This window comes from Fringilla coelebs (genome assembly GCF_963513975.1).
Source record: "Fringilla coelebs genome assembly, chromosome: 3".
Classification (NCBI taxonomy): Eukaryota; Metazoa; Chordata; class Aves; order Passeriformes; family Fringillidae; genus Fringilla; species Fringilla coelebs.
Window position 1 is genome coordinate 40,948,787 of NC_140030.1, and position 72,089 is coordinate 41,020,875.

At 37.9% G+C, this 72,089-nt stretch overlaps 1 protein-coding gene across 1 annotated transcript; it reads right to left on the reverse strand.

The window, feature by feature from the left end:
• Nucleotides 1-650: 650 nt before the first annotated feature.
• FBXL4 (F-box and leucine rich repeat protein 4) lies at nt 651-59,088 on the reverse strand. Its single transcript, XM_084201987.1, has 9 exons — nt 59,008-59,088; nt 52,884-53,055; nt 51,699-52,288; nt 42,557-42,902; nt 35,743-35,987; nt 27,364-27,577; nt 14,896-14,967; nt 13,866-14,178; nt 651-6,014 (listed from the first exon to the last, which is right to left on the reverse strand). Exons 3-9 carry the CDS (start codon nt 52,205-52,207, stop codon nt 5,851-5,853), a joined length of 1,863 nt encoding a protein of 620 aa, XP_084058113.1. The 5' UTR covers nt 52,208-52,288; nt 52,884-53,055; nt 59,008-59,088; the 3' UTR covers nt 651-5,850.
• Between the last annotated feature and the right edge of the window lie 13,001 nt (nt 59,089-72,089).

A 72,089-nucleotide genomic window follows, 5' to 3' on the forward strand; every position in this document is an offset into this window, starting at 1 on the left:
TGTCATCTTGTGTGTTTCAGTTTATGCACATTGCCTCTTGTCCTGCTCATGGGCTTCACCGAGAAGAATCTGGCTCCCTCTTCTTCATTCTTTCCTTCCATCAGGTATTCCAATACATTGATCAGATTTCCCTTGAACCTTCTCCAGAGTTTTTACCATTTTTACCCCCAAACTGCAGTTCGTCCTTGGAAAAGGACCAGTTGCAAAATATCTGAGCAATTAAGTCTTACATGTGCCTGTGTGTACATGCATTAAACAGTTTCACTAAATAACAAAAACCATGATTTCACAGTGGTAGGCAAAGAAAAAGTATTTTTATGTAGTTGATAAAAATGAAACAAAGAGACATTCTGACTTACTGCACAAACCTGTACACGAAAGGTCAATATTAAGAGCATCTAAATGGTAAATCTTGATTTAGAAGTACAAGCATGTGATACTATGTGGAAAGCCATGTTTCTGGGAAAGGTCGAGCTGACCTAGAGACGGCACTTACTTTTCTCAAATCTATAAACAATCTGGCTACCCTCCCATGAGGTTCCAGATAAATCAGAATAAGTCTTTTTTTTTTCCTTTCCTCAACCTTCTTGACATTTTCGTTTCTTCTGAATCTAAGGAAAATGAGTTTTCAAATAGTGGAGGGTATTTTTATTATTTTATTTTTAGAAAAGATGAACAAAACATGCAACAGAAAAACTTCATTCCTCACAATGGATTCCCTTCAGTTTAGGACGTCTGTCCTAACTGTGCTATTTACCATCCTTGAGTGAAAACAAGACAAGGAGAAACCAGAGCTATGTAACTCAAGCAAAAGTATTTAGTCCATTAGCTGAAAAGGAAAATCTCACCATTGCCTCCTATTACAGAGGCTGAATCTTCTTAATGAGACTCTTCCTGTTGATGCATTTCTCTGAAGCTCCTGAGGATCTGTAACATGCAACAACACTCATTGCTCAGCCCCTCCAAATGTCAGTTACCACAACTTGTCCTGTGCTGGTAACATTTATTAAAGAGCACCTTCTTGCACTTCATTATCAAGTCAGATACCTAAAAATCACAGAAACCATCATCTCAGTGAAGGACTAATGCCTTCACTTGGGAAAAAAACATTGGCTGCATCTGAAACAGCAAGTGCAGATGCATTAAACCAGGGATTTCTAGTCTAGTAATTTCCAAAGCTACAACTTACAGAATCACTGTTAAAGAGCAACAATGAACATGTAAATCATTTATTTAAAGTAGCTCCCATAGTCCTCATAATAAAATGCTACATTTTATTTACTGTTTGTAAATTTAGCAGTCCTGCTGATGTGACATGGGAATATATATCCCAAAAGATGCAATAAGAACACACAGTAAGAACCAGGACTCAGCACTCAATTTTTGCAAATGCACAGTGGGTGACATTTCTGATGACAGTAGAGCAGTTAAACTACTCAGTGTTAATTATAACAATATGAAAGATTATCAAAATAGGGGCAATACATTAATTATGTTTGTCTGTTCACGCATTTACAGAACTATACATACAGCCAGTTTAGGCACATGAGATTTTGGAAAAGAGAAAGAGGATGCATTTCCAAAAAAACCCAAATCCAAAAGCCAAACAGAATCACAAAATAAAACAAATTATATACCACAGGGATTAACAATGGGCAGAAGCAGTTCCTGGCATTAAGAAAACTCCTCAAGATTGCCTCCTCAGAATTTCCTTTTTTTCTTTCTTTTTTTTTTTTTTTTTGCTTCTCTCTGGATGGAATTTGGAGGGTTTGAAGGTTTAAGGATGGATGTTGTTTCAGTCTTGTTTTTCAAGAGAGGTAGTACAGCACTGGATGGAATTAATCTCAGTTTAGTATCTAACCTGAGCTAAATCACAGCTTCCACAGTCTCCAGAGAGGCCCTCTAGAACAAGATTCATTCTACTTTCCTGAAATGTCTGCCTTAGGAGATTAATAACTCTCTAGAGGTGCCCACATTTCTCCCTTGAAGCAGATGTCTAACTTTCAGAGAACTAACATTCAGTGAGATGAATTCTACTCAATGTGCACCATGATTACTGGACATCTTATATCTGGAAAACTTAGCATAAGAGCTCTAAGGAAATACAAAGGTTTTGGTAGGTTTTGTTGTTTGTTTGCTTGTGGTTTTTTGTCTGAAACTTGGACCTCCAAGTACATGGGAGATTATAAGGTCCAAACTCCCATGCAAAATTGTTCTATACAAGTCATGCTCACTAATGGACTTAATCAGGTGAATAATTTAAAGAACAGAAACCCCATCCATTTTGTAGAGCTATGCAGCCAGACAGCTCAAAATTTTGAACATAAGTACACTACTGAATTAAAGCCTTGAAGAGCTAAGAAGATGCTTTAAATGGTAAAGTTATCATACTATTTTAAAAAATTACCCAAGGAATTACATCTTTACCTACAGGCCATCCCACATCAATTTCACACAGAGGGTATGGAAAGCCCCCTTTAGTTTAAAAACAGGAGCAGTTCAGAGTAAACTCCTTCTTTTGGACATGTTAGTCATGTTTCCCTTAATATTTGTTGCCAAAGCGTATCTTTTACAAAGCTTCAGATAGATAATCAAACAACAGGATTTTAAAAAAAGAATATCCTTAAGAACAGAATTTGGATAACATGACTAAGGGAGAGTCTAGTGATGGAGATGAGACCCAATTCAAGAGTAATTAAATTCTGCCAGTGGAGGAACTGACATAATTCATTTTGGATCAAGTGAAACTAGAATATAAGTTTCCCTCTATATGACTGCTTTGCAAGGAGACAGTCCACAGTAGTGATCGGACTTGGCATTCACTCTTCATACCCTGTAACACCTTTCACGAGCAGACAAACCAAAAGGCACTTTGGCAAAGCAACACTGGAAATTCAGCACATCTGTCCAGGCTTTTCCTGCTGTATAGTAGAGATGAACTCAGTCTCCAGGTAGAGTAAAGCAATAGTTGAAAGCAGAACTGCTATGAAACACCTTTTTTCTATTATACTCACTTTACAAAAGTAATTCCTACATGAAAAACTTTGATATTTATACATATATGTTTATGTATGTACACATATCCAAAAGAATTCATACAGACACACAAATGTATGTGTGTGTATATATAATTTATGTATACATATATATAAATAAATAGACACACTTAAGTATAAGATAGCAGAACAAAAGAAACAGCGACCTATTCTTGCTTCTCTGTGACATACGGAGAAGGTCTAAAAGCAAGTTGTTTTCTTTATCCTACAAGTATTACAAATGTCAAGTCTGCTCTAACTCTGTTTTGCTGGAAGACTTCTTGGACTTATAAGGCCATAGCTAAAAGAGCTTCTTACTGTCAGACTGAAGGCTGAAGTCTACAACTATAGATGGAAGTCATTCCTAATTGCTTCTCTGCTCTTTGAATTAATTATATGTCAGTAATAGCCAAATTTTAAACAACCCGAATAAAAATTCAACATCAATTCATCTTCCAAGTGGCAATAGAGAATTCCTGAAGAAACCATTTACAAAGAGAAGACGCAACATAAGAAAGAAAAAATCCTCCAGTATGAACAAAATTTCAATTTAAACCTTCTGTACTCTACCTAAAATGCAACAGAGAATGAAATTCTTTACACGTATGTGATTACAAAACCACTTATTTGATTCACTGATGAGAAAAAACTCTACTATCTACCAAGTTTACCAGTTTGAAGGCACAATGGCTATCACTTCATCCACATCCCACTCTATTTACAGTGAAAAACAAACTGAATCTCTATAGAAAAAAAAGGAGATAAACTCAGAACAACCCCTGAGAAGTGAAATTTTACAACAAATACATTTGTTTTGAACTCTATTCTTTGTAAACTCCCATTATCTGTACCTGTGTTCTCATGTAACTAGAATAATAATGTTTAATAATTACAATGAAAAATATAGACTAAAAAAAGTTACAATTTCACAGAAAAACAAATGAACCCAAACACGATTGAGAGAAATGAGGTCTCACAGAGAATCATACCAAAGCTGACATCTTTCAGTATGGAATTTAAAGTTCTCTGACAATGCCCAGATTTCTAAAGAAGAAAAAAAATGGAATGGCATAAACTAGTTGGAAATCCCACAGTGCCATCTGTGTGGAGGGAAAAAAATCAAAAAGCCAACTGTGCATGCCCTTCTTTGGATCTGGAATTCCCCAGAGATTCAGCAAAATTTAAAAATCTGCAGAACTAGGTCTTTCAATAAAATCAGATAAATGTTCTGTAGCTGTTTCATGACATGGTTTATAAAGTACTGGCACCAGCACAAAGAGTTCAAAGCAGTCATTCAGGAGTCACGGAGATTGTCAGATTTTTAACGATTTGCAGCAGTCCTCTAGTAGCAGTTGGTTATTTACTGCATGAACTGAAGTGTTCTTTGTCACTGATCTTCAGTACAATACTGTACTTCTCTCAGACAATGTATTTTTCTTCTTATTCCAGTAGGTAATAAGTGCCATCAATACAAGAATAACAGAATCAGTATCAAAAGACAGCCTATATTTCACGGTCCATATGCATCAACAATGGCTAAAAAGGCAAAATTCTAAACCAAAGCTGTACAGAGCAACATACTCTAGCAGTGATATTCAAGAAAAAAAAAGAGAAAAGCTTCATCCAAGAAAGTGCAAAAGGAAGAAACTTCCAGAAATTGTCCATCAACACAGTTTACCTTCTCCAGAGGTTAAGCAATCTTAAAGAGAGAGTGCAATAGTACTTTGAGCTACTCTCCTCTTGGAAAAAGAAAACAAAACAAAAACCCAAACAAAACAAATCCAGTACTAAGGTTTGGTGATCATAAAATTATCAAATCGTATTGCCCTGGTTTCAAACCCATTATATTTTCATTGCTGTTTTACCAAACAAAGATGCTTGTTTTTACACCTGACAGTAGATTTAATGCCAGTGAAAGGACAGTTGCTAACACACTACCCTAAGTTATACTTTTCATGGTACTCTGCAAAATAACCAGATATATCACAAGTAAAGTCTTGACCATGACAGAAATTTGAAAAAGAAAACTACCCTGGAGTTTTCTACACATTACCAGTTTCGACATTCAGTACTTGGCTTAAACTTGGTATCTCAATACCAGGAAGCACCTGTCAATTTTATCTTTCATTTCTGCTCTAAGTTCAGGTGGTCCAGGTTCTTGCATTTATCTGTTGTGCTGCTGAGGCTGGACTGTAAAACATCACTAAATCTATTTCAGGTGAAGGAAGGGAGAAAACTGTATCAGATACAGTTCATTGCCAAAACTCAAAGAAGACAAAGTGCCTTTTCTATCTGTTCTTATGTACATTTAAACTGGTTTTCAAATAACTAATTATAGGCCAGATGATAAAATCTTATGCTGCAGGCCAAACTAGAATGCTACAATATCTGTGTATGTATATACAAATACATATGCATACATTTATATATACACACACAAACACATGAAAAGGAAGCACCCTTACTGATTAATATTGAACTTCTGCCTTCACCTGGATATTAACATAGTGTATTGTGTATAACACCCTGTGAAGAGACATTTAAGAAGACATTTATTTACTTCTCATTAAAGCCAGACATATGGCTAGTATTTAAAAACATGCAGTGCCACCAATTAACAGAGCAAAATAATTCTTAGGTACAATATCAACTTAAAGAAACATAATACATTTAAATGTATTTTACCCATTTGTGTAGATAATTAATAGTTTCCACTATTTTATAGCAGACTTATATTTTCCTTAGAAAAAAAAATCAGCACAAATTTACAGGAAAACAACTGTCAAAGGAGTTCCACAGCAGCATATGTAAGGACTCACTGGGTGAAACTCTTTTTTATGAACACATTAGGAAAGTTGGCATTCAGTTCTAGCACAACTCTATTATCGATCTGTGAACAGAAGGACACATCGAGTAAAGAAAGATCTTTACATGACTCCAGCAATTTTCTTAAAGATGCAGGGCTCACCATCCTCGTTCCTGTTCAAAAACAAAACAAAACAGAATTGTAAAGTTACCAAGAAAAGTGCAGGGTTTTAAGCTATTAATACCATGGCATGAAAAAATGCTACTACAACACAACTTTTATCTAGATAATTTAAATGAGTTTTCAAATCAAAAGCTTCTCAGAGAACACATAGAACTTTTACCTTTAAAAAGCCTAGTGTGTTTTCTTAACTGTTTAAGTCACTGTCATTTCCTGTTGGGGGGCAACTTTACAACTTCAAGGGGAATCTCTTACTAGAGAAGCCAGGTACCCAGAGCCACAAGACCTCCCAGGGACCCGACGCTGGGCTTAGGCAGCAACATGAAAGGCTATAGTCATGCTCTCCTGTTGAGCACACAGACCATCAGCACAGCAGACGAGTGACTGGGGGCTATTCCGATTCCAAAGGCATCAGCAAGGCTCCCAGAGCTCCAGAGCAAGTATGGGTATTACACACATGCAGGGGCAGTTATTCAAGAGACTGCTGATCATACATAAATGTATGTAGAAAACATACTAGTTAAACCCTGCCAAAAACAAGACCAGAGTGACTTAACTCCCAAGTGTCACACAGGATCAGAGCAAGCATAGGATTCAGTCAAAAATCAATCAATCAATCAATCAATCAATGTTTATAAGCACAAATCCACACACCCATTACAGCTGATGGACATCCAGACAGTCCAGTCCATGGTGCTTAGCACCTGGCTCATCTGACTGGGGTGTGAGTCAGCTGTCTGAAGTACTCAGCGCCCCTAGGGGACCTTACACTGTGCAGGACATCCACACACAGCTGGCAGACAGGACACAGGACCAGAGGAGGAGTTTCATGCCATTCAGGAAAGGCTGGAAGCCTGGCAGGTTACTCTAGGCAAGTGAACTGAGCCTGGGCGTCTACAGTGGGCTAAACTGCTCATCAAGCTTTCCCTCTAGAGAGTTTATATACCCAAGACTACTGCAGAAAACTCCTGGCAGACTTGAACTCACACAGCTCCATCTTCAGCTAACTAGCACCCCAAAAAGCCATCTAGTTCAGGATCTTGTCTAGTGCCAGGGCCAATTATGCTCCCTACGCTTCTTACCTCTCCTGCAAAAAAAGCAGCAGATCTTTTTGAAGTAGATTTTCATTGGTGAATCTTCTCAATTGCCAAAAGTTATAATTTTAGGGTTTCTAAAGCAATCTTTCATGAATTCTACTACTTTTTTGAATTTCTTCATACTTACAGCCCCTTCACAAGTTCTACATAAGATCAAAAAAAAAAAAAGAAAAACTAAAAAACTCCAGTTGCAATAATTAAGGTACAATGAAAGAGGCATAAGATCATTCCCAATTCATTGTTTCTAAATCATTCATACTCCCATGCACATCTCTTCTGTTCCCTCAAGGCCATCTGTTTTTCAGACTCCCTTGCATCTCAAAATGACCCCTGTTGTGATGTTTCTGCACTAATTTAATACTTTTGAAACTGGATGACCAGAACAATACAGTGCACTGAGCAAACAGTAATTTTATAGTAAGTCTTACGGTGTTTTTTCCATTTCACATCTAAATAACCCTATTCTTCCCTATTACAATTATAATGATGCTGGACAATGGGATGATGTTTTCCAAAAACTGTCCACAGGATCTCTTTCCTACAAAACAGTAGCTAATATAAATCCAGTCCCCTATATATTTAGTTGATGTTATTTTGCCTCATGTGACTACTTTGCACTTGATTCAATGTTTTCCTCCTGCTTTATCACCTGTTTAATAAGTATCACAAGACCACTGCGTCATTCTTCAGTGTTAAGTTCTTCAGTTTAATATTTTTCTACCCTGAATATCTGTGTGCTACCCTCTGGCATTATTCACCCCTCTACCTGAATTACTTATGAGCAGATCAGAACAGACCCTTGGTGACCACAGTAGTGACATAACTTCACTGTGAAAAGAAATGATACAGCCTTGTCCTCAGAAACACTCATGATCCAGGAAAAGACAGCTAAGTTACAAAAGCAGCACAACCTTGGCTACAGTTTTTGAAAATCCAGTCTTCTATGGATTGGAATAGTGCTCACATTCACCAAGAACTTCAAGGAAGTTTAAAGGACCAGAGAGGCAAAGCTAATACTACCCTTGCTGGGATGCAGCTCTTCTTTGAAATATGATAATGTCCTCTGCATTTCCACTGACTGACTTTCTCATGGCTGCCACTGGTTTACACAGAGCAAAAGATGATCTAACTGTTTTGTAGCTCCTAACCCAAGCTCTTTACAGAAGGTGGTGTCATGTTTGTAACCCTGTATTACTCTAGCACTGAGGCTGAATTAAGAGACAGATCACACACACACCAGAAATAAGACTTCCAGAGCCCTGTATTTGAGCTCATTTAGAATCACGGCATAAATACCATTTAGTCCTAACAATTTATTATTGTTCAATGTATTGATTTGTTCAAAAGCTTTCTGTATTGGCATTCCAATTTAAGGCAGCTTTCCAGGCTAATCTCCTGGAAAGAATGGCTCTGATGGAGCAGCCTGCTTGATCCCCTCTGCCACGAACACCAAGGGACACACAACAGCTCTCCTGCAATAGCCTCGTATTGGGGTGAGCCTTCACACCTGGACTATCTACCGAGCTCAGCCACTCCTGAAAATTGCAACACAGCTGAAATACAGTATCATTCACCTCTAGCCAGTGGTTCCTTAATACTTCATACTGCCTTACTATGATTTTGTTTCACTTTCTAGAGTTCATCTTCTGATTTTCATTCTCTGAATGGGACTCAAATTTCAGAAAGACTCGAGATGGTTTCATTAGTCTCCAGTATTCTTCTGCATAAGCAAGGAGGTATCTGAATCTGGTCTCCAATTATCCTATGTCAGGCTCTCAGATTAGCTGCTTTGAGACATTATCACCCAAGGATAGTCTTTGCTATCATGCCCCCAAATTTTATCTCCTCTACAGAGACTAAGCTTGCCATTATCACTATGATTTTTAACTCCCTTACCATTATATAATCACCATCATCAGCATTGTCTGGTAGTTCATGCAACAGTCCCTAAAGATTTACACAGAAATTCTGTAACATGCTTAATTTATTCACTTCAATTGACCACACACTTTACCACAGTATCACTGTTCTACCATAAGGACCTGCTCTACCATTCCAAATGCAACTCTAGGAACAACACATTATGCTACTTATCTTTTTTTCCACCAAGCCTTAAAATTGCTACTACATCAGCACCTTCATCTAAACCCAGCCTCATTTATGCATCACAGCTTTTATGCTTCAAGATCCAAACGTGTATTTCTACAAAAATTCTAGATTTAGATGCCTAGCCACAGATTTGTTGTGTAGGATGTTCTTCATTCCTTCCTACCTGAACTTTGATAGTTCTCCTATCATTTCATCCAAGACTTTTAATAGATTTGCAACTAAGTAGGTCATCCTAAACTACATGTTTTATTGCACCTGGGTTTTTTCCCTCCTCTTAAAATTTTATGTTAGGAAATACCTGTTTCTACAAGCAATCCAGTTGGGGTTTGGTTATTCATACCATAGGATAAATGCACATCATCTGTAGTCTTCCTTTTATTTATACAATGTACAGTTAGTTATGTATGTATCCTAAAAGACCATTCAAAAGCATTTCAGAATTTTAATACAGCATATTCTCCTTTGCTTTTGAAAGACTGACAATGTAGTCTGCTAGTTAATTATTTATATAGAGCATTTTTCTTCTAGAATTTGGAAGCTTTTGGACCTTTATTATTTACTATAACTTCCCCATAGACTAATCAGCCATTTTTCAGAATACATACATAACCAAAGCACTAAAATCTGCTGTTTAATTTTGTTGTTCAGTCAATTCTCTGGTACCACCCTTGTAAAAGGCACCTCTGAGTAATGATCTCTTTGCTCAAACAATTATGCTTATTAGCTGTAAATAATTTGATATCCATCATATATCAAAGTCTTCCAACTCTATAGCTGTTTAAGAGACCTGTGCAGGACCGCTATAAAAACTGTAGAACCCAAATTCCTAGAGCAAGAGACACTACTACACACCAAATAATATTTCAGAGTACCAACTCTTGAAAATAACTAGCACTCTTCCCTCAAATATTCTTATTTTTCTTTCCCTTCTTTCCCTAGACCAGCCAAACTAGCCTTTTATTCTTTACATTTTATTCAATCTACTGCACACAACTCAAATTCAAAATTTTAATGTACTACACATTTTCATGTTTGAATTGACTAACTACGTGTTGATGTTCTCAAGATAAAGCTGAAAACTTTGACAGCTGGCAAGGGGGCAGTTGGGTTTTCTGTTGCTCAGGAAGGTGTGGGAGGTGTTGGAATGTAGATAGGAATACATGAATTTTGTGGTAACGAGGGTGTCTACTTTTCATTACTCTTTTTGTGCAGGACAGAGGCAGTTGGACCTTTTGGGGAGCGAGGTTAATACGATTTACTCTTCACCCTTGACAGCAGCTGAGAACCCCACAGAAAGGGAACTAAGCAGCTGATGTTATGTGCAAGAAAAGCTTTTGACACTGTCAATTCAGGTTGCCATCTGACTTGTCACATTGCTCAATGCTGATCACAGTTTCAAGACTAGCTTTTTAACTACTGGTCTAGAGGTGTCCACTTAACTTTTGATAGCACTGGCTGATGTACTGCGTCACTACAGAACTGTCAGATGATCATAGCTGGATCATTCTGACAGAGGGTGGAAACATGCCATGTCACTCAGCAGAAAAGATGTGGGCTGAGAAGGAAATGATACTTGTAAGCAGGCAGTTCAGGATGTAGTGGGTAAAAGAAATCTAAGAACTAAAAGTTCAAGAGAAGCACATCCTCATGCATTCAGTGACACACACCACGCTTCCTCTTCCAAACTTATGATACAGCAGATATGGACCAGCCCATGATTCTTTTTTAACAGAAAATTACTTTCTGTGTTTTACACAGCACAAACACAGCCTGACATCCAACAATGCTTTACATGGGCCAGTAAGTATACAGAGTCCTTGAAAACCAGCAATTTTCATCTTCCACAGAGTCCTCTGACTCTGTAACAAGGAAATTACCAAACAATTATGGTAAAGGACAGATGGGTAGCAAGCCTCAGGACCTATCACCTTCAAACAGCATCCAGGCTATATATAATGTACATTTTTCATCCCTTACAGTTCAACAAGATTTCTTTCAGAGGCTTAGACTCCTCCACCCCTGAAGCTATTGTGATGATAAATAACCTATAACTGAAACAAGAAGTTTTCTCTGTCAAGTTTATAAGTTCTGAAAACTGCAGAGAGAGTATCTTCAACACTGGTGAGTGCAGCGAAGGGAAGACATTCTGACCCTTACTTGGGTAAGTGCTTGTATGCAGGAAAAAACCTCGCTTTTACACAGCTTTGTTGAAGCAAAAGAAGTTCCCTTACAGCACACAGTGCTAACCCAGCAGCAATACCTCTACATCCTTCACAATGCACATGCAAGCCAGACGTTTCTTTACTTGGGAGATGACAAAGGATATAATGAGAGCACCTCTCATTCCTTCACATCACAGAGAAGACCCACTGTTCAAGGTTACTCTTGCAAAGCTGAGCTCTGACCTCTTACAGCTTCAGACCTGTTGTCACACTTCTACTGAAGGACAAAAACATACTACACATTCATGCAGCTTAAAGTAACAGGATGGCCCTGTATCACATGCCCAAAGCAAGAGCACATTCAGAGATTTCAGAGATTTATGACTTCCTTGGTACTCCTGCACAGTGAGAGACTCAGTCTTTAGTTCAAACAACAGAGACTTCTGCACTTACATGGGAACACCTGGCAACTCTACCTCCAGATGACACAGTGTGGTTCTACTTGACAGCTCTTTCTTGTAACCACAGACTGTAGTGGTTACTACATTCAGACAAAAAAAATTAACACAGGTTCCTCACTGTTGCCAAAAAAGCAGGGCAAGTCCTTCACATATATAGTGAATATCAACTTGTACTGACTTGTTTACAGCAGAGGACAATCTTTTTTTCACCCTACCAAGTATTTCTCTGAAGGAAGAAAGAAATGATTTTTTGCAGATTATTCATTTTGCAAGAAATTCAACTGGATATCCCCTAGAGGGGATTTATCTGAACACAACATGCAATCTCACAGGAAAAGTTTGACTACAAATCCATCTGACTCAGGACTATTGGTAAGCACCAGGGAACAGAACAAACTCCTTCTCCACTTTCACATTACTTTTCAAAAAAAAAAAATCATTAGGATGTCCAACTGAATTAAAATCTGAATTCAAACACTAGAGAAATATGGCAGCAAGCCTTCCCTGCTGTCAGGCAACAGTAGTAACAGAATATCCATACGTTCAACACAGCCAAACTATTCTTTGGGGAGCCTCTGGCGCAGTAACAAGGCCTGACCACTTTGGGGGCAGACACAAGGCCATTGTAACAGAAGCACATGGAAGTGGGTAGTCAGGGGCTACCCTACCTCTAAGTGCTTCTTAGAGACTTAATTCCCTACACCATTTGGAAACTTCTCGTGTCTGAACAGGGCAGTGTGCCCCTGATAATTTAGCTGCAGAGCAGTTTCTCTTAAAGATACACAAAACACAGTACCCCTGGGGGCATAAACATAACATATCTCAACTTGAACTAGGTGGAGTTAAGGTTTTTTCTCTTACGTTGGTCAGAAGGCAACTCTCTCAGTCAGAAGTGAGTAAAACTCTTCATCGTTATAGAAGAGTGCACTGGAATGCCAATCTGAAGCCATATGGTAAATACTTTGAAATTATAAATGCTGATAAGAATAAATCCTTCAACTTGCTTGGAAAATTATTCATGTTGATGGCCCTCAGTTCTTTGCAGTACCCCTCTCAACCTAAATGTAATATTTTCATTACAATTATTAAACATTAGAAGTATACAGAGCAACTACTTTATTCCCGTTTATTTAAATCTTCCTTTTTCAGCCATCCTGTGAAGCTAAGTTGGAAAAACCATGAAGAATTTTCTCCCACACTGATGTCACAAACATCCCTGCTGTCCTACATTATTATAAAAAGAAAACCTCATATGCCACCATAAAAGAATAAATTCAGCATCACACAAAACGAAGCTTCTCAAAGTCCTTACTCAAGAGTTCAAAGTATATTTACTTTAGGTCTCTAAAAATATTTTCAACTATGGAAACTGCAGAAGATTAGAAATTTCAGGTTTGCTATGCTTTTTGACCCCCATCACTTCCTTCCCACCTTACTAGAAAGTCTATTTAAGTATTGCTTTTAATTACCCTTTCATCTTTAACAACTCAAATTCACTTGTCAATAAAAGTGATGAGGAAATTCAGTATTGCATAGTACATAATATATATGACATAATAGATAACAAATATTTATTGCACAAAAGCAAAATGTTTATTGATCACAGACTCTTGCTATAAATATACTTTGTCACATTTCACAGAAATAAAAATACAAACAAAAGCAGAAAGAATTATAAAAAATTTGATAATCAAAAGAGAAAGGCTTCAGTTTAAAAAACTGATGGTCATGAAAATAAAAGTTAGTGGAAAAAAAATCTTGCACTTAAATTCCAGTTTAAGCAATTCATACTCAGCAGTCAAAATACACAGCTGGTATAAATCTACTGGTTTCTGAGTCAGAAATCATGCAGTGAGCAAAACGTCTCTCCTTCCTTTCATGTGCCAAACCATAATTTTAAGAAATAATTACTTAACAAATATGTCTGGAAGACAGTTTTGTCTTAAGGACTCCTTTTTAACTGAAAGGCTTTTGCGACATCGTAAAACAAAACGGTCATTCCCCCATTCTCTTACCCAATATATCCAGCTGCCGTAAGTGCGTGCAGTTGGCAGCAAGCTCCTCGATGTCTGTGTCACACACAGACCTGTTGGCCGTAAGAAAGAGCTTCTGCAAATTCGGGAGTTTGCGCGCAAGGTTTGTGAAGCAGCCTGTACTGCTCTGGAGCGTAGGACACCAACCAAGGTCAAGTTCTTCCAAAAGCTGGCAGCCTGAAGCCAATTCTGCAATCCCGCTTTCAGTTATGTTTTTACATCTCCACAAATCCAGACTGCGAAGCTTTTTGCATTTTGCTCCCATCATGCTTGCTATAAGGTCATAGTCTTCAATCTGCAAGGAAAGCAGACGCTCCGTCATGTGCAGCATCGTTCCAGACATACAGAGGTGTTTCAAGGTTTGCTTCCTAACACACATAACTCATCTGGCTCAAGCATTTGTCATTTCTAAAGAGCTCCGAAAATTGTTCATTGTATGGTACAGTGAGATCTACTTTTATAAAGTAAAACTAAAATTAAATTCCTATAAACCCCAGACTCAGCTGTTTTAAAATTCACTTAATAGTGAGAATCCAACGGCAGCAAAAGTTGTTTCTTTGAAGACACTCTTTTTTTTGCACAGTTGTTTTCCCCTTAAAAGATGATTATAACAGCATTAATGACCACAGGAAGTGCAACTACTGAAGAATGATTGAAGACTGTACTCATTTCTATTTTATGTTGATCAGTTGCTGCATCTCCTTATGAAAGTCTTATTAATTACTTATTAAGTGATTACACATATAGAGAATGCCCAAAAACTTAGAAAAAGGCTGAAGAACTCTGAGAAAGCCTACAAGCCATTTTAGGCTTACCCAACTAGTACATAACCCTTAAATATATGACCAAGCTGCATTCATCTTGGACCTTCCAAAAGAGTAGAGTCTTGTATAAACCTCACATTTAACACACCTTTGCGAAACAAACCCAGATTGGTTCTAAGGCAAGTGCACACACACACAGACACACACAGATAATCCCCCCACACATCCTGAATGGTCCAAGCACTCACCATGACGCAGCTGCCCAGACTGAGGTGCTGCAGCTCCGAGCAGAAGTTCAAAATACTGAGCAGGGCTGTTTGCTGCCACGGGGGAACACATCAGAAGGAAACAGGGAAAGTGAAACAAAGAGAAGAGGTCAATTAGACATTAAAGGCTGTCACCACATTTCCTGAAATACAGCTCAAAACTCTTTTACAGGTGCCTCAAATGCCACTTAATGAGTCTCTGGGTACTTTACTCATTGATTAGCTTAAAGAAATGGTAATCGTTACAAACCTTTACGCAAGTCACTCTAGACGGGCTTGTGCGCTGCCCTGAAGATACCCACACACCACTGACCTATCTGCTCATTTCCCATAGGAGAGCTGGTGAAGAGTGCAGCAAGATCAAATAACAGGCAAGGCCAGCCTGCAAACACACAGGGCTGGCCACACACCAGGAGAAGAGGGCAGGCTCTGACATTCTCCCATCAGCTGCAGCCTGATGGAGCTGCCAATAGAGCTGCACAGCATCAAGGCTGCGCTGGGGACTCTAATGTCAAAGGCGGCTCCATGCTGACAAGGATGCTGACAGCCACTGAGCACTTGTCACTACTATCACACAGACTGAAACAGATATAATGGATATTTTACACTCCTGTTCCTGCCATTTAACGTTGCCATTCTTTGCAGAAAGTACTGCACATTGCTCAGCCTGAAACTGACTGCAACATCAGATGCACCTTACAAAAGTGCACAGCTGGTCTGTTCCACAAAGGAAACTTTTACACATTTTTTACCTGTGTTTCTAAGACACACAAAAAAAAAAACCTTCTGCGCTGTTTGTAGACATATTCTGTTTGTATTTGGAAATGCTCACAGTGTGAAAAAAAGAATATAATCTGGGATTCACATCACAAATACCTGTGCATCATTATTAAAACATCACTTCATTAGGACTTTGGGATCTATATGAACTTTAAAACAGGACTAGGCTTCACAACACGTTAACAACAAAAATATGTGCATTTCTACAGCATATGCAACAGTTTCTAATAGAAAAAACCCAAGCAATATACAAGTGACAAAGTAATCTACTGCTACTAAGCGTAAATACAACAAGAACACTAGTCAACAATGTTTGTATGCAGGGGTAGTATAATTTATAGTTTCTTTAAATATAAATTTACTTGTTTTCAGAAAGTTTACAGTTAAATGCTTTAGTTAGTTTCCTCTGTTACATTCCAATGGAACTTGGCAGAAATATGACCCTTTGCCATATCACCAAGAAGAAACATCTGATTCCTGGAAAGACTGGCAGACACAGAACAGGGACATAGCATGGGGCATTCACAGAGACCATTTCAGACATTTAATTTAGGTGTCTCCAAGGAGCAATTATAAATACCCAACACTTGACATGCTGACTCTTGAATCCAGCTTGGCCTTCAAAGATTTGATTTCCCAAAGGCAGGCTAAAAGTAGTAGCTAAGAGTAAGCTTTCCTCACACATATCTTGGTAGAAGACCTACAAAGTCACTGTCCCTTGCTTGCTTGACTTTCATTCACTTTTAAAGGAAAAGGTAGCTAGGGAATGAAACGCAAGTATTAAAAAGTCATTATTCAAGAGGTTATTAAGAATATTTTAAGGTTGGTAAATGTGTAAATATCCAATTCATTTTAAATTGAGCAGTTAATAAGCAAATGGTTCATTTGGATCATGAAAGAGGAATAAACAAATAACTCAAAGAGAATGAGACATAGTCTTTCCTATTCAAGTCAGTGAAAGCCATGAGCTTCAGAACCTACTCAGATGCACGAATTAAAAGCAAAATCCCCAAACCCCCGTCTGCAAACCTTAAATATTGGAGCTAAACGAATCAGTCTAACAGCACACAGAGCACCAAACAGGGTTTATACAGGTATTCAGATGTCTCCACAGGAAAGCTGAATATATTGCTGCATTCTACCAAGTTTTTCAGTAATGGTTTCTAGATGGGAATTTAAACATTGGCCTGAAAGGATGGGAAACAGCAATCTCTTTCCTTAATTGTCACAAACAGTACAAAAGTGAACAGTCACTCTGAACAGCTAGTAGGATGTGAGTCAATTCCATGCCTCTTCTGAGAGGGGTGAAATAGAGAGGAGGACTAGCATTCATAGTTATCTTGATAGATAATTGAGCTCCATATGTTAACTTCAACAGGAATGTCATGGATCTCTCAGAGTACCTTTTTAGTCCCTTTCATTTTCAAGACAGTCCTTCCTATACTGCCATGCACTGAGGCTACATATTTAAAAAACAAAAACAACTTAAAAAAAAAAAAGGCACTAGAAATCTGAGTAATAGAAGGGAGCTTGGTAGAACACCATGTCATACCATCACAAATCATGCCAAGTCAAGCCCAAGAGTAAACAACCACATACTCAACATTCATTTCACTGGCTATATTAATTCCTCTTCTGGGGCTCACACATGCCCACACACAGCAAACCAGATTTCCTTCAGACGCAGTGTCTGTTCTTCTGTAACTGAGGTGGGCTTTGCATATGTCATGCAAGAAGAAAAAACCCTTTGTGCATGCCTAGCTGTGTCTCAGTCAGTTGAGAATCCAGGTGGCAAAAGACATGAAAATAGCAGGAGAGAATGGCAGCTCACAGAATCCATATGCACTCCATATAGGAGGACGATCATTGTAATAACCTGTGTCAAGCCATCTGTCAGTACAACAACATGAGCGACAGCACTCCTACTTCAGCGAAGGAGAACAGCAAGGCAGTCACCCCATCCTGGAGCTGTAACAGGCCAACTTTCCAATGTTAGAGTGCTTCACAAGAGGAGCTAAGAGGAGCTTTAACCTGGAGCCTAACTTCACTTTCTTGGCCAAGCAGAGACATTCAAATCAAAGACTATCCATCTAACAACATTCTTTAGCCTAGCAGCCAAGACATTTATAGTTTGGAGATTTCTTGAGTTTCCCCTGAAACAAAGGCAAAGTTTAGCTTTGTATCTGCTCCCTTTTAAAGGGATTGAGAGAAGAATGGATGATTATAAAAACCCACAAAAAACCACTCTAGAAACAAACTTTTGATAAGATTTACTTTTGCTTTATGGAATCATGGCATCAGTGGTCTAAATTTCTTTTGCCATCCAAGCAAAACAAAACCTACCAAAATAGTAAGTTTTTATAAGATGCTACAGACAACAGGAAAAGTTCAAAGTGGGCAAATAAAATGGTTTGCCCTATTCTCCATTCCCAGGAAAGAGGCTCTTTGATGAGGAAAACAGAGTGAAGAAGTAGTTTTTAGAGAGAAGACTGTGATGTCAAACCAATCACAAGGATATGACAGTGCTGCTAAACACAACCTTACAGAACAGATTTCAGAAATATTTTAAGGCATAATAGCTAGTCATAAACTTCAGAAAGAGGGAAGATGGCCTGAAGATTCTCTGAAATCTTTATACATGGGTACAACAAATATCTCTCACAAAGGACATCAACACAGCTGATCCTGGCTTGAACAGGAGATGAGATTACCATTTGAAATCCTACTTTACTCCACACAAGATAGGCGACAGGTCTGTCCAAACACTGAAGTCCTCCACCCTCTAATACACACCTGGATACAACAATAATATTTACTGGAAGGCATTATGTGCTGTGTATATACTTTCAAATAAACAGGTGGTATTGGACTAAACTGTATCCTACCTGTCTTTGTAAAGCCCTTGGCCATCACACAAGTTTTCACTTCAATGCTGTAAAAGTACTGCTGGTTTGAACAGACAACCCACCAGCACAAAAACCAAACACTGGTGCCAGAGCAATTCACTTGGCAAGACTGATTCTTGGTTGGCTTTTTTCAGGATATTTTTACATTCATGATCCAGCAGAAAGCACAAATCATTTCTGATGTTAGTATGATAAAGAAAGCATCCAACAGATAGCCTGAGTTCCATGTCTGTTCAAACAGAAAACCCTTCTGTCTGTGGCAGATGTGACTCACCTGTGAAAGATGCACTTAGAACATTTAACTATTTACTCATTGCAATTTCATTGCCAAGTAGTCAGAGATTAAAAAATATAAAAGGGTTAAAAAAATACACATGATGCACTATAATATGACTATCATATAACAACTACACTACCATGCTACAAGGCATGAAAAGAAGTGCACCACAGTATGACTCCGAAAGATTAAAGGAAGAGCTTAAGAAAAACAAAGTTTTGCTTTGGGCGAGGGAAGAAATAGTCTGCAGCTTTTAATTAACTTTCTATAGATAAATTTATAAGATACTTTAAAATTTGTAACTGTTTTACTGGAGACAAACAACAGGTTGTTTCTTCCCCTTCTCAGAAAAATCGTGTCAGACAAATTGGGAATTCTTCCAGTCCCTCAATAAAACAAGAGTCTAAGTCTTTTAAAATACTTTTATTCTTCTGCAATTGTTTCTTCAAATTTTTCAGTGAAGTTAATGCTAAGACAAAGGAATCTAAATATTATCTTTAAATAATTAAAAGACTGCTTCCTCCCTTCCCTTGCTTGCTATGTTTTTAATCAGAGTTACTAATTCTCCAGTTAACCTTTTTGTTGAAGAAAAAATTTAATTATATAGGATTTAATTTTGTATTTTTAACATTAAAAATCCAAGTTACTAGTAGAAAATATTTCCTTCAATAGCCAACACCACAATCCTGCCTCAATGAGGAGAGGTAAATGTTGTAAAGAGGAGGTAACTCTTCAAGGTGCTCTAAGTATTCTGTTTTCCTAAAAATGATCAGTCAATGACTTTTGAATGAATTCCTTAAAATTCTTGGAACCTGAGATACTGCAAGGAAAAAAAAACCTGGAGAACTGTGAAGGCCAAGCCAATGAAATCTGTGTCTCTCTCAAGCCCACCAATCACATCCATAATTCTCAGAAGCTGATTCTTTAATAGAAAAATCAAAATATTCCTAGAACTGCACAGAAAGGCTCCTCTGTTCATGATCTGGGCAGAAGCTTACCTTCTGTTCCCGAAAGGTTTAAATTTACAGCAAGGGATGCTGGAATTCTGACTCACTCAGAGAAACACACAACTGTAGGAACAGATTAGCCCAAACCTTCTCTAACTTCTGCACACACACCATGAGCACTCCTTACTGTAGTTAAATGAAAATGTATTTTCAAATAGTTGATGTATCAGTCTACCTTAAGCCAGTGAAATAGCACTTCATAGGTACCACACCAATAAAAGTTTTGGCATACTAGAACTACTTGTATTAAAAACCCCAACCAACCAAACAAGGAAGTCCTCAAAAGAAACCAATTCTATTTCAATCTGAGCGCCACTATTGCTATAAATATTTGTAATTACAAACACCCCCCAAACAAATGTAAAATACAACCTTGTTAAGACTGTCAAAAGTAATTAAAATTCTACGAAAACTCACAATACTTATTTCCCCTCCCTTTGGCATTTTACAGCACTAAAAGAAAGCCACAAAATCAACTGTTTGGATTTTCTTGGCATAGTCTGTGAAAGAACTAAGTCAGAAATTACTTGGCATCTGCTATTCTACCACAATTAAAAACCTCATTGGATGCAAAGCCAGAATTCTCTAAACTTCTGTTGAACCATACCTTTTGGAAGGTGCAACTGGGCAAACCAATATTGCCTGTAAGTAAAAATAAGGTCTACTTCAGGAATTTCCAGGTATCCTACCTCTGCATCTAAAAACCTACAATCATGCTGCAGTAGTCCCCAAAACCAATTTTTTTTAACAGAAAGGAGAATGTAATATATTAATATTGCAGAAAACCAAATGTAAGATAATGGTGAAATAAAATACTCATCTAAATCTGCTCCAACAAAGAAATGGTACATTATGATTCCAGGATGATTTTTCCTCCCATTTTCCCCCACACTCACAGTATTTCAAAGCATCAAGATGATATTTCAAAATAATTATGCTAAAGATACGAAGTACTGTGAGAGGTTTGTAGAGACGAGATGCATGCTAATAAACATGTGATAGTCAGTGGTTTAACCAGATGAAAAAAACGACAAAATTAATTCTAGATACTTACAAAGTACTAGCCTTAGTTTTCTGAAAAAGTTTTCATACCTGCTGGTTGCCCAGAAAGCACTCATTTTCAGACTGCTTCTAAGGTTTTGAGTTCTGAGGATAAATACCTATTCTCAGTAGCTTATTTTTTACAGAAAAAACCCACATCTAGGGATAGTACACAAACATTCAATAACACACCAAATATATAATACACTATTTCTTGTTGGATCTAGAGGTCTACAGAGCTATTCAAGTTGTTCACCTTCTATCGGTCTATTTTTCACTATATGTTAATTTTCAGCTACATAAAATGTTACAGAAAATGTCAGGGAATAATATGTTACATTAGAACTAAATGGTGGCCAAATTTGTTTAATGCTTAAGTCCTTCAGTTCCCTGAGCTATTTCATAAGGAAACAAATAGAAGAGGTCACCTCACCCTTTACCATGTTGGTTTTGTGGCCTTTTGGAAGAACAAGATGCCTACGTTGTCCCAGAGAGAGAGAGAGATATCCCCTGAAAGTATCCAATCATTTTGTGCCCAAAAATTATTACACCTCTTAAACAACCTTAAACAATCCCTTCCTCAAACTTTTCAGACAAAAAAAAGTTTGAGCTTTGTAACAAACTTAACTTCCTGCAACTTAGAAAAGTGTAGGTGTTATGTTATGTACAGTATTTCCAGTCCTTACACAGACCCCTACATAGAGTATCCTATACAGTATCACCTGCCAGAATTCCTCAGTCTTCTTTGTACCTCTCCTCATACCACAGCTACAGAGTGAGTAAATTGCTACCACACAAATTTTATTGATAGAAGAAGTGTAGCATACAGAAACCGTGCGCCTTGCAACTGGCCATGGTCAGAGATCAGGAAGATCCCAGGTTAAGTTCCCAATTAGTGTCATCACTAGAAGAGCTAAGTGTGGGAAGGAACTTCTGGGAACTGTTTAGCTCAGACCACCTGGATCCAGCTCAGCTGGCATCTCCAAACCGACTGAAAAATGCTAGCAAGAGATGTAGGACCCAGTCCCTATCCAGGATGAGGCCCCCACCCTGTCCTTAAATACCACAATCACAAAGGTAATGAGTAATGCCCTCTGACATTAATCTTTTATAGATTCCAAATAAACATGGCAGAAAATCATTTACATGGCAGCAAATCATTTTCCCCCACACTAGAAGCCTGGCATTAGAACAGGAATTCTATTCTTCCCCAAGTATCCATCAGCTATCACCTGGGAAGATACAACATGGAAAGAAACATGATGAAAATGGAGACAATTGAAATGTATTAGTTAAAAATCTGCTGTCCGTCTCTCCCTAATGCACATGGATTATAGGACCATTTCTGAGATATCATTTTTAGGACAGTGATAAAACTTCTGTCTCCAAAACTTTATGACACATTTAAAAACACTGAATGCAATATGGACACTCGTAAGTGTGAGCTAAGAAGAATGAGGTGGAATGAGCCTTATTAAAGAGTGCAGGTGTAGCCTTTCAAAAGTCAGAACAACTTGGCGCTTCAGAAACAGACCCAGTATCATTTGCAAACTGGGATTCAGAATATACAGGGGCACCTTTTTGTTCTCTACAGCTACTTGGCAGTGCCAGGGGCACAGCAGGGACTGGGACACAGCAACACAGCAATTACTGAATTAATTCAATGAAAGTAATAGTCTCTGCAGTTAATTAAATTACTGGATTTTGATTTTGCTTTATTTGGTCAAATTATGTCCTCCCTTATGTCTGCAAATCTGTTTTACACCTTCATTCTTCCCCCTCACTTCATATTACAGGCTCAAACAACCAAATTCCACGCTGTGAGCCTGACATGAAATCAAAAAGCATCATCAAGGCCCTGTATCACATGATTGTCACTGACTCAACTTGATTCCAAGAATCCACATTCCAGCTAGAGCCTTTCACCTTTTTTTCCTCACTATTTGCTTGCAACTCTTCATCCTAAAGATTCATACCCAAGCCAATGGAACTTTGCCCATACTGAAAACCCTTTAAACAATAGTTCTCAAAAGTATGATGTGACCCATAATAGGGTATTTCTGAAAACACTGTAGGACATTTTTATGGCAGCATTAACTTTTATATTGCTCACAGTATAAGAAAATAAGAGTTATTACGTTTACTGCTATGATTCTTCTGCTTCTTTTTGGTATCCAAGATTTCCAGTGTCCTCTCTTGCAGCTGCCCAAGATCCAAATTTGCTTTTAGTCAAAATTATCAGAGATAAAAATCTATAAATACGACATTTGCTTTAAAATGTGTGAAAAACAGTCCTTGGTCCATTGTAATTAGATTTTAAATTAGTTCATTTCGTATCCCAAATATAATTGCAATACAAACTTTAATTTTTTTTCTTTACACTTCAGAAAGATTTCAGAATATCACGCAATATGAAATATATAACCTTACATTAAAATTTAAACCCATCAATAAGAAGACTGACAAGTTCTCCTACTGTAATTGTGGCTTTGGTTTCTTTAAAATACATTTTTGGCTGCATTATTTATATGGACTAAATAGTTCACAATAAGCAATAAATTAAGATAATATTCATGCTCAAGGATAACGATGTGCATTGCCAATTACTGTATACAATAATACATTGTTCATTGTAGTCTTCAAAGTATCGAGGCCAACAAGTGCTTAAGTTATGCTGTGAATACACTCCCAAGAAATAAACATTAAGGAGTTATGTATCAGTAAATACTAATTCCACCTGCATAAAAATCCTACAAGTATAACAGTGGTGTTGAGTACAAAGAAATTACATTTAGAAAAAGTTGAGATCAGTTTCTTAAAGCATGATACAAATTATTCAAGCATATACATAATCAAACAGCCTTTAAGAACCTTTAGTAATGAACTTAAAGCACTGGAAAAAATGAGCCACATTTGGTGGGGAGGAGGATAGCCATGCAGGACATTTTTTTAGTAATTGAAAAGTTACTGAAAGTCGCTGGACTTTCTTTCTTCTAACAGAAGGGTTGAAATCATTCAAAAGTATTGGAAGTTTCAATTCAGAGGTTAGAAAACAATTCTATACACACAACCTCACACTCAATATGTCAAGGAAGTAAGATTACATATTGCCTTAAGAATTAGCAGGGTTAAGACCAAAGACTACAACATTCTCCAGAGGGTACAGCAATCTCCCAAAGTAGCAGTACACTAAGTAGCAAAACACCAGCCTTGCCCATTTCACTAAAAGCATACAGTTAAAAACTCCAGCTCTGATTACAGAAACAATGGCAAAATTTTTAAATACAAAACCTATTCAAAGAAAACAGCTCAAGTAAGAAGAAACTAATTACAATTGCTCAGAAAACATAATGTTATTAATTTTCTTAAGTTTCCATTGTCCTTGCACCTAAAAAAAATCATTAATAGTACTCAATTTTTCAGCAGAGTGTTTCCTTAGAATTTATCTATTAGTGTCACAGTAATCATATACATAGAAAAAGTACAACAAATTCTTTACATTTAAATGTTGAAAGAACTTTTTTGCTCTTTTTTAGTATTAAAAGTCAAAAAAGTAAAGGAAAAGGCTACAGCAGGACTTAGACTGCAAGAAAATCTTGTATCTGGGCAGGCACTTGGGAGTGTGTATGGGAGAAATACCATTTATTTTATTAAAATATTAATTCTGTATTTTTTTATTAAGCATACTAATGCAAAACCAGAAACAGCATTATTACATACTGAAAAATTGGATGGAGAACCTTAATCTCTTCCTATGTTATTTAATCACACGTCCAAATCCACAACCAAAAGAAAAAACTGTACTATTTACCCAGATGTGCTCTAACACATGAAGATTTTGTAGTTTATTTTGCTCATTGCTTGGTTTAGGAAAAAAAGCAAGCCCCTGAATTATTTAGGAAAACAGCCTAAATGAAATGAACAGATTTTTCTTTTGGTTTCTTCTTCTTGGGTTTTGAGACAGAACTTTAACAGAACACCATCCCATCTCTGTTCTTCTCACCTTATTTTCTCACAATAAACACATACTTGTTATCAGTTTGCATTTTTTTCTTAGTGGATTCACAACCTCAGATTCTTTTCAGTGAGCAGATCCAGTTGGCAACAATACAATGCCAAGTTCTTGGTTAATCGTTAGCATTGTTCCTCTGTTTGCTCCTCAGAGGCTCCAACAATGAAGACAGCAGTAGAAATTTCACAAAAATCAAGAATACTAACAGCTCTTTGACAAGTTTTAGAGAAGTCTCAATCACTTGACAGCATGCTTGATCAATCTTTTTTTTTTTTTGTTTTGCATATAGCCACCACTTACTAACAAGCATTTCTGTACCAGTGGAAAAGTACAGAAGGAATGGCAGCCTATTTTGTACAGATAACCAAAGGTCTGCACTAAGAGAAGTTCATGTTGAGAAAGATAATGTTATTTCTACAAATCTGTGACTTTTGTAGTTCTAATGCTCTAATTCAAATCTTATGCCACATCTTCATTCTTTCCTTTTTATTTTTTTGACCTGTGATACACAATGCATTAAGTGGCTTCATATTAACAAGTAACACCCAAGCATCGTCTCAAATTTACCTATTTAAATTTCCAGAAATTTCTCTTACACTGCTTATTAGGAACAGCACCTTTTGTTCATACATACATATAAAATGGAAGCACAGTCTTATATAAACTTGATTATGAATGAATGTTCTTGTCAGCTACAAGCAGAGGCATGTCCATACACACAAAAAGGAGAACTGAATATTCACAATGTAAGGACTTCAAAGTCAAGAAATATTTACCTACATTCAATCTAATTTCAAGCTCTGCTCAGTAAAGCAATAGCAGAGGAATGAATTACCAATCACCTCAGAGTACATTTCATCTGCTGCACTATTACAAGCATGAAGTCTCAAACTTCAGAAGTTACCTGAGTAGAATCAAGAAGATTCTGATCAATCAACTGTAAAAAATAATAAAATTATACAATCACTACCTCTGATACATGATCGTTCCTGGATCAGAAAAAGCTTTGTGAATTAGAGCCAATCGTCAAAATAAAATAAAGAGATTTACCCAAGATTAACAAAAAGACTAGTACTGTAGAAACAGAACAGATACACCCAAGGCACCAAGACAGATGTATTCAAAAAATGCAGGGCTCACCAGTTTTCTTTGTGGTTTGAGGAAAATAATAATAATTACTTCAATACAGAGAGCAGCCACCACAAAGTAACAAGTTACTGAGGGGCACTGGCTTCATGGTGACTGCACACCCAACAGTAAGCACCACTCACACCAGATATCACCCTTTAATCTAATACCCTGTGTCACCCACTCACCATTACAGACAGACACCTGGCTGGAACTTGGGCACAAAGTTAGGATTCAACAAATAAAGGACAAGACCCAACTAACTCTAACACATGTGTCAGGTGTGAACTGCTTAGGAATGCAATATTGTAGCCTTAACTTCAGATGTCCCTTGCTCATCTAACTGACAGAACCTATTGTTCCATCTTCATTCCCTTCATCACACTACACATTAACACCCCACACAATCCAGAGTCCCAGCCTGACTTCTGTGCACCAAAAGCACAAACACAAGTAACACACACAACCAAACTCTTCTTAAAATGTTTAATCTAGAATTAGAAGCTAGGAAAAAAACCTGCAGAGACATGGGCTTGCCCCCATTCTGGCACAGCTTTTGCAACACAAAAGTAGGACAGCTTCCAGGTAAACTATGGTGGCAATGTTGCAACACAGAAGTAATGTAGCTACTGAGAGGGAATGGAATTTTTCTGATTCAAACTGCTAAGTTTATTAGGATACAATGTTTGTAAAATGTAGCAAACTACAACAGACTTCTCAACTACTTGTAGCACACAAACCCATTCTATCTTAGAGAGGAAAAGTGCTGCAGCAAGCAGTAACAACTCCAATTTGGGCAGTCAAGTAACTGTATAAAGAAGTTATTTTTAGACTGTAAATGAGAAGTTTTATAAAAAACTTGTGTCTCAATTACTGCTAATATGCAAAGACTGTAGGAATCTAGAAATTAGCAAATCATTTGAAAGCAGAGAATGTTGAGATTAAAGGAAGTCACTAAACACAACAATTTTACAATAATATTTGCCAGTAGTTTGTCTAAAGTACACTTCAAAATACAAGAAAAGCTTTAAATTTGTCCTTTTACCACATTGCTTAAAATAGGTAGTGAAAAGTCACCAACCTACCATGAAAGTTAAAACACGCAAGCCAAAAGCTATTCTGAAAATAGAAACCATCCTAAGGTTTTTGAAACTACCTTTGGATTTTCCGAGTTTAGCTCTGAATTGACACTCAAAATACTAATTTACTTCTTCATTATTGGGGAAAAAACCAAACCCCAAACCAGCTTTATCAGGATTGGAAATATTTATTGCAAAGGTTGAAAATAGCTGCTCCTACCTCCACTTTTGTTCTGTAGAGAATGAGACGCTTCAGACTGCCCACTTTGGCTATGTGGTTGAAAGCCTGAGGTGGTATTTTATCACATGATGAGAGATTTAACTCCTGAAGATTTGGACACATTTCAGTGATGACCTCCAAGCATGTTTCATTGAGGAAATGGCCACAAGACAACTCAAGACGTACTAGTTCAGAGCCACAGACTTTCAGGAATCTGTAAAATAAGCCCATGTTTTAAGTGAAAAATTAACATACTTTCAGGTGAGAGTCTGAATACTGTCAAAATCTCAACCATGTAAACCAGGAAATAATTCCTTTCAACAAAGAAAAGACAACAGTCTCAATAATTCTGTTTTGGTTTAGGAAGTTAGAACATGCTTTGTTATTAACTCTGAGATAATGGAGCAAAGTAAAACACTGATCACGTTTGAAATCTTTTAAAACAGTCAAAAGCCAATTTTGACATTGGCCTGCAAGTTTACACCAATAATTTCATATTTACCTCAGAAAAATCTGCAAATATAAAAATGAAGTTAAACAAATACTTCTAAATGGATGATCTATTCCGAATTGGTTTAAGACTTTCAGGAAAAGAAAAAAATCTCATTCTTTTCATTAACAAGTCAGAATCAACACTTGCTAGCTGCTCTAGAACACAAATTCCTGAGGAATATTTGACTTTCATTGGAATTATAATAAATTAATATATCATTTGAGAAAAGACCAAAAATGTAGAAACTTTGATGGTCTCTATATTTTGCTTTCCTGTCAGAAATCTCGTGTCAGAATCTCAAGCTCTTTTATCTCTAATCCAAGCTTTACCCAAAATGACAAACTTAGTCCCTTTTCATTTCAAAGATAACCTTCAAACCATAAATTAACCACTAGGCTTGCAAGCTTGATATTTAATAAGATTAAAAAGCTCACACAATTGCCATGCTTATGTTATATTTTGATAGTTCCTCCAGTAGAAAAACTAGTGTCTTAAACTACAGGTTGTAATGAGTTTCCCATGTTATTTCCTAGAATAATGGATCTACTTGTGAAAGAGCATGAATTAGTTTCTCTTAATAAATATTCTGATCCACTCTCTTACCAGTTCTATCCTACAAAAACATTCAGACAACATAGCTTCAGGTTCTGGCACTTCCACCATGAAGTCAGTATTACTTCTTGGGTTTAACTGATGTATTAAAAATGCCAGACAGACACAAGGCTCCTGCTTGCACAAAAACTCCTATTGCTACAAGGAAAGAGTTATTAGCCTTCCCAAGCATTTGTTCATGCTGAAGCTTAGTATGAAATTGCTGCTGGTCTTAGAAGAAGACACATTCAGGAAGGCATTCCTTAATGACACCCAAGCCCAAGACCTGAAATCCGCCTTTCAAGATCCAAGTTTTCAAGCTGCCTCCTTTCCTTATTTTTTCATTACTCACTCAAGTCATACTTGCTGTTCATTATTACCTTTCTTTATCCCTTTCACCTAGCATATTACACGGTCTTAGTGTGATTATGTAGATCCTATGCAATACAGAGGGAAAAGGAGATTCCAGGGTGACATCTCCATCCCTGGATGTTTCCAAGAGTCACCTGAAACCTTGACTGACCTGATCTAGCGTTGGGGACACTGGCACTTCAAGTGGGAGCTTGGAGTAGACGACCTTCAGAGGTCCCTAACATCCAACATTTCTATGAGCCTAAGCAAACAGAAACAAAGAGAGGGTCTGAGACGTGAAAGGGGAGACATAAGCCCCAGAGCCACAGGAGTTCTGCCATGTATGGTCTTCAAGTCTACTCCTCCACTGTTTTTTTCTAACTCTTCAGTCTCCATTTAGACTCTATTTTAGCTTTTAAAGTCAGAGTTTAATAAAACACCAAGCAGTTTCCATACTGGATATAATGAATTCACAGAGACTGGTAAGCCTTCCTGTGGGAATGTCAGAGCTGAAATGACATGACAATTCACAACAATTAACATCAGGTATTTAAACATTTAAGTGCTATTTTAGACTAGCAAAGAGAGTTCAACACTATTATGGAGAAACACAGGATGAAAATCCCCTGGAAATCAGAGTAGAGATATATGGATACATTGCTGATTACCAATTAGCCAATTCCTCTATTTAATGAGTGCTTTAACAATACATTCACACAGCTTCTTTCATCAACAAATTATCAGGTTTGTTTGAATGATGGTATTTTCCATAAAACTTTGTCAGTCACCACTTATTATACCTCTAGCTTTTAATTTGTTAACAAATAAATATTTTATGAATGACTCCATTACAATAATGGATGTTAGTTTAACTGCCATATAATTTAACAGGGCTTGGCTGTTATAAATGTTAGTAGAGATCAATGTTTTTCTCCTTCTAGGACTATTAAAAGTTAACATTACCAGGTCAGGGAAACACTCAGTTAACCCCCTAGACATGGAGAAGAACTCCAGGCTCACCAGCTGGAGGAATTATTATCCTCATAACATTTTATTTAAACTCATTACACTTGAAACACACAGGCAGAGACCAAACACAGTAACAGCAACAAGCACTGCCCTTCATGGCTTTGCTGCCTTGTTGGAAAAGGTTATTTAGGAGACATGAAACAGAAACAAAAGGGGGATAAATTACATGCAGCAGCAAGGTACAAGAATGAGTGGACATGCATGTAGGAAAGAGAGGAACGGGAACAGGAGGAGGAATCTGAGGAAGTCAACAAGCAGCACAGGGCAGAGAACACTGGGCAGAAATGCACAGTTCTATGGGGACACCTGATCTTTGTTTGAATTAAACAGACTGCTCAGGATAAAGGTTTTTGCTGCTGTCTTTCCACATGGATCTCCACGCAGAGCCATATGGCAAAGTTCTCATACTTTCAAAACAAATGTGGCATGGTGTTCATACTTCTGAGACTTAACAGCCTCTGAGTGACTGGCTTGATTTAACTAATCTGAAAACAAACAACACCCAAAAAAGCACCTTCTACCCAAATCAAAATTTCTTCACATTTCCTCACATACCTCTCCTTTAATCACTGTGGATTGACTGGTTCCTGTTCTCAGTCTCTCCTCTGTTCTGCAGTCACCCATCCCTTTAGTTTTGTTTTTATTATCAATATTTTATATACACCATTTCTGAAGTGATTTCTCTTCATCCCTTCATGTTTGCTATAAAATATGACTGAACAACCTAGGATAATGTGAACATGCACATTTCTTTTGCTAGACAGTGCATTGGGCCTTTCCCTTGAAGTTTATCCTCACACTAGACAGCAGCATTTCAGGCCTTTGGTTGTTCAGTTTTGTTTCTTTCTGGTTCTTTGAGGGTGAAGAGGGGCCCTGTTTTGTTGGTTTACAGTTTTTTTTCCAGGGGGGAGGGGATTGTTGTTTTTCATAAAAAAAGGAATCCCACTTTCCATCACCTTCTGCCTACTCCAAGAACTGCTGCTTATTTTCAACCCTTCAAGCTTTTGGGAAGTCAGTTCTAGTGAAGTTTTCCTGAAACATCAAATATATCTATTAGCAGGCAGGATGGTATTTGCTCATGGGTCACTTAGCCCACTAACAATTTCCAGTCTGGTAATTCATGTGTGTATCATAAGCATATCTCATGATCCAAAATTAAAATCCAAGGTACAAGAGATAGCACTCTTCATGTCAGAATGTAAGACTTCCCAAACAAAATTCTCAAAATACCTTTAGACATGTGCTTATGCAGGTACTGAACACATCACATTTCCTCCAATGCTTTTTGGTGGATCTAGAACCTATAATTAACTCTTAGTTTAATGATCCTCACTTAATCTATATGTCCCAGTACAAAATAACTGAAAACTCCATAAGAAGTAGGGATCAGTAGTAGTCCTGCTCTATTTCATCTACTCATCCTCACTAAATGCAAGTAGCTACATAATTTTACATTCCTTTAGGGCAATTAACACAACAGTTTTCTATTATGCTGATTTTACCAAATCTTTTTTCAGTTAAAACTTCACTACTGATTTTACATTCATCGACATATATTTGAATTTGGTAGCCAAGAGAGAGGGTGGAAAACGGAACCAAGTTTCATTTGTGAACAACATGGGGTTGGACAGAATTCTTTTCCTTTAGCACTTTCCCTTGCAGTGTTACCTTACATTAGCATCCATGTTAGGGATGTTATCTCCGTTACTTGACCGATACAATATTGCCCCATTCGCCAGGCCTTCCTTGGTATAAGCCTCCTAGAATCAGTATTTCATAAAAAAGCCATTTCTGTCTGCTTCAAGCCAACAACATGCTCCCTACAGCTACTCAGGTCTCCTGTTTCCAGAGCCTGCTACCAGACAAGCAAAATGTCAAAACCCACCTGGATTTTACGCTTCCTCATTTCACTTTCAAGATCTTGAGATCCCCTCTTTTTTACTTAGTTCTATCTATATGATTACTTGCACAAGCTCAGAGAGAACTTTCTGCCTTACAATTACAGTTTTGCATTTAATAAAATGGTTTGTGGAATTCCATTTTAATATCCTTCTTAAAGACCTGTTCATATATTTTTAAATTCACAGTGATGCTTTTCCTTTCAAGACTGCCACGTTATACAACAGGAGCACTATTTAGCACAGGTAATTGTAACTAAAGTGTTAAGGCTGGTATGAGTAGATAACAACTGGGTACACAGAGGTGTAGGAGAAGGAAAAAGACCAAATGGCAACACAAGGGCTGGAACAGATTGTGTGTGTTGGTGGAAGTCAGATTAGCAGGTCAATGATATCCTTGAACACTTGTGCAGGCAGTTTCTCAGGGCACACAGATTAGGAGATGAAGGATAGAAGCAGCACAGGATGGTGAGAGCACACGCCAGACAAATTGATTTGGACACACATCTTGGTTCTCTTGGCACATGCAAGTATTCATGCTTAAGAGTCAGACTTTGTAAGATAATTGGGTTTTAAAATTAAGTCACTTTCCCTTCCTCTAGCTATTCTAATTGGTAAAATGTTATTTTCTACTTCCTGTTTGGTAAGTAAATTCTAAAACATGGCATGTAAGTAAGTAGAATATCAAGTATCTGATCTTGTGCTTTTCTCAACACAGACTAAACTATATCAAGAAAAACAGGCAAAACAAAAGTGGTAACTTACTCCCAACCAACCCTAGTTTTACTAAAAACCTCTGGAAATTAAATCAAGAGACAGACCTGATTGTTAAATTGAGAATCCTTGTAAAGTCACACATTACTGCCATTTTCTATGACTATTTGGTGCATATTTCAGTAATTTCTCTGACCCTCCTGCTAGTTTGACTTCTAGGAAAGCCTCACCAAATTAAATATTGTCAGAACACATTTCTACTAAAGGCAATGAAAGTCTTCAATCATCAACAGCAAAACTTAAAGTAGTAGTCCTGGATGTGCTTGTCATGCAAATACTGCATCACTAACCTTAAAATAAAACACTATTAATTCATTTTCACAGTGTGAAATGTCAGGTGTAAATTAAAATTCTAATTCCTCAGATATTTAAAGCAAAAGATTTTAAACAAGTTAATGACATTATCAGTGATCCAAGGAAATCTGCATGCAGAACCACGTGTTTAAACTGTCATTGTCCTTGAGCTGTTTAAACCTCAGAGCATTTATTCAGCATCTCAATATTTACTACTCCTCCAATAAACTCCCCTCACTCTTCCTATATAGGTCCTACCCTCCCACACTGATATTTCCCCCTGGCATGAAGAGATGCACCAGACCTCTAAAGCTAAAGAAAAAGGCAGAGCTGCTTATGTAATGCTTGCTGTGAAATCTTTGCTTATTCCCTGTCATTTTGCATTTCAGGCTCCTGAGACTGCTCAGATACTCCTTTCACTTTTTGGTACACTCCTAGTTCAATCTAATATAGAGTTTAGTTAATTTCTATTATATGCTGAAATGAAAAATTTATGATAGTAATTTTTAGCCCTAAGGAGTAGATGTTATCAATAAGTTAAAATACCTTCAGCTTTGCCTCAGGATGTTCATATGCCTGAAGCATTCTGTCTTCTCATGATAATAGGGTATTTGCACCAGTCACATTTCCTAAAATTACTTTTAACTTCTTTTCACTCTAATAAGTTTTTGAAGAAAATATGTATTTCCAAACATTTCTTAGTATTTTCAATCAATTCATGCATATATGAACATTTTAAAATTACAAATTTATACAAGCTACTATGTTTAAGACTGTTGTAAAAAGCAACAGATAAAAACATTTTTGAAAGATATTTTCCATAATAAGATTTGAGCAAGACTAGCATTTAAACATATACTGACTTGTAGAAATCATAATTTAAACTGTACAACTGTAAGAATTAAACCAACTATACCGGTTTTGAATTCAACACTGACACCTCTAACTGCAAATGCTGAGAAAAATGCAAAAATATATGTGTCCTGGTTTTGGACAAAAAAAAAATGGTGAAAAGGAAGTCTCGTTCTAATGAGTCTCCTCTATTAGTAGATACTTTCATAGCAAATGAGCAGCAAATTTTCCTCTCCTGGAGGCCAGCAAATTTGACAAACATGCTGACGAAGACCATCAAAAGAAAAACTTGGGTTGAGGATTTTACTAGGAAAGACTTTTATAGAAGAAAGGGTTGCAAAATCATTTCTTTAACAGAAAAACGTTTAAAACCAGACCTAGTTACAGTGGAGAAATTTTGTTTCACAAGGGAAAATGATAAGCACAGTTTAGACATGCAAATTATTTAGCTTATAACTTTGCTTCTAAAATTTACAATTGAACTGCATCTCCCATTCTCAGGCTGCATCCATCTCTTCCAAGAAACACTTTTTCCTAATGCTAATTTCAGAATTGCAACAATGTCAAATTTTTATTCTCATTTGTTACAAATAAATATAATCCCTTATAAGAAATAGAAACAGAAAACATTTACTCACAGATTATTAATAGACAAATAATGAATATTTATTATTCAAAAACACTGTATACACATACATGTTACTAGTAATTCAGCACTGAAGAAAAAAAATTAGTAATAATAAAGTCATTTTCAACTAAGCAGAAGTCAGAAATGCCAGAACTGTAAAGTTTACAAGTCTCTGAATCTGGCAATAATTTCTTCCAAGACTACAAAGATTTTTCACAGTACTGTATACTAAAAAAAAAAAAAAAATCATGGAAATGAAAAAAAGTCACAAAGATTCACATATGCTAAGTTTTCAAAAGACAGACTTAATAGCTAAGCATCAGAAAGCAGGCACTTCATGATTTCAGAGTTGAATTTTCAATTAAAGCTTTCATATTTACCCTCTGCATAAAGTATCTAACATGCAATCCAAATTTAGGAGAAATTTTTGTACCTAATTCAACAACTAGCCGATGTCTATTTTTTTCCCCTGCCAATAAGGACAAAAAAGGCATAGGATTCTTGCATTGTACTGGAGGGTCTGGAAAAACAGAAGAGACATGCCCATCTTTACAAAATATTTCTTCAAAATATTTTACTTCCTCACATAAGGAACTTAGGCATGAAAAGAAAAAAAAAGTCTGCATACTTGAGTTAACCTTTTTATTCAGAAAATAAATGAGAGTTAAGACAACTTTTTCAGATATATTAAACATTTCTGTTTCTTATCAGTCAATTTCTGCTTTCACCTGCCATTGCTGATTACCCCTTAGTTGAAGCAACAACTTTTGCTTAAATGAAATGCATTGATAGAAGCTGTTTAACTAATGCAAATGAGCAAAGAAGCAAGAAATGATATCTTAAGAAAGCAGAGAATATGGCTGTTATACAGAGAAGAATCCCTGCAAATTTGCTATTTTAATGAACCTACACCACAGTCATATTTTCAGCTCATTGGAATATGCACATGCAACCCCCCTGTTTTCCAACAGGGCTAATGTTTTAAATCACTTTTATGAAAATATTTGCATTTACATTGGACTCCAGTGATTACTTGGCTCATACCATGTGAGCATGCAATCAGTTTATTACTGCAGCCATTCTAATACCGTCCTACTGATGACTCATCTATACAAAGAACAACCACAAACATTTTCCTTGTGAGATGGATTTTTGATAGCTCAGTTCTAGCAGAGTGTTTCAGAAGCCCAGAAGAAAGCATAACACTGCTCCCCCTGGAAGAAGCCTTTCAGTCACAAGCAGCTTGGAACATGCAGACTCTACAGACTGCTATGGACTTTTGATGCTATATTTAGTATCTCCTACTGCTTTAGCTGTTCCTTTTTTCTGCATCATAACAATCACACCCTTTACAGTAAATCCAATGCATTTTTTGCCTTTTAATAAAGTTTCAAATACTTAGTGAAACTACCGTGCAGCAGCTCTGCAATCAGAGCTTGTCAAAACATTTCTGTACATTTGACACTGACCTGCTAAATCCAGAAACAGAGATGGCTCCCCTGTTTCCAGTCCAAGATAAATTCAGCCACTGGACGAGTGTGCAGCGAGACTGTAGGTACTCCAGGGATGTGTCATTAATCCTTGCCCAGTAAGGTTGTAAACTGAGATGAATGTACTGTAGAGGGTCACAGCAATGTTGATACAGTAGCTTACAAGTTTGTGCTAGTCTACACAGGTCTGGTACTGTAAGGTGACTCAAAATCAACTGGATGAGCTATATTAAAAACAGGGGAAAAAAAGTCACAGATAGTCATATAGCACTTAAAATATTAAGGGAAAACTGCAAAGAAAATTCATTAAAACTTCAAGGAAAGTAAAATCTTTTAATCAAAAGTAACTTCTCAAATAAATCAATTAACTATTAAATAGAACTGCACTGCCTTCTCAATTTGACAACATGCTAAACAAGAAAGGAAAAAGCAGATCAGCATATGAAAGTGACAGGAAGCTTTCAAATCAGAAGTTTCTTTACCCATGCTAATTTAAACAGTGATATATACGTAAACACTATGTTTATATATTTCCTTTCACTAAGTCTGCTCTTTCATTGAGTAGAACACAGAACTGGCATCCTCCTTCTTCTCTGTATTTGGTTTTTAAGATGGGAGATATTTGCAAAGGACATGGAAAAACTATACCACATCCCAGTTTCCCCACACCTTAAACCAATTTCAGATTTATTCCTCTTCTCCCTGCTTTAAAAATCAGTGTTTTGTCTTCTATCTTATATCCTCTCCTCTGGACTATACAACCAGCTAAAAAATTCAACAAAATCAGATCTCCTTTTACAATCTCTTCCTTGCTGTAATACTTTGAGAGCATTTTTGTTCTACGCCAGAGTCAAATCTGAATGGCAAAAGCCCTATTTAACTGTATCAGTTGAATCATCTCAGCTTCAGAATTATCACCAGCCTTGCTGACTAGCATCACTGTAACAGTTTTTGTAATAACTTATGTCACCCTCAGAAACTAAAAAATATCCCTCCTCTCCTATCACTCTGTTTTCCTTTCCAAGGAATGATCAACACACACACAGACATAAATACTCTCTTAAGGAAATAAAAACGCCCAACAAAATAAAGAAACCTCCTTTAGCTTAGGAACTGAGAGAAAATGCACTTGAAAAACAAAATCTAAAAATTAATGTTTACTTTACCAGAGCTGTCTCTAGCAGATGTAAGTACCTGCACTCAAGTTACAGAACTTAAATTGACTGTTATCAAGCAGAGTGGGAAACAGTAACTCACTGAAATGAATCAGTTTAAATTAAAAAAACTACAACACACAAATCAACTCTAAAGGAAGAGAATCCTTTGGTCCTTTCAAAACACCAACATTTCATTCTGATGTCTTAGAAGGATTCATAAGACAAATCTGCCAAAAATCCAAATAAAATCCGTGACGTAAAATGAAAGTGGAGTTTTTTGTGAGATCCAGACAGATTGTACTTCCAATGCATCACTTTATTATGCAGCTACTTTCCACCTCCCCTCCTCCCCCCTTCATTTTTGGAACAACAAAACAATTCAACTTCCTGCAAAATGGAAAATGTTACTTCCTACTCAGCTCCAAATTTAGTATTTAGATTTCCAACAAGATCTACGTATCTTAAAACATTTTAGTTTGACTCCAATGCAAAAATACAGTGCTTGATATACTCCACTTTCTGTCATACTTGGTTTCAAGCCTTTCATCTTCTCTTCTCCTTGCTTGTCCTTTCCTCTAAAAAGAGCCAGGCTTTTGTCTCTGCAGGTGTCTGGAACTCAGATTGATGCAGAAGACCAGTACATTTCAATGTAACAGCATATATATACGCACACATATGTGCATATATAAAAAAATATGTATGCACATATAACAATAACTGCAGTTATATTATAATAGCAAAGTTTGCACCCAACTGACATTTAGGAACCTGTTGACATTTTGAAACCTAAAATATCCAAAATAACTAGGAGCTAACAAAGACATAATCGCAAGTTAATATCTTGATTTTTGTAAACTTTCAGCTAATCCACACTATGTAAGTCAGCTAAACATCTATTTTATTAATGCCTTTTCCCTCAGATTTTTCTCCCATGGTTACTTACTAAGTTTTATAGAGCTGAAAGCCCAGCAGAGGCTGCACGATTAGCAGAATTTATGTCTACAATTAATGTGACATAATATCTGATAAAAACAAAGTAATACAAATTTCATTCAATGAGAAAAAAGTTATTTTTTAACTTCTGAGCAACACAGAACGGTGAATGAAACTATAAATGACTGAACAATGTCCATTTACACTAACTGATGACTTCAATGAGTATTTTGTAACACACAGGATGCCTTCCCACACCTGAGATTAAATTGCCCACGTCTCAATCAAAAAAATCTGTCTTTATTTTTTATTGAAATTGTGCTACTTCATAACATATAGAATGAAAACACACAATGAAATGTCACTCCTATGATATTATGTTGCTTTTTCCTGGCTTTTGATTAAACAAAAATAACAGGTTCAAAACATACAGGCTAATAACCATTAATCACCATTAGCCTGGAGTCTGGTGTCTGTCAGGAACACACTTTTTGTGTCTGTGTACCCTAGCATAAAGTACAATTTGATATCATAATGAGTATGTGACATGATGTGCTGTACTGTGCTACGCTGTGCTCGTGGTGATTCCAAGAATGCTACAGAAATGAGTATCTGCTTTGAAAGCTAATTTCATAATGCAGTTTCTCACAAACAACAGTTTTTACTGTGATTTTTTTTCACAGTTTTTACTGTGAAAAATTATGACAATCATTATTATTTCACACTTTCTTATAAATCAATCAGTAAAAACAAAGTTTATTGGAAAAAAAATAGAAAGAAAAGGAAATATAATTTATACAACACTGACTGCCTTTTTAGGCTATGATGGACTAAGAGTACAAGAGTATTTCCTCTCCCTTTTCCAGGGAAAACATGGCACATGCCAGCTTGAAACCAGGCATGTTTTTTGAGCTACCAAATAAAAAATACAACATCTTAAAAAAAAAAAAGCTTCTCACCCAGTACAAAGTGCCTTTAAGCCCACACAGAATTTCCACTCCCCAGTACAGGGGGCAAAACTTTACCAACAGCATAGTTTCTAATAATACTTACTGAACCAGAAGTTTCTCTGGCTTTTTAAGCTTTTTTGTTGAAAAACAGCAAGCAACAACCATTTGTACTTATAAAATACTTTCTCTGCCTAGAGCACAATAACGCACAACTTGGTTGTGTCAGAATCAGAAAAGAATGTCTGGATGCTGGTCAAACCTACAATGCTCGTACTTTCTACACATTTCCTTTTTCAGTTCTTCCACATGAAGATGAAATGGTTTTCCAACAAAAAAACTGGCCTATGCAAACCACTAATTCAGAAACAGACAAATGAACAACTTGCAATTTTTTGACTCTTGCAGCTAGAGCTGCTACAGCTTAGAATCCATTTATTTAGAACTGATATTAAAACATGCTCAGGTAAAGGACAAAGGACATGTGCACAAAGGGACAAAGAGAGAAGACATGAAGAAGATGGTATTCTAGGGCTTTTGACATGTCTCAGCATAGTTTAAGAAAACACACATCCCTGGTTCCACACAGTATGACTTGCACCAGCAAACACACACACATTTATTAGGGCACATGAACGCCAGTAGACACAAACAGCTCATTAAGCCTGTAGGCAGCTTTTGGAAAAATCAGTTTCAAGGAATGACAAAGATGTCATTTATATCTTTCTAAACCAAAATTTTTACCAAATATTTTGGACTGGAGCATACAGAGTCTTCTGACCCTCCTCTGAAGAAAAATAAGCTGGAGTTTTAGTAGCCAGCACATCCTGGTGAGTCTCAAACTGCATAAAATGGATGCTGTGGCAGGTATTGCTCAGCTTTTCCAAAAGCTTTGAATTTGGTCAGGCCTTCAGACTACAAGTATTCCTGTAATGCCAACTAAGACTAAGGCCTTACACCTTCCACTTCACAAGCAGCTCAAGATGGTGAATGATCTTCAGTGGGAAGGGAGACAAGGACATGACATCTCCTCTAAAATCCTTCCTCAATTTTAAGGTAGTTCTGGAGAAGAGATCACAGATAGTACAAGTATTCACAGCTAATTAACAGATGCTTAACACCATCCAAGGTTAGGGAAGGAAAATTCTCTCACTAGGTCATCAAAAAATTTACAGTTTCTTCTTCAGAAATCTGGGCCCCAGGAAGCTGAGCATTTTTCTCTTTTTTAGACAGGAGCAATCCTAAAATGTTTTTGGAGTTTATACTGCAGCAAACCATTCCTAATGCCATTCTGAGGAACAACATATCCTATGACAGGATAGTCTATGGAAGTTTCAGAAATACAAAGGCAAAAAAAAAAAAAGGCTGGAGGAACTGCTGCCTACTTAGCAAAACCCACTCAGCTTGTATATTTTGTGAATTACAGAGGATAGTATGAAAAAGCTTCAAACAGCTCAAATAAGGAACAGCCATGTTAATGAAAACTTAGGGCAGTTACACATTGACAATCAATACAGACCTACAGAAAAGGTACAATTTTTCATGTAATGCATCAATCAAAATGGAAGGAGTCAGCAATTGCCTTGCTTCACCCACAGTTTGAACACTTCCCCTAAAAAGCTGACATTTGTCAGTCTTGAATAGAGCATGCAGAGTACTGCTTCCATATCCAATGTGATAAAAACTGTCACACCACCAAGTACAAAATTTTTGTTGCTCCGATGCCCAACCCTTCCAGCTGGACTAGAAAGTAGAAAACTGGGATTTTTGCTGTCACAAAACCAGTACAGAAATAGTCTTTTATGGTTTTTTGACAAATATTTCACCCATAGTCTCAGTTTCTTTAAACCAAGGCAGAAGAAAAACGATGGTCTTGGTATTGACAGACCATATAAATTTATTCATGAAACCAAATATGTTAAAAAATGGACAAAAAAGAAAGCTGGTAGACAAAAAGAAGAGCAGAAAAACAAAATAAAGTATATGGAGACTGAAGTTCATGGGAGTAACAAGACTACACAAATACTTCCTAAATTAAAATTTTAATATGTGTAATCAACCATTTATGCTTTGATTCAATGATATTGGAGGTCTTTTGCAACCTTCATAATTCTGTGATCATGAGGGAAAGAAAAGAGATTGATTAATCTCTCTGATATTTTAATATATTACAAATCAATTTATCCAGCCTTTTCAAACAAGAAAAAAATTTCATTTAAATGTAGGAATTTATCTACAATTAATTTCCTTGAATTACTAAAACCAACATGTTTTCAAACTTTCAAACAATTATGAAAAGTACTTTCTTTACTTCTTTACTTTACTGCCATGCAAGTGTCAACAGTAAAATATATTAAACACCATGTATACTCTGGGGAAAAAAACAAACAACTAAACACTACTAGAGCTAACTCATGATAAATTAGTTTCCGTATTTATTATTCCACTGCATCAACAAAAAAAAAGAATCTCAAACCAAACTCAAGAGGTTTGGTTTCAAGAGAAGACTAAGAGTTGCTACATTCTCTTCCTTTCTCTCCCTCTTTACAAGCACAGCAAACTTCTGCAGGCTGCTAGGGCACACAGTCACCCAACCACAGCCTTCATTTGTCAAACTGGGGTACTTAGAGTCAAAAGATGTGGTAAGACTGAAATACTATTTGATTAGATCGGGCATTTCTGCAAGCACCCTTCAATGCGTGGCAGCACACCTCACCTTCCCTTTCCAAAGCAAGTCTGGTTCAAGCCACAAGCACTCTGAGCATTTGCTGAGTTACCACACTGAATGAACACTTGCTGCCTCTCCCAGACTGCAGCACACTGAAGAGCAGGAATAATCCTGTCTCTGCCCAAGTCTGATCAGCAAGTAAAGGCTCCTTTCCGCGACAGTTTACTTCAGGAGAGCTGAACATAATTGTTTCATTTCTCAATTCTTACTCCAATCAGGGTACCAGCCTTCATAAACAGCTGTACCCCACTGAGAATTGCCTGGCCTGCACATGGTATTCAGCAATCATACTCCACAATTTCATTACACTGGAAATTAGAGGAAAGAAAATACTCATCTACAGACTCTGAGCACATTTGCAACCATTGTGCTGCCAGGGGAGCTTAAAGGAGTTTATTCACAACTGTTTTCTGTGCTAATGACAGAATAAAAAGTAACAAGCATAGAAAGAAGACAGTGTGCAGAAGTCCAGCTATAACATGTTTTATCTGTACCACAATTCAAAACTTAGCTGGATGGAAAAAGCTCATTTGATAATAATATAAAAATATTATGGCACTTTCAAGAACAAAGCCCTGTCAGTTTTGCAAGAGAGAAAACAGGAAACCAAACTTTTAGCCTATTGCAAACTCTTTCTACTTCCAGATGGTGACTGAATCTTTCCATCTCTCTTCTGTATATTTTCTTTGTCAAGCATGAGGACTAAAAACTTACCAGAAAACTGCTAAAAGCTTCTAAGCTCAAGAGCTCGAAATTCAAGGCTAGAATTACTGGTATAAAAACTGTGTGTGAATGCAAAGATCCTTGAGAAGTAAGAGTGCAATAACTATGCAAATACATAACATCCACCCATGGAAGCAAACAGACTTACAGAAGTCAGGTATACCTATACAGTAAATGCAGGAGATTGACAAGGAATGCAAGGAACTGAGAAAAAACAACAATCCTCACCAATACTCTGTAAAGCACCTTTGCACGCTTAACTATCAAGACAATGATTGAGTGAAAACAAAACATCCTTTTCTTACCTCATAAGGCAGTTTATCAAAATATCCATTAGTTGGCCATTCCCTGAGGGTAACAATGCTGAACTGTTTATTAAGGGTATCCATTCCACAGGCAAATTTTTCTTCATCCTCATCTTCATCAATATCATTCATATCAATCATTGAAGTCTTAAGTGAAAGCACAGGCCTCTCTTTCACACCATGTAGTACTACTGCATCCAATTCAGTGTAATAGTCCAGAAGAGAGCTGTTCACTTCCAGTCGGATCAAGTTTGTGGGGAAGTTTATCTGTTTGATACAAGGTGTGAACTGCCGAGCCTGAGGACCATTCACCTTCATAGGTGCCTCAGACCAAAGTATTTCCCATCTGCGGAAAAAAAAAAAAAAAGACACACATACAGTACAGGAATTAAAATCAAAGTTACTAAAGCAATTTCTGAGCACAGTAAGAGGGCAACATCATCTGTCAGAAGTATTTAACAAGCAAGAAAAAGGCTGAAAAGATGATTTATGATACTTACATTTTCCCTAGATTTGATAAATTATCCTATGGATGAATTTAACTCCTGTTAAACTCACACTAACTCATGACCTTACCATATTTTCTCCACTGAATAACAAAACAAGCTGTAGACTCACAGTCACTTGTGTTAGTGTTATCTGTGCCCAAGTTTTTCTAACAGCTCACAAGTAAGGTAATTGAAACAAATGGATTGCTGATGTCTTCACAATGATGGCATGTTAGTGTAAGTACACAAGAAGCACTCTTGCCCTGTAACCCAAAGAGAGTAATCTGACTCTCTTTTTTCCTACAAAATAAAAGAAAAAAAAACCCCACCACTCAGACTATTTAATATCAAACCTGTCCAAATTACAGTATAACAAATTACTAAAAAAAAAATTTAAATTTTACTGTATCTGCCTAGGAAAGCAAAATGTTCCTTTTAGAAGTAATTCACTGACAAATTAGCAAAGAAAGTAGAAACTTCAAATCATTTTTGAAAGAGTCCTTTGGAAAAGATGCCAGAATTTCCAAACTGCTGAACTGAAAAGCCTTTCTCTTCTTTGGTCCAGTGACAGACAGAAGTTCAAACCATGCACAGAACTACCATACATATACATCCTTACTTTCACACACAGACCCCAGATCTTCTCCAAGTGACAGGGAAGCCTGCTGCCAACTGAGTAATCTGGAGGAACCAAGTCTTACCTTCCTTAGATCTTCAGCACTCCCAAACTTGCCTACAGGCCTGAAAGCAGAAACATGCTGTTTTATATCTGCATAGGTCCTCACTTAGTGACTGGAGATCCTTCAGCCTCAATGTTTTTCCTCCCTCAAGTCTAGCTAATTCCTAAAGAAGAAAGCCTCCAGCAGTTACTACTGCTGCTCCCTTTGACAACATGCTTACCTTGATACTAATTCAGAGACTTTCACATGCACACCATCTATTTCTGATCAGCCTAGTCCCAGCTTCAAGGATTTCTCTCAGACTTCTTGTCCTGCCACAGGAATCTCAGAAGCACTCTATCTGCTCCCAGTACCTCAGCATCTTGGCTTCCCCTACTTTGACACCACTACTTTGAACTTACAACAGAAACAAATGCTTTAACATTTTCCATCATAACAGAAAGTGAAAAAATGCAGGGATTTTCATTAAAACACTGCACACAGCATTAAGTAAGGTTAAGAAGTTTGATATTTGGAAAACAAAAGGAAAAAAGGGAAAATCAAGAAAATTAATCCATATTGGCCATAACTTCCATTTCACAACAAACACTTTCAGGTATGCACAGTTAAATTTTCCTTTCCTACATCATGTTGCTCTCCAAGTACCTTGAGAATAGAATGGGAGACTTGCAGAACTCTTATGTCCAAAGGAAAAAAAAAACCCAAACCAACATGAACTAAAAAAAAACATACAAGAGTAGTGAGCATATGGCACAACAAAGTACTAACATAGGAGAGTGGACAGCTCTACCCTAAAATTAAGAGTTTTCATAAGAGAGACATAGTATTAAGAAAAGATTTCATTAATTTACAAAATGGATGTCTACTCATGGTAAAGTAACAGCTGTGGTCCCACTGTCACATCCTCTCACATAGGTCGATTCTCTAAGCAAATACTTAGTGCTGGCAAGGCACACGACCTTCCTTGAACACACCCAGATCACCATCTGACATTTTGCTTAGACACTTCCATGTACCCACTCAAAGTGTCCTTAGGGAAACTCAAAGGCTATTTTTTCACTAATCTAACACACATTGGACCATCAACTTTTAGCAGAATGGGTCTGTTATTGACTTCTCCTTTTGGACCTTGGAGAGAGGATTATCTAGCAGCAGCAGAGCTCTTGAAAAAAATAATGTATCTGGAGATCTGGGCTCATCAAATTGCAGTGCAATAACCAGCTCCAGCAGGCAGCAGCTAGTTTCCAGTCTTTGTAATAAACTAGAGAAAATGGAAGACACGTAGCGTGATTTCACAATCTTGTGAAGCTCCACATTGCATACCAAATGCTGATGAACAACGAAACCAGTGACAATTTTCCACTGTCCTTGTCATGCTGTTTACTTCTCATCAACAGCCAAAGAAGTTAGCTCTTGGTTTATCTGGAAAAACTCAAGTTTATCAGGTTGATTTGATGATGTTCTCTGCCTTGCTGGCACCACAAACAAGAGCAGGCAATAGCAGTTGCTCCGAGTCAGGGCTGGCAAATCTTTCCCATGTGTAGGCATGGTAAACCCTTCCCATGCTCTTACCCTATTATTACAAGTAGGAGTGATCTCTTCCTCTGGGATCACCACTGTGACACTTAAACAGACTGCATGTAATTGGAATGGGAGTGAAGAATTCACATCAGGATCAAAAAAGTCTAAATTTCCAAGAGGCTTCAGAAAAAATTTCATTCTTCTGTTTGGGATCATTGTTTTGTTATGGTAATCCACCTAAAAATCTTTCATAAGAAAGGCATTTTTACAGTCAGTCCTGGTTTGAGGATATGTATCGAAATCAGTTTCCCTAGGAAGATCGCCTGCAACTGTTTCAAGCTTACCAAGTTCAATAAGCTATTTAACCCAAAACAAAGAGAAACTGAATCCCAATAAATACCTCTAAAGAAGTCAAAGGATTTCTGCCTGCCCCACACCCCAAGTTAATTACGTAGCTCTCAAAAAATCAAGTCGAATCAAATGAATTCAGGTAGTACATTGTTTGTCCTCCAGTCTTGCAGATATATAGTAACAGCTGATCAAAGATGTCACACTGAGAATGCTTTGAGAAGAAGGTTTCATCAGCAATGTGCTAGAAAGCCTCAGTGTTTCCAGCAAGGAGTGCCAGGCAAAGCCTGAATAAGAGTCAGACACATCTCTATTTTCTCTAGTAATTGAAGAAAAGAAGGACATTAAGTGAGTTTCTTCATTCAGCCATGGACTCAGTTTTCCCATTAAATTTCTCTCTGTCCCATAAAGACAGACAGGAACTCAATTTTCTCTGACACTAAAGACTCCATACACCTATGTAGTAAAAAAAAAAAAAAAAATTCCATCCTTCTCCCTTTACCATGAAGAAAAATACAGTCTGGTGATTTCTAGGCTGAGAATCATACTCGGAAAGTCTGTGTCAAATGATAGCACATATTTAAAGTTTGCCTAATTTTTTGTTGACCTAATGTTGTTGGAAAGGTTTTTAATGGTTAAAGATGATGCCTGAACAGACCTGGTTACTTCTGAAGAAATATATGTAATAAGAGTCTTTGAAAAAGGGGCTTCTAGGAAGAGTAATCAGATTTCTCTCCAGCAATACAAGATTAAACATTGCTTGCAATTGCTGAGGTTTCTTGTATTGTCAAATCGAGATAGGTGTAGAAAGTAAAAAAAGCACTACAAGCAATCCAATAAATGCCTTGCCTCAAGAAACTAATAGCTGAGTTAAAAGCCAATAGAAGGGAAAGTTCCAGATAGACCAACATGGAGAACATAAGGAATCTCAGAGAATTTAACCACGCCTTTGATGAAAATGCAACTTGTGCAACAATTATAATCACATGCTGCTCCTTTCCAAGGAACTGCACAGCAGAAATCTGTAGATTACCTAGGAGAAAACATCTCCTGCCTGCAAACATGCCAGGGATGCTTCAGCACACTAGTTCAAACCAACCTGGAAAGCGTACCCCTGATCTCAGCCGTGAGCTCATAAACACAAAAGGCAGGGAAGGCTGGGAAGGTCATGAGCACAATTTAAGAATCATTCAGATTAAGCTGATAAGCAGAGTTCAAAGCAGTCTAATTATTATGAGAAAATACGAAGCAAATTTTCATTTCTACCAAGAGTTCAATTCTGAAATACCAGAGACAGAAGACAGGACTCCAAGAATGGTCAGGACATTTAAAACAGCAAAAGGTACTTCAAGTAACTGCTCTGTCTACATGAGTTTTTTAGGAGCTTCTCAAAAATGACCGTATTCCACAAACTCAGAATTCATTTTTCTATGACAGGCATCGAAACAAGAAAAAGCTGTTTGCCTGAAGATGTCAAAACAAGTTTTAAGTAAGGATGCAAATGTCTAGAACTTGTGTGTTACACATAGGTGAGATAGAGGCCCGAAGGTTCCTTATCACACTCTAATGTGTTGATGGTACCAGCAGTGTTTTGGGCGTTTTCATCCGAGATTCTCAGGGAATAAAAGGTAGAGTGAAAGAACCATCTGACTGTCACTCTCCAAAAATAAGAACTCATGATATTTTACATTCAGTACACTGCCTTTCTGGTTTCCCTCCCTTTTTTTAAGGGAGAGGTGGGGGGCAGAGAGAGAGGTTCCATAAAACATTTTGATCCCTGTCCAGGCTGCCTAAATACAATAAATTTCCCGTTGGAAGGAGAGGGAGCCTTTTATTTTGTCCATCCTCATTAGCTTGCTGCTCTGGTTTGTAGCAGCTTCTGCCTCTACAGGTTTTAAGACTTTCAGAAACAGAAAGAAACTTTGCATACAGCAAACACAGTTAAGCTTGGAAATACTGAGCCATGTTCAATTTTCTAGTAAAATTCTAAACAACATGAAATTAAACAAATTAAATAGAAATAAACAACAGGAATACACAAGGCAGAAAGGAAGGATCATGGTATCTCATCTGTGGGAAAAAACCTAAGTGTCCCACCTTATCTGTAGCAAACAAGAAAAAAAAATAATCACAAGATAATCTCTAATTATTGAAGAAGCAATCACTGCATTGCAGGAAGGACATATGCTATGAAATATTACCCCACAGATTCCAGACTTGTTAGGAATCTCTGATTTTGAGCTTTTATAAAAACACATGAATGTACAGTATCACTATAACACATACATGACATAAAAACAACAGTCAAATCAAATTTTAGATAAAGACCACAACAGGAGACTAGGGACCACTTTTTGTTTTGTATTACAAACTTAAAAACCTAAGTTACTTTTATAAAAGGAAAAAGTTGGAAAAGTTCTGAAACAATTATTTTTGACTTTCCCATTTAAACAAAGACTAAGAACAACTAACTATTAAGAATATCAAAAGGGCTAACAGTGAAGAAGCCACTAGGGAATCATCAACAGTAAGCCTTCTGGGTAAAAAAGGAGGAAAAAAAAGAGAAAAATCTCCATTTTTCTCATCACAGAGGCTATAACTTACCCATCAATCTAATACACTATGAAAAATAAAGAAAACACTCTTGGTTGGGCTCAGCTTATGCTGCATTTGTCCCCACCACAAGTGTGTAGAGCTCTGCCTCTTCCACTGGCGGAAGCTTGGTGATAACTCAGCATTGTCAAAAAACCCTACAAACACAGAATGAGCACTACCGTACAAAGTCCCAAGGCCACACTAGTAAAATAATCATAACACAACACAATCAAAAATAGGGATTGATTTCTTACACCACATAAAAATTGAGACTTTATGTTACAGCATGTCCCTAATCTCGGACTATTAATTTTTTCCTTGAGTTTTCTGTACTTGGTTAATTCACATAACAAATGTGTGCATGGAATGTTAGTATAGCTTAAGGAATTACCTACACTTCTCACCAATCAAGATATGAGAGGCACAAACGAAAAGCACAAAAGGTTTCCATGTGTTAGAACAGCAGTTCCTCTGACAATGATGATTTTTAAAAATTGTTTTATGTAGAGGAAAGTGATGTAATGCCTTTTATGTTTGAAGCGGTGAAAGACATGAGAGCACAGAGAATCCTCCAGCAGTTGCTGGATGCCGGTTAAACCTAATGAAGAAAACGCCAAACTAATTGTCATGTTCTAAGCATGAGGATGACTTAGAAACAATTGCAATCCCTCTGAGAAGTAAATGCTTATTCCCATTCCATGAAGATCTGATCCCACCTTTAAAGACACTGAATAGAGCTCACCTGAGACAGCATCATACAAAGCTGCAATAGCAGTACTCGGTGTACCAGCAACAAAGGAACATGACCAAAGAGCATTTTCTGAACACCTGCATGAGCTGTTCTTTCATGCAACTGAAGCATAAAGTGACCAAGTATGTGGGTGCTAGCCATTTTTTAACAAAAATATGTAAAATTCTCTTGAGCAAGAGTTGTGATACACTAGGTCCTCATAAAGAGACTTGTAGCCTGGAAGCTTTTGTACACAGCAAAGTTTTGACTTCACTGACAGTTTGGCCTTCTTTGTATATCAAGTAAGAGCTGGTGAAAGAGAACTTTCCTAATGACCTGCCCTTTCTACACTGGTGTTCAGAAACATGTACAGTGTCAGCTGATAAACAAAGCAGCACTGAAAAGTTTCATTGGTAATAACCCAAATATCAAAAAACAAAGTATCAAAATAGTCAGAAGAGGAAAATAAAGTTTTAAGTGCCTTTTGAGTAAGTAGGTCATGGCCTTTTTTAACAGAAGATAATAGTATGGCAGTGCTTCAAGACCAAAACATCAGTTAAACAAGGAATCACCTGAGATTACAGCAGCATTCCATTTTCAAAAAAAGAATTCTTAGCTGATATCTCAGAGAATTTTTGGAAGTAAAAAGAAGAGATCAAGAACAGAAGCAGAAAAGAGACTGCACTCTTGCAACTCTTCAGTTTCCTCTCATAAAGGTGAGCAAATGAACAGAGAAAAAATATTGTGTCCCTCATGTGGAGAAAGGGTTCCTTCATCTTCCCTTCATGACACCAAACATAAGACATTTGCCTCCTTTGAGAAAAAGAGACAAACCAAATGTTCAGCTCCAAATGCACAAGTCCTGCAGAGCAAAGGTAAGCAAACAGAAAAAAAGCATCCCTCTAAAACTTCTCTAGCATCAAGACTAACAATTAATGAAGAGGCAGCATAGACTACTCCTTCCGAGGATGCCTGAGACAACCTTTTTCCAACCAGAAATATTAACCTATGCAGGCAGGACAGGGGACTTTCCTGCCTACAAATTATAAAGCAAGATGCTAAAAAACGTCATCTTTTATTGTGAAGGATGTCTGAGCTTTAATTCTGACCACACCTCAAGAGCAGTCATAAAGCACATACCCCCAAGTTTTATATTAGTATTTTCACTTCCATCTCCCTTTAGCTCTCTGTACAATTTTCTATTTCTCTTTTTTTCTATTTCTCTTTTTTTTGTGTACCTAATTAAACAGGTCCTTCAGTTAACTATTTTTGAGCTTTCCTCCAATCTGTGCTTCGCCATAAAAAAATAAGATCTGCATCACAAAATAAAAAAGTAAAATGGAAGTTCACAGAATAATTGCCCAGAAGTCATTTCACATTAGGTTCTGAATTTGAAAGTCTTAAAGCTGCCTTCACCACATGCCATTCTGTAAATAAGTTCTGTATTACAGTGCCAAAAGCACTCATACTTCTAAAGTTAGGTGGCCTGTTATTATTACTTTGACCTATCACTGCTCCTTGACTTCAGATGTTTACTTTAGAGCTATACAACATATCATATTCTCATTAGATCCGTAAAACAAGCAACTGCACTTAATCACAGCAGATGACAGAAGCATACAAAATATATTAACTGGGAATTTTGAATATAAACCATGACACCTGATTTTCCAAGGGTTTTTGAATGAATATGAATGGCCCGGTATTAGAAAGCAAGGGATAATAAGTTAGATCTAAAAACATTCTTTTTAGTGGCATCTGTAACAGGTAAGTCAGTAAAAAATCACCCAGCATCCACACTAGCACTACTTATACCACCGAAGTGTGTGTTTCATAGCAATATAGCATTTGTTGGCATACTGATCTTCACAGGACACATTTTGTTAAGTATTTCTTCTATCAGCTCTCCCTTCCTTTATATCTTTGGTATCACTTAATCTCTCTTTGATATGGAATACTTCAATTGCATATACTGATGGCTTTTCCCAATGTTTTCCCCACTGCATGCTGTGACCTCTTCACTTTCTCCTTCCATTCCTATTTCCTCACCTCCTCACTAAGAGCTTCTCACACACAGTGGTTTTCTTTACTATCTTACCATTCCCCAGGTTACCACACTCCTGACCCTGCAACTGGAATTTCATCAAGACTTCCTAATATAAGGAAAACCAACAGGATCAAATCTGCTTCTTTTAGATGAAGTGAGTATAAAAACAAGTTCCGCTCACCACCCTTTGGCCAGACCAAAAATAAAGATCAGACAAATGATATCACCTTTTGTCTGACTGTTCTGTGCTTCTGGTTTCAGCTTCATTTCCATATGAATAGTTACAGTGCCTAATTGTACTATACATTCAACCTACAGCATGCAGAGAAGAAAGAGTCCATGGCTACTTGAAGCAGGATGATACAGCAGCCATAAATCCTCAACCTCTTTTACACAATTTCCTCTTCCTACTGAAGGAAGAGCTCAGACCTACCACTTCAGAAGTAGTGTTTTAAACAGATATAGTAATTATTGCCCATAAAAATTCCAACATTAAAACTATCATTACATAAATTAAAGTTGATAGTAGGAGATGCATTAATTCCTAAAAAATGTCTACATCTCTGAAGTTACTATCAAAACGAGACACCGTGTTTTAAAAACATGAAGAAATAAAGAAAATTTTAGTCAGTCAGATACAAAACTGATAAATATTAGGAAGCAAAGTTCACTAAACAGTCCTATTTGTAGCATTTAACATGTTACAGGAAAGCATAAAGAAGAAAAAAATTACCTTACTTCAGCTGGTGGATTTTGTGAGTAAGGATTTGCAGAGCATGCCAAAATCCTGACTACAGCTCCAGGATGATAGGTTTCCAGAATGTGCACTGCAGTGGGATAAACTGGTTCTTCAAAAGCAAGTTCCACATAGTCTTGGCTACAGAAGGTGGATGGTGTCCTCTTGAAAGGCAGCCGAGCGCTCGGGCAGCGATCCCACCAGGTCCCGTAAGTTCGAAAGACAGCAGTCTGGGTAAAGTCACCAGAACTAGGGTACACGTTGGGAATCCCCGCTAAATTCCACATGGTATAGGACATGCTGTTCTCACTGCCATAGTGAGAGCTGAAATCCAACACTTCTTTGGCATACTGAACTATTTCAACGTTGATAGGTAAGGCGCGGGTGTTCGATTCAATAGCCCTCCGACTGTTCATTTCTCCTCTTGTCGCTGTCCTAGCTCGGCGCCGAAGGCACATGTAGTAAAACATGCTCAGAACTGTTAACATGGGAAACACTGGTGGCATCTAGGTAGGACTTAGGAAGATGCAAAAAGTCAGGAGTCCTTTATAAGTTGCATTAACTGCCTGTGGTGATTTGGGAAAGAGCTGATAAAACAGAATGAACAAACACAGTGAGCAGATACAGGATTCTTATAAAGCAAATTGTGCAGTTTTGAATATCATCTTAAAAGTACTGCTACTAAAATATTAATAAATTATTGTATTTTATTGTAAGGCAATAGTTTAGTTGGAAGCTACTAAGTGTGGCTTCCCATTTACTTTTTACCTTACTTCACATTTATTTTTTGTTTAAAAAAAAAAGGAGAAGACTATGAAGAAACATTAGCCAAAACCCACCCTCAAGCAACAAAAAAAGTAATGGTCAAAATAAGCATTATCTTAAGGGATTTATTAAAAGAAAAGAAAATTGCAGTGACTCAGGGAAGTGAATTCAAGTATGAAATGAAATTTGGCCCACACTGTAAACAGTGAAAGCATATCTGAAGATACACCTTCCCATTGGAAAGATACAGCTTCTTAAAACCAATGTTAAAACCAATGGTTTTACTTTCTTTAAAAAAGCGTAAATGGTTTCAAGAGTAAAAAGAATGAGTTTTTGAGCTGTTAATCTAAACTGAACCCACTGCTTCCGCTATCAGAGCAGTAATCTGAAACAGAGTCACAAAAATACCACCTTTACCGTTTGAAGCTGTCCATGACAGGACACACCAACAACAGAAGGGTCATCAGCCTCCCGAAGGATGCTCAGAATTCACTAACAACATCATCTTCCTTTAAACCATGCAATAAACAAGGTCTTCAAAAGAGTCCTGGCATCAGAAGCAGAAGTCCCCATAGAAAGCATTTTAATTCTGACAAGAGAAAATATTTTCATTAAAGAAACAATTCAGTTAACCATGAATTGTACTAGACCTGCATACCTTAAAAACCCAACACAAAATATACTATTAATTAACAATATCAATGTGTTTTACACAGATGACACCAACAAAAACTAAAATAATCAAATAAGCAGGTTTAGCATTTAGAAAAAGCTAAACTAAAGGTAAGCTACTTTACTAAAGTTTTCTGTTTACAACAGTGAAGAAACATTTATAGCTGAATGTTCTCTACAGGACACAGGAGGGCTGTATCATATTCCCTACTAATAAAGATCCTCTTACATATGCTTGTCCCATATTGAGCAGCTGCTCCATACCTGCGTGATGTAAACTGTGAGTTTTACCAACACACAATGAAATGTGCAGTGTATTCTCCGATTCCCGCTGGCACTACACAACACACTCAGGCTATGAATTCACAAACTACTTCTCACAAACTGGCCTTCTCATTAACTTGTCCATCACCTTTACTAAGAGAGAATAAGGAGCAATGCCTGTAACCCGTTAGAGGCCAAACAGGGATGACTAAGCATATCTCAAAATAGAATAAATGTTTCTTTAACAGTCCAGGCGGGAGTTGCCACTTAGTTTACCACAGGATATACACTGTGGTAATCTCTGAACCAACAGATGTGACCCTTGTACTGCAGAAGACACCTCAAGAAACAACGAACATGATGCTTCACACTGCCAGGCAGACAAACCACATATTTAATGTTTGCAGTGGGTAAAAGTAAGACCCTACTATAGCGTTTTTGGGAGCATAAGTTTAAAATAGGGTAAATTATTAAACAAATGGAAACTCTTTTAAGTCTCTACACAGATCTACAGTGTGTTTTTTAGGTCAGTTGCTTGTTCCCACACTCACAAACACACAGAGATGTATAAACAGCTCTCTTTGGCAAGAACATTTCCAGCAAGAAGGCACTTGTGGTAACAGATAAGGAGAAGCTGCACTATCTGCCCATTTTACTCATGAAAGAAAGTTTACTAATGAAGTGTTCAATTCTCACTTTCTTGCTTCTACTATTCTTGGCCTTTTGTTTCATTTCACATGTTGATGTAGCTGTTGAGGACATGAATTACTCCTGATACTCAGTGCAGAAGGGAATGCATAAAACAATATGCCATATTTACTTCAAGCTCCCCTGAAACACCAAGAACCAATAATGTCACATTTCCCACAAACAACCTAAGCCACCTTTCAGAAAAGACACTGGAAAAAAAAGTAGCACAACCCTAAACCTTTCCTCCTTATAAGAAAAAAAAAGAAAAAAGAAACAACTCCAAACTGAAAATAGTTATTATTTTATTTTTTTCAAAGCAGAGCTGCTTTGATGTAAGGTGTAAGTAAAGATTACAAATACATTTTCCTTCTGGATTTTCCCCCTCTTAAAAAGAAAGATCTATTTAAAGAATATGCCAACAGACATTAAACTTCAACAAATGTTCTGCTATCAAGTCCTGAAATCATGGCTAGATCAACATATACACCACCTTCAAACTCAAAATTTTACTGATTAACATGATTTGAAGGCTGCTCCACAGAAAATACGGCTTTACAGATCTCAATTTTAAGAATCATTCAGCTGTGGACTTGAAGATCAGTGGGAATCACTTATCTCACATATGCAACCTACACAACTTGACATCTGCACTGCAAACTCCAAGCCTCCTCTGGCCACAGTCTGCAGTTCTTGTGGCACTGTAAAACCCAGATGTGCTCCTTATCTAAGCTTGTCCAAGAGCAGCAAAACCACCCAGCAGTTCAGAGCCATACATCAGCTAGCTGGCCAGTTTAAGCCAGGTCTAAGAGAGGAAATAACCTGAAATCATGCTGCAGATTTTCTATTAGCAGTAATGTTCATTTGGGTCATTCTCCCTCTAGCAACTTAATAATTTCATAAAACCTGTAAAAATTTAAAATCCTTGAAACAGACACAACTTCATCAATTTTGGCTGACATTGGTCAACAGGTCAAAAGTAAGTAAGAACATAAAGCTTTCATGCAAACTTATTAGTCTGAACAACAGAAGTGAAGGCAAATTAGTTTTAAAAAGTCAAAAACAATATCAGATAGAGTAGCTTATAAAAAGTAAGACAAAACTACTATAAAAAAAGGATTAAATAACCATTAGGACTACAATACAAATAGGAATTCTTCTTCTGGCATTTTAAAAGAAGCATTAAGAATTGTGTGGCGTTAAAAAGACAAATGAAAAATTGCTTCAGAGGTTAAAGGATAATAAGCCAGTGAAAGAATTACATTAAATACAGATCAGTAGGGCCAGATGATACAAAGAGATTTTTTCAGGAACTAGCAGAAGTCAAGCTGATTTCTAATTAACAGGATTTAACTTTGCAAAAAAAGATAAAAATGCAGACACGGGTCTACACAAAGCATCAAGATAAACAGCGCTGGAGCTAATGTACATGCAAAGTTTATGTCAAAAGCTCCCCCTTCCCTCAAATTGTTTGATTATTTTAAAGAGATCCACTTAGGCCCATGCAACTATGCCTTCTAATCTCTGGCTGGGTCTTTGGCCTGTTGTATATGATTAATTTTTTTTTTTTTGTATAGGCTTAATTATGCTAAGCTAAAGCCTAATAAAGGACTTCCTATAGACACACTTCCTATAAGAGTGTCTTTTTATCCTCCTCCCAAGCAGCAGCCTTCTATATCTTTTGTTTCTTTTATAGAATTTTTTTCCTGTCAATATCACTAAATGGACTGAAATAGTGCTATGAAATACCAGAACCAGTTTTCAGACTGATCTCCTCAAATCATCTTGTGTGAGTGCTGGCTTGAAGGGAGAGCAAGACTGCACAGGCCACAAGTCAGACAAGCTCAAAGGACTACCAAAATGTTATCTCTACTTTTACAGACAGGAGTCCAGAAAACCACTTTGGACTAGACCAGGAATAAAACTTTTTTAACAGATATTTTCTTTCAAAATACACTAGAGTCCTTCACATTATTTACAATATCTCCTACCCAGACTATTATTTAATTTGTAACTATTTCAATTATATGGGCAAACTTCCTTTTTCTAACCCTTCTTTTCTTGTTGTTATACATGCAGAAAGGCTTCTAAGACTGTAATTCACTATTTCCTTCTTCCAAGCACAGAAAACCTTGACAAGGTAGAACATCTTACAGCTTCTGTAGAGATATCATGGGAAAATGCACTAATTAAGTTAAAGCATTCAAAAGCACTAGATCTCTTCAGTCTATTTTGCCTTTTTTTACAAGGAGTTTTTGTATACAAATCTATTTTCCAGCTTTGAAGCAACCCATCCAATTAATGATTGCTGTACTTGAAAAAACAGCATGAAGCTGAGTCATGCAGGTTTAGGTTGGGTATGAGGAAAATGCTTTTCACCCAGAGGATGGCTGGGTACTGGAGCAGGCTCTCCAGAGAAGTGGTGACAGCACCATTCCTGTCTGAGTTCAAGAAGCATTTGGACAATGCTCTCAGGCACACAGTGTGATTGTTGGACTCTCCTGTGCAGGGCCAGAAGGTGGACTTGATGATCCTGATGGGTCCCTTCCAAACTCAGGATATTCTATGATTCTACCTACTCATTTTGGTTAGTTTGGCAAATGCAACTCCTCAATATCCATAATTTTTTCCCATACAAGCAGAAACAGTACAGAGCTATTCACCAACCAGACTGCTGAGAAAAGGTGGGAAGTACACAGAAAAATACTTGAGATTTCAAAGGGCCGTGAAATGAAGGATGTCTGTGAAAACACAACAAGTAACAGATACTAGATTTAGGGGGAAAACAAAAAAAAAGCACATTTTATCCCTGAGCCATCCCTGGAAAAGCACATGATAGGAAAGCGTTTGTACTATTTCAAGAGAAGCAAATGTTGTACATGCTAGTCATGCATACACCAGGTTTGATTTTTAAAGCCAGTGAAGTAATAATTCCTGCTTACACCAGTTTTGCTAATCTCACATTTGGGAGCAGTGAGCAGTTCTCCTTCATTTGACTATAAAAGAAACAGCAACATTGACACATTACAAAGAATGTATAAATGACAAAAAACAAGGGCTCGTATGATCTCTGAAGAAAGATTAACGCAATTTAATATGTGTGTCTTAGATAAAAGACAGTAAATGGGAAATCTCTTAATTATCTTTGTACACTAATGCACAGAGGGAATACTGACTGGATCCTTACATTACAGTCCAAAACAGAGTACTTTTACCACAGGTTAGCATCTCTTGCCGTTAATTATCAAGATTATACCAACATCTACACTAAACTCGTTGAGACTAGAAGCTATTATTAATTAAAAATTAATAAGCTCTTACAGTACACTTTAAACTCAGGCCCCAATTGCTGTGTTTCTTCCCATAATATATTCTGGCACTAAAACAAGCCACTTCACATACATTTACAACTAATAATTCTACTGTTTGAAAAAATTGCAATATATGGCAATTTTATCTATCTAAAATCTTTTGTTGCCTTCATGAGCACCAAAATGGGCAAAATCCAAGAATTTCAGATTACTTCACTGACTGCCTTCCTGCTAGGACCAGACTCATCGTGTGGTTTAGCACTGAGGTACAATGGAGACAAAACTCCTTTGGCACCTATTACACATTCAAAGTGGCCGCTCTGTCTTATGGAGGCTGCTTTCTCAGACAACAGAAATTGTTTCTCAACATGAGTAAATCATCAGGTAGCCCTTTCTATCAACAGTCTAAAGTTACCAGCATTATGCTACTTCATTCTGACCAACTACCCTTCTAGCTGTGGTGAAACTCTCTCCTTCATGTAAAAATAAAAAAAAAATATAATAAAATCCCTCACACTACTTTTAAAAAGAAATTTGTGCATATTTGTCTTATTTGTCATTTCACTTTTCTCTTGAGATATCATACTGCCTCTCCACCAGGCATACACTGTATAGCATTTACTTGTTGGTCAGCTGCTTCCTCACTGCACGATCGCAGCTTTTAGGCCATGTAGTTGGTACCTCCCACTGTCACAGAATTAATGAATCAATTGGGTTGGAAAAGGCCTCTGAGATCTTCAAGTTCAACCTATGACCTAAAAGCACCATGTCACCTAGACCACTGCACTAAGTGCCACGTTTCCTTAAACACCTGCAAGGACAGTGACTCTATCACCTCCCTGGGCAGCCCATTCCAGTGTCTAGCTACCCCTTCTGTGAAGAAATTCTTCCTCATGGCCAACCTAAGTCTCCCCTGCCACAGCTTAAGTCTGTGTTCTCTCGACCTAATCATGTCCCTTCACATCCAACTGATGTCCATTCGTCAGCCTGCACTGGTAGCAAATAATCCACAAGAAGGGAATCACCCCAAAGTACACTAAAAAATAAAATAAAATAGTATCGCTAGTTCAGCTGCTATCCTGTTTTCTGTTGTGTTGTGATCGGGGAACTGCGTGAAGCCGTGTAAGTGTGGAACACCGCAGGGACCGAGCAGCGGCAGAGGACCCGCAGGGGAGAGGAGCACAGCCCGTGCCCAGCCCTGCCCGCTTTGTCTGGTCCCAGCACTGTTCCTGCCCTCCATCCTGCTCCATCCCATCCCGACCCCTTCCCACTCCTGGGGCGCCCGCGCTCTCTACCGGCAGGGGCAGCTCCCTTCCCCCGGGAGGGGCGCAGCTCCCGCCGAGGCCTAGGGACAGCGGCGGGCAGATGCGGAGGGGACTGCCCGGTGCCTCCGCTGCCTCCCGCGTCCCCTCCCCGATAGCAGCACCGGCCCGGCCCGGCCCGGCCCCGCCAGCCTGCCCTGGACAGGCGGACGAGGAGCGCACACCCGCGGCCGCCCGCACCCGCCGCGCAGGGCAGGCCCCGCACCGGGGCTGCTGCAGGGCCCGGCGCTGCGGCCCCCCCGCGCCCGCCCGGCAGCACCAGCGCCGCCGCCGCCGCCACCCTACCCCGTCCGGAGGGCGGAGCTGCCCGGGCCGCCGGAGCCGCCGCCGCGCCGGGCGCCGCCGGAAGCACCGCGCACGGAGGGCGGCGGGGGCGGGAACCGGGGGAAGCGGCCGGCGGGGGCGGGGCCGCCGGCTGCGCCTGCCCGAGCCCCGGCGTGGGGCGGGCCCGCGCGGGCCCGGCGGGCAGCAGCCACGGAGGGTTTGTTGTGGTATAGGAGAATCCTGGAATTACAAGGGTTGGAAGGGCCCTTAAAGATCATGTAGCCCCAACCCCACTGCCATGGGTAGGGACCCGTAGCAGTAGACCAGGTTGCTCCATCCAACCTGGCCTTGTACAATGCCAGAGATGGGCCATCCTCGGCTTCTCTGGGCAACCTGTTCCAGTGTCTCACCTTCCTCACAGTTAAGAAGTTCCTCCTGATGTCTATCATAACTTTCCCTTCTTTCAGTTTGTACCCGTTACTCCTTGACCTATCACAACAAGGACAGATGCAGAGTCCCTTTCTGGCTTCCCTGTCAGCCCCTTCAGACACTGGAAGGCTGCCATGAGGTCTCCCCCAAACCGTCTCTTCTCCAGACTGAACAGCCCCAACTTGCTCAGCATTTGTAGGGGAGATGCTCCAGTCTGGACTTGCTTCAAAACTTTCGTGTCCTCCTTACACTGGGCACACCGTAATTGTGCACAGTACTAGAGGTGGGATCTCACCAGAGCAGAGTAGAGGGCGAAAATCACCTCCCTAACACTGCTGGCCACACTGCTTTTGATGCAGCCCAGGACTCCATTGGTTTTCTGGGCTATGAGCGCACATTGCTGGCTCCTGTTGAGTTTTTCATCAGCCATCACATCTAAGTCTTTCTCCACAGTGTGGCCCTCAGTCCAACATGTAGGTGTGTCTGGGATTGCCACAATCCGGGTGCAGGACTTCACACTTTGCTTTGTTGAACTTCATGAGATTCACACCAGCCCACCTCTCAAGTGTGTCAGGGTCCCTCTGGAGGGCATGCCTTCCCTCCAGGGTGTTGAATTATTGCGGTGTTGTGGTTTGTGACTCAGGCCCACTCTGCTTTGTGTCTTGTTACCTCTGCAGACATGAAGGCCATGGTGAGGTGGGTGCCATGAGCCCACCCGCTCAGGATGAGCCCTGGCTTGATTTCTCACAGAAAACCAGGCAGCATGTCTTGCCCTAGCCCCAGGCCAGTCAGGTTATGCTTTCAATGTCATATTTGAGTTCCTAGCATGTCATAAGGGCAGCCCTACTTTAAATTGATCTTAACAGGTACTTACTCCAGCACACTGTGGTGCCATTGGGTTGCTACTTTGTGTATTGAAAAGGAAGTGTCATATAATTTAATTTGGTGAATGAGTGCTTTCTCTCCCAACCACCCCTTCCAGTCAGAGCTTCTGCAATAATCACTAAAATTGCTGTTACTCCATCTGGTCTCCTCAGGTCTCCAGCAAGGCTCTATGTTAGATGTTACCTGGGGTCCTTCAGATGCAGTAGAAAATGGAGTTGCTGACTTTTACTAGGTGGTCAAATGTAATTCTAAAAATCCAGAAAATATGCAAATAGTTACAATGTAACATGCTTTTTGTATAATGCTTTAATATAAATTCTATGCATTTATAATAAAATTCAGATATAGAAATCTATAAGTTTAGTATAGAATGCATTTTGGTTGCTAACTGCAGTGGCAGACAAGCCACCATATAGCCCTGATTTCCACAAGAGACATGCCAGGATGTCCAGCTTCTAGGTGATGCATGCACCTGTGTGCACACATACAGAAATGCACATACACACGTTTTATGTGCCTCAGACACCACTGTACTGTTTTAAAATAACAATTCAAGACCCAAATTTTAAGGCACTGCTTCCATGGAAGAGGAAGCTAGACTCTTCAGGTTTCAGTGACATCAATGTAGAGTGCCTTTTGGCATAATTTATTCTCACCTCAATCCTACAATCGGATGCAAGCTACAAGACTATTTATAAAGATGCTTTCAATAACCACCTTCCCAGGGAGGGTCCAACTCAGAATTTGAATTTTTAATACAAAATAAAATTGGAAACAAGATTATGAATAAGTTTGGTGAGTCAGAAAATAGGTTAGGCATGAAAATGAAGTTTTGTAGCTTATTTTGCTTATGTTATTGCTTTCATTTTAGGTTTTATACCTCTCATGCTATCCTCCCTTTTCAAATTAAATTAAGAGAGAGGGAATACTTAGAAGGCGCAATTTATCTCCCCATTTAATTGGCTACTTTTAACAAATTACTTCACCCCTTCTATTAGCATTCAATCACCTAAGAAGAGGAATGCAAAAGTTTCTGTTTCTGTCTATTGTCAGTTGTAAAGAGAAAGCAAGAAAGAGACATCTGTACAGAGATCTGTGTTTGGCCAAATTGTTCCTACCCTTTGTTTGTTTTAATGTTGTGTGAAGGTTGAATTTTGTATCAATGCAAAAGCTAGATGGATATGAAAAGCTTTTCTCTCAATCCACTCATCTGCCAGCTCACAGAAGCTGGAACTGATTGCTCTTAAATTTAGCATTGTCAAAGTTCTGTGTTTGGTCTAGTCTGCTGGGCTTATTCTATAAATCACAGGGAGACCTGGATACCTCCAGGTGATCCAACATATCCCCTTCACTCCTCTGATAGGTGCCTAAGGGACATGGAAGTTGTCACTGTTTGGAGGTACATCTCTCTTCACTTCCCATAGACCATCCTCAAGCTTTCAGACAGAAAATAAGGACGTGCTATGTGTGAACACATCCTTAACAAGCTAGAGAAATTACAAAACCAACTCCATCATTATTCGCAGAGGCTGCCCAATGGCATGTAGCATTTTAAAACTGCAGAAGGACTAGTATGTATGGAAGGGGATAGAGGGCATTGGGTGACAGTGTCCTTTTTGTCTAGTCTGCTGTCTCAAAGTCATGCTATGTGCATTCAAGATGTGCTCCAAATTACTGTCAAATTGTCATTCCACAGCCTTTGCAAAAATCAATTGATGATCTGTTTTTATTCAACAGTTATCCACATCTGGAGCTGACAGATAATTTCCAGTGAGCTATGGCACATGAACACTTTCTACATATTTCTATATCCACATCAGCAGTAAAACTAGGTGTAGAATACATCCCAGAAATAGTCCACTGTGTTGAAAGGAAATACACTGGCAAAGCACTACAGGAAATCTTCTGTTTGTAACATAAGAGTGAGACTTGGCTTCTCTGTGTTAATCAAACTTTGTAATCACCAAATTCATGTTTTAACAGCATCCTACTTCTTCAGATTTTTCTCATTATTATAACCAGTGGTATGTCTTGCTCATGAGGGGAAATCTTAACTGAAGTTAGCAGGAGAATTGTTATTTCAAAAATAGGCACAGAGCATGGAAAGGCCATGTAAGTGGCATGGATAAAAAGTTATGTCTGAGTGAATACCAAAGGCACATAAAGGAGTGATACGACTGGTGACATTTCAATTACTTTTGGCTCCCAAGACAGGTGACTAGGCCTTGTGGCCACAGTCAGGTACTTCAACTCATCCCAAGGCACCATTGTGATAACCAATTAAAATGTCCATAGAGAAACTTTCCACAGGAGGAGGTAAAGGTCCCACACACCAGCTATTGGTCTTTGGAGGTCAAAGGCTCATTTACATTCTGCACTCACAAAAGATGTTCAGATCCACTTTTCCAGGCAAAGCAGTTGTTGGAAAAGCACATGTAGCAGAGGGATTTGTAGAGAGAACAAAGAATCTGCTGATGGAGCAGTGAGGCTTACCTGAGCCTTGTGCAAACACTTAGAAGACAACTCCCAGTGGAAGCAGGGTAACACTTTAGTTAAGTTTGCAAACAAGGGAGGCCTGTGTTGCTATTTCTAACATATCATTTGAGAAAACATTTTGTAAGTAAACAATTCATGCAGGAAACTAGCTGACTTTTAAGTCACCAGGTCCTGCTCCCCGCAGAGAACTGATCTGAAATTTGTTATCACTTTACAAAGCTTTGTATATGAAAGTGTTAAACTGAACCCTAAAATAATGAAATCATTTTAATCAGTGAGTTATTTTTAATACAACAAACTTAGCCAAGTGCTAACTGCAAAGCAGCACAGAGTGTGTATGCATAACACCATTGCCACTGGTGTGAGTTGTTCTTTCTGGCTTCCTTTGCATCCCAGGATATTAACCCAGCATGGGAAACATCTTACTGCCTTTTGGACCAGCATTACTGCTTTTTGATATGTGAAATTGCATATATTCTTTGAAATGGATGAGAAAGTATACTAAGTCAATGAGACTGAGTAAGTTTGTAGGTGTTCCCATGAGCCAGGCCTAACAATTCTTTGGCTGTTTTGTTAGCTGGAACTCTTTTTTCAAAAGGAAATTTTTTATTCCCTGTGGGGTTTTTTTCCCATGTAACAATATTTTGTGTAGCATTCTCTCTTTCTCTGCTATATTCTATGAAAATGCTGTATTGTGTAGTTGATAATATTTACTGCATTTTGTCTTTATTTTCTTGTATTTTATCGAAAAATGTGCCACAGTACAAGTAAGTGCTTAAATTTTATATGCTATTAAACAATTGGTCTGTTTCATCTGTGTCTCTGCTGCTTGTTTCTAGTTCTTGGTAGATCACATAGAATTTAGGTTATAGATTTATTGAGCAAGGGTGATGTCTTGCTTTGTCTCCCTTAAAGTCCCTAGTATACATGATTTTATATATTTATAAATTATATGACAGTAACAGATTCAGCATTTGAATGGCTAAGCACTGCCCTTACTGTGTAAATACTCCACATGATATGTAATTAAGCTTTAAGAAAAAAGCAGAAAGAGTGAGAAAATCTTGATTTATCAAAATACAATATTACCTAGACATACAATGGTTAAGCATCTTTCTTCTTTCCTTTTTGTCTTTCTGCAGAAATATGAGCAGTAATCCTAAAGCCTGGAAAGGATGTGCTGACTGAAGTCTTTATGAGATTTTTAATGAGGATTAGGGAATCTGAGATAGCAAAATCTACTGTATACAAGGAGGTTGTTGTGCAAGAATCTTCAGACAAGTTTTAGACCAGAATCCTTTGTCAGCAGCAGTAGAATCCAGTAAGGATAATATGCTAATTTTAACCAGCAATAGGCTTCATATAGGGATCTAAAGAGACAGAGATAGATACAATCTTATTAAGCTTTTGTGTTGACACTGCACAGCTTGTTCCTGCATTCAATTGAAATTTAAGAGCAGGGCTGTAAAACCTATACAACATTTTAGGAAGATATACAGTAATGTTGAAACCTGAATAACAATTGAAAGAATAAGTGGGAAATTCCCTTAGCCCTTGGGCTACCACCATTTTTCTCTTCCAGCAGACAAGTAAATGCTCTAGGTGTCTATGCCATAAAAAATTTTCCCAGAGGCAATTCTGGCAAAGCACCTACTTTCTTCAAACCAGACTTGCTGCTTTAACCTTCTGAATGTCAAATCTCTAAAAGTAAGTGCTCCTGGTGCACTGCTGGCTGTTTCTACTCTAGGCTTTCCTTGCAGGCTGCTAGCAGTGCAGAGAGGTATCACAGGCAGGTACACTCAAGGAACAGGGACAATTGATTCCTTCCTTATAACGAGAGAGCTGTAAGGTACTTTTAAACAATGTCTCATTGTAATTTCACAATGAAAAGAAAGTTCTAACAATTAGAAGGACAATTAGCATTTTATCAGACTTACGATATTGATTGGTAGTAATTGTTAATCAGCTCAAGTATCATTTATCATGCTAGTAATTTTTCTTTAGAAATTTATCAGTGATTTGATATTTTAATGTACAATGGCTGTATGAACTGTCTGGAAGCAAGAAGCAGAGGATGGGTAGTTTTGAGATAGATGTGTAAAATGTCCACACTGCATTTTTCAGCACAAAAACCAGGGGAATAGATACAGCTGCAGTGCAGTACTTCAGTGTTTGCACATCTGAGTCATATTGATCTCAATAGAAATATCTCATTTAGCCTCACAAAAAGTCATTGTCATCCTCTCATCAAGCATCACATAACTATTTTAAACTCTCTACAATACGTTCATATGACCAGAGATATTTTTATAGGTCAGCTGTGTTCCATGGCTACAAAACAGTGGTTCATCCACTGCTGCCACATTTCACAATGGCATGATCAGTCAAATCAGAACTCAGCAGAGCTGAAGAGTTACAGATGCTAAACAGAAAGATGATTCCACCGAGGACTTAGAAACCTGGAAAGCATTAAAAAATACTGTAAAGTTCCTATTGCTGTTCAAATTGGATCAATGTTAGCATTGTTATCAGCAGCACTGAGTGCAGAAGCTGGAGGTAGTTCTTTGCAACTGATGTCTTAAGCTTCTGTTATGATATATCAGATGGGCAGAAGTTTTCTTTCAGAAAGAGCATGTGCATCCACAGATGCAGGAAAGCTGCTTTCAGCCATGTAAATATGCCAACAGTAAAACCATATGCTTATTTAGTATCTTTCTCCATTGCTAGGGATACCACACGTATGAAAAGTTACGTTGATGGATCAAAAGACAATATAAGAAAAGGTGTCTATAAAAGTTAAGGTTATAGTGCTTGCTGTGTTTTATTAAAAAAAAGAGAGACAAGGAAATATAAAAAGCATTTTGAAAAGCTTATTTTGTGATGGAACAGTTCAGAATATATATATATAATTCAGCATCCTATTTTGTTGCTTTCTTTTAAAACAAAATTATTCCTGAATTTTAGTGGAGGAAGGTCTGGAAGGTCCAAACATATGCAAGCTTTAAAAAGTCATGGGAAATCTACCACAGCTTGGGCAGTTAATGACCTAATGACCTCTTGGTTAACCTAATGAGTCCTCTTCAACAAGAAAGGGCGCAAAAAAGGAAGCTTCTTCTCAAAGAGATAAGGTCAATTTGCCAGCAGAAATTATCCTCCTCTCAGAGCTGAGGATAAATGGTTTCCGGTTGTCCATCTGAGCTTGTCACTCAAGCATTTTTCCAGACTGTAGAGAAAACTAGGGAAATGGATTGAGAAAGAGGGCTCATCTTGCTAGGGCAGGTGTGTAAAGCTGGCAAGAAGTCTCTAGTTCTGATCTTTGTCCTTTTTGTCTTGAGCAGATAATGTGTAAGTAAAGAAAGTGACACTTCCCTAAATACATAAGCTTTTAGCAGCCAATTTTAGGAAAGACTTAATGAGCTTCAGCTTTTAACTAGAAGCTTGTATCCACTTTCTTTCCCTTCTATACCAACAGTAAAACATATGCTGTGTATGTGTGCTTGTAAATTCCATATGTGCAGACACACACTCAGGAAACAGTTCTGATCTCCTTAATTTGGGAAAGTCCCTTAAGTGTGGATATGGTACAAATACAAAATAGCACAGTGCACAGCCAAATGTCTGACCCAAGCGTTCTCTGCTTAGTAATGGACTTGCTACAGCAATAGAACCAACTGGACTAACTTGCTTCTGAACTATGCATGGGTACCATGTTGGCATTCAAATGACCAGAATATAAAAGCCGTGGGTGGGTCTAGGGTTTTTCCATTCTTGGCTAATAATTATACTGGAATTTTCCACCTTAGCAGGCTGGATATTCTATTTCCATCTTACAGCTGGTTAGAAACAAGCAAGCTGTTAGTAAATTTGGTCAGTTTATTTAGCTATCTCCTTTTATTTTGCAGCCTTCTAACTTTTGAAATGGTCATATTTTCTTCAAGAATTTGGCTGGTTTCCCTAATTGATAAACTAGGTTCATGATCTAGGTCATATTTATAAATAGAGGGTTAGTGAGAGGCAATATCAGGCAACATGATGTCATATTAGTTCACAGAGGAATTGTAATGGGCAGAATATCTACATGGAAGTTCTCCATGAAACACTGCCAGGAGGAAATACAGGAAACTGGGAGTAAATTCTAGCTGATCCCAAACAAGAAAGAACTAGGCATTATTTTAAAATAATAATAATTCCATTTCTACATCCACACATCATGATTGCTTTGGAGAGGTCTTATAGCAAAATGGGAGGTGATGGTTCCTAGCTATAAAATTCCCAGCACTGAGAAACTTAAAGACCACAGGTATGTTCAGGCTGAGTCAAACACAACAGGGTCACACACTGCTAAACCTTTATGGTCTCTGATTTTATCAGCTGTGGGTTGATTCCTGGCATGTTAATGAAGACCTAGGCACAGTTTTCTTGATCAATGTAAGGCTTATAACTTGTTACTTAAGCACTAAACAAGATTTCATTTTTTGAGCTGTTGCATCTGATACCTCAATTATTCATCCTGGGAATTAATGTACAATTAGCATGAATTCGTGCTCTTATGGAAATTGATGGTTATGTTGATTTGGAGGCAATTGTTGAAAGAATTCTAAAAAATGAAAATGCTGATAAAAATATCTTTGTATTGGATGCAGCTCAGACTGCGTAAGGAACAATTTTCTATATTTAGAAATATCTTCACAGTTTGTTTTATTTGTTTCATTGTCCCTTCAGTTTCAGGCTACTAGACACATGTGCCAATGACTTCCCCTAATTATGACCATTCAATAATTTTTGACTACAAGTATATATGAAAGAATTGGCCTGCTTCTGTATTGATTTTTACACTTTGAAGTGACTGGAATTAACCCATTATAAAGTAGCATAAGGAAGATCTTAGGTAGGTCAGTTCTTCCTGGAGGTTTTTCCTCCAGCATATCATGAGATTTGTCAGTGAGTTACTGGTAATGCAATTAATTAGTTTATCCAGAAACAAGGTAGCAGTGTGCAGTTGCTAAGAACACTGCAATATGTTTTTCAGGGCAGAGTGATTTTATTCTTAGTTCTTAAATAGAGCAGTTTTCCCAGAAGAGTGGTGTTTATTTTGAATCTGTTGGTTTGGGGTGTTTTTTAATCTGTTGATTTCTCTGTTCCTGCATCAAAAGCTTTCCTTACTGTTTGGAGGACATAGCTAGGGGTCACCAGTCCAAGCATGAAGCTGCAATGACATCTGCAGCTCCTGCATGGGTTTGGGATGCACAGAAAACTGCTTATGTGTGAGCAGCCCGCTCACCTCCGCACAGGGGACACCAAGTTACTTGGAATAACCAGCAAAATCAAACAGGGTTGGGTTTTTTTGCTGCCTGTTGTTAGCTTCCAGTACTCATTAATGAAAGATATTTAACACTGGGATATTTTTTCCCTATTCTATTGTTATAACCCTTTAGACTGAGTGTTGTCTTGTCCCTGGCTTCCTGATGATCACTTATTCTGGGCACATAGTTCGGAAGGTGGCATTGTTATTGACTGAACCTACTAACTGCTTGAGAAAATGTTGATTACTTCACATTCCTGAAAATTAATCCTGAAACCTTCCTGAACTATATTAATCAACTCCTTTAACTTTTTCTCCAGTGGAGAAGGTGGAGGCTGGCAGTGTCATCGAAGAGCAGGTGCTCCTCCCTGCCTCATTAGCACCTTGCCTTCTTCAGTTGCAAAATCCTCAAACTCAAGAGGGCTATTTATAGCTTTTACAAAGCTCCCTTGGCTTGTCCTGTGTCTGCAGCTAACCATTTGTCTGCCTCTTCCACTGTGTTAAATCAGCCCCTTGTGACAGCACCCTCAAGACACACAGAAGCAACGACTCTGGGATGTCATGGCAGTTTTGAAGGAAATGGATGGCAGCTGGAATGGGGGACCAGTGGGAGCATTTAAACACACCAGCTTCTGAGGGACCGAGTGAGAAATCAGGAGAATGAGAATGATCAAAGGGGAACAGGAAGGTGTAGGAGGGGGGAGGAGCAGGGACTCCCATGAATAAGAACTGGATGTATCCCAAGACAGGAGGATAATGTCAAAATGCCTACAAAGCAGATGCTGGTAACAAATTACTTTTAATTTTTTAATATGTGTATCCAGAATATATTGTGATCAGAGTAAGAGAGGGCACTTAGCCCTAATAATAGAAGCCATGCTAGAAAAAAATGGGAATATTTTCTTCACTGCATTTTTGCAATAATTATCTTCTGACAGTTATCCTTGTACAATGTCTCAAAATCAAATACTACTGTTGCATTGTGATGAGCAAGAATCTTTGTAGTCCTCTGTCTGCAAGGTGTGTCTCAACAGCTCTCCTTGTGGTTTCAGGATATCTATGGATGATTTTTCTTTCCATAAGCAATGCAGCACAGCCTGACTAGCCAAGGGTATTACTCTCAAGCACCAGGCCGACCTACCTCCATACACACAGGATACTGGGAATAAGAATCAGTATTTCAGGTTGGAATGAAAAATCCTGTGTTTCTAATGACAGTAGTGATAATCACAATGACAAGTGCTTTTTTATGACATTAAAAAGTAGGAACCTTTGAATGTTGATAGCAGAAGTGTGCAGTGCAAGTTAATTTTTGGCATGTTGGAAATGTGTCTGTACATACTGCTGCTTGCAGTAATGCACACACGTGGAAATCAAATGCTCTAGGTAATAACACCCAGGTTGGCTGCAGCCGGCTGAGTGACCTTAAATATCTATCACTTATCTATGTGTGCAGATGCTCCCCCATCACAAAGGAGGATTAATGATGTTACTTCACAGAGCTAATGAGAGAATGAACCACTTAATGTTTGATTCACAAGAGCTGTAAAGCATTATATAGACAGTGTTTGTTTTTAATTCCTCCCTCTATCATTCTGGCTAATAGGTAGTATTTTTCATATTCATGCCATTATTAAAATCACATTCTATTTCCTAGATAATCCAAAGCATCTTTCTGATACTCTTTTCCCTGCTTCTTTTCCACTTAGCATTTCTCTTCAGGCTACCTGTGTTGCAGAATCTCAGTTTAACAATATGGATTGGTTAGAAGATACAGGTGGGTAGGATCATGTGTGTGTTCCCTTCCTCCCTTCCCCCAGGAGTCACAACCAAAAGACTTTATTCTCCTCTTACAATACCTAATGATCTCTGATTTTTCTTCAGTTTCGGGATCTCATTATTGAGATCCGGTTTACTCTTCTGGATGGAAAGTGTTTAAATGATCTGACTCGGAATTTTTCCTCCCACTTCTATAAAGCTGAAAGAGGTTGTTCTCAAACAGAGTATGTCCACATCTGGATAGAGCATACAGGCTTTTCCATCTGCTTCTTGCTCCAGCTAAGAAACATAAAAAGACATCATCTGCAAATGATGTGAAGCATCATGTGTCATTTCTCTCTTATTTAATACCAGGGGACTTAGGATTTTGCAAATATTTTTTCAGGGTCTTATAACCACCTGTATAAAAATTGGTTCATGTTCAAAAATGAAAGATCACCTGTTCTTGTTAAAATAAAAGGTAGCAGCAATTACACACTTGTGATCCAAATAAGAATTCTAATCTATGTTCTTCTGCTTCTTTTTTGTTTTCATTTTTTCCAGTAAAATTTCTCGTTGTCAAACCCATACATTCATTGAACAAATCAGGCTATGTCCTGTCCTATTACAAGCATAAGTGTTCTAGGAACATAGTTTAAGGATGAGGCAGGTCCCATTTAGAACTCCCGAATGGATCTTGTATTTCCTTTAAGACAAAAAACAATAAATCACTCTTTTATTTCCTTCTGTTACAGGCTATTAGCCTTGCCAATGTGAGATGCTTTCTTGAAGCAACTGAGACAGCAGTTCATTTGAAGCCTGCATTAAAAATATCTTTCCACACTACTCTCTTTCCAGTCCACCCAGTTAGAGAGTTTCTTTTTACATCTGACTTTCCATCTGGATTCAGAGCATTCTGAAAAATCAGTTCTCCCTCTTCCAGGGGTTAAATTTCTGCTAACAAATATGGACTATTTGATATGAAAACCATCATTGTTTGATATGTCAAATAAAACATTTGTCAATCAAAAGTCTTTAAGCACTGGGCTGTGTGACATTTACTCTTTTATAAACCGACAAAGTCCCTGGTGGCATGCCTTTCTTCCTCTCATTTAAATAGTGGTAGAAGAACAAATCACACTTCAGGGCAAGTTGATAACTGCCAGTCACGATTTCTGCCTTGTTTACTATAATGAGCAGGGTAATAAATGCATCTGACCATTTCAGCTGGCATTTGCATAGATGAATGATTTGTCCAGTCAGTCGCTCTCCAGTGATTTGGGCCTTTTTGTCAGCACAAAGAGCATTCAGTCTCCCTGGAATTTACAGCAGCCAAGCTCTCATTAGCAAACATCCTTTACCATGAATGATTCAAATAATTACCACTGAAATAATAAACTGTTTCACAAAAACATTTTATTTGATGGCTCCAAACATCAACTTTTCTGAATTGTTGACATTCAAATAAGCCAGAGAGCTTTATTGTTGAGCAACAATGATCCCCTTGTAAAAGGGTGGGCATTGTTTTACCTCCAGCAGACCTTTAAACTTGGCCAGATATCAAATGTGTCCCTCAAACAGCCAGCCAACGTGCTGGGTAATTGGAGGGCACGTACCAGATGGAGCTATAGTGAAACTGTATGTGCAGGCTCCCAACTAATTTTCACTAGATTTACTAAGGATATTGTGAGTGTAAAATTCCAGACTAATTAGCAGCAAGTTATCTCTTTGCTTCTACAGGAGTTTTGTAATTATTAAATGGGTCTGCTTGCACTGAGTGCTCAGTTCTGAGTTCTCCTCTGTAATGGTATTCTAGTGCATAATTAAGTGTTATTTGATATAGTTTTGGAGTTCAATCAAATGAGCAAGCAACAATTATATCCCATTATGATCTCCTCTAGTGCCTGGCAGTGGGAATGATGTCACTGTATTGCCAAACCCATGGCATGAGGCAAAAGGAATTTCCTGCTATCATTCTCCTTTACCCTTTTAGCATGCATAATTAGGAAAGTTTTATTAGTTAATTTAGAGTAAGGCCATTTACTACAGGTTTTCATAGGCTGCAGGAATGTATTCAGTTTTCATTGCAGCATTGTTTGTATGGGTATGTGCATGAAATTATTATCTTAATATCAAGAGAACGGGATTCAATTGCACATTTTATGCTTCTCTTAACTGTAAGGAAACAAAATAGAACAACAGAAGGGGGAAATATTTTACTCATTCTAGCACA

Coding starts and splice junctions, on each gene's coding strand:
- FBXL4 (XM_084201987.1), bottom strand. CDS start 52,207: ATGCCACCAGTGTTTCCCATGTTAACAGTTCTGAGCATGTTTTACTAC. Junction 42,903..51,698: donor AATCCACCAGCTGAAGTAAG/GTAATTTTTTTC, acceptor TTTTTTCCGCAG/ATGGGAAATACTTTGGTCTG. Junction 14,968..27,363: donor TCTACAGAACAAAAGTGGAG/GTAGGAGCAGCT, acceptor CCCCCGTGGCAG/CAAACAGCCCTGCTCAGTAT.